The 72089-nt window shown below is 39.0% G+C and overlaps 1 non-coding gene across 1 annotated transcript; it reads left to right on the top strand.

Moving 5' to 3' along the window:
* The first annotated feature begins 20956 nt into the window (after window positions 1–20956).
* On the top strand, window positions 20957–21059 carry LOC149832388 (small nucleolar RNA R71). The gene has a single exon (XR_016433449.1). It is a non-coding gene; the product is annotated as a small nucleolar RNA R71 (small nucleolar RNA).
* The last annotated feature ends 51030 nt before the right edge of the window (window positions 21060–72089 follow it).

A 72089-nucleotide genomic window follows, 5' to 3' on the forward strand; every position in this document is an offset into this window, starting at 1 on the left:
AAAAAAAAAAAAAACAAATAAGACAAAAGAAAGAGAAAAGAAAAAGAAGAAAGAGAGAAAAAAAAAGTGTATTATATAATGTGAATGACTTGCACAATTCATAACTTAGATGATATAATGCAAAACACTAAGAACATGGATGATATATGATGCTGAAGGAAATTAGACATAATTAGGATGTAGAGGGGTCGGTAATTGTGAAAGAGAGCTTCCAGCAAAATTTTATGGATGGTTGATGCTGTAGACAAACACATTATCCTACCTGTGAAGTGGAGATGTGAGAAGACACATAGTACAACAACAAACGGGATGGATTCTAATGTGCATACAAAATGCAAGAAGAACAATGGTAATGTAGACCCGATCTGACATTGGATGAGGTCAGATGTCACACTGCTTCAGCTGCAAAAGATAGTATGCGTATCTGAACCAAGGAATCTCCTATTGGCCGACCATGATATGAAGGAGACAAGCATTCTTATACTAGGAGTAATGGGGCTGCAATAGATCAGAAATACGTGAATGCAGAAGATTGATGCAGATGTCGATATGGATGATGCAAGCACCAAAAAAAAAGAAAAAAAAATTAGATACCGACAAAATGGCAATGCGAAACCAAGAAAAATATCGATGATATGAACAAAGGAAACATAATCAATATAATAAGCTTGATGAAGAGATAATAAAAAAAAAACTGATGACTCATATAGAATAGATTTGTTTGTAAAGCAAAGCATCGTAACATGATAAGAAATCCTACATAGAGTTTGCAGCTATAAGAGTAAGATATGGGAACTTTGAGAATTCCCTTCAATGTTGCACGAGAGGGTTTTGATTGTTGCTATGAGCAACCCAAAACGAACTCAATAGTGCGTTAACGGGTGTCTGATTTAAAGAGTAAAAGGAAACTGAAAGGAAATGATCGAAGGAAAAAGGGGTATTTACCTAAACGGATCACCACGATTTTGAAAGAGAATGGAGACCGAACCCAGAGAGGTTCAATAGAGAGAGATGGATCGTTGATGCTCTGTGATGAAGGTCTCGTTGCTCTCGCACGGGACAGACTGAGGTTGCTATCAACAATCCAGCACCACCGGGCGTGCGTGGTTCTGCAGGGATTGGCTGGAGTCCTTCTGGAAGAGAGGGTTTGAAAAAGGGAGCTGAGGTTTCGTGCTTATCCTGGAGGGCTTCTTCTGCTGAAGGAGGAGGAAAGTCGATGGAGAGAAAAAGGGATAAGACAAGAGGAAGAAGGATGAGCGAATGTAATCCCCCCCTTTGTGTTTGATTTCTTGAGGAGGGAGCTCGTGGCAGGCGAAGGTTCCAGCGGTAGGGTTTGTGAGCTTCTGGAGGGTGATCGAGGGTTTTGGGGAGAGACTTTGTAACCCTAAAGGAAAACTCAAATTTTTTTTTTTCGTTAAAACCCTCCTGTTTGAAAGATTTTCAAAAGGCCGGTGGTTTTCCAAAAGCTTTTGCAAAGAAAACTGTTTTTAGTAAAACCTATTTTTTTTGTTCCCAAATTTATATTATTATTATTATTATTATATATTTTTTTTGTTCTTTATTTCCAATATATATATATATATATATCCTAAAACTTGCGAGAACACAAGGATTTAAAACTATATTTTTTTTTGTATTTTCGAGAGATATCTTACAAAAGAGGGTATTTCTGAGAAACTTGGGTTTGATTTCTTCAAGAAATGGGTTTGGATCCAGGTTTTGAGAAAATATTCGAGTTTTAAACCTCGAATCGAGAAATACAATTTGATGGATCCAAACGGATACCGAACGAACTGTCTGAGCTTTTCAAAAAGTTATTTTGGAAACTTCGAGAATTTGATTTTAAACATTGCACAATGAAGCACAGATTTTGATCTTTTATCTGGATTCGGATCCGAAATTGAGTCAGATATGTAAAATGAATTTAATTTCAACAAAATTTGAGAAATAAAATAGAATTTAGATTTAAAACTAACTCAATTACCCAGAAAATGCGGTCAGGGGCGAAAAGGGGATATTTACAATATTTTGAAAAATTTGGGGTGTTCACTGATCCCCTCTTTGCTACTAAGCCGGTTGAAAGTCGAGCTTAGTGGCAAAGACAAATTTTGCAAAATGCCCCAGTCAGCAGATCTGAGCTGGGTGTGGAAGAATTATTTTGAAAGTACGGCTTTTCAGGCTTAGAACCTTATCATGAATGGCTTGAGGGGGACGAAATCCTCGACAATGATATGACTGACTAGTAGAAATGAAGAAATCGTGATGGGACTTTGGACAAAGATCCCAAGATGGTGAAAGATCAGGATTTTGATCAAGTCTCATGGATGAGACAAGATCTGCTTTTGGAATGACTCAGGTTTAGCCCTTAACCTGGATGGGATGAAGATATATCTCAAAATAACCTGAATGAGGAAAGGGGTATATGATGACCTTGATGGGACATTTTGAGAGAAATGCCTCGTGAGATGAAATTTCAAGCATGATCCTTTCCTGAAGGAATGTATAGAGAGTATGGATTTCCTTGTAGGGAAAAACCATGATGGGACGGGAGGATTACCTCGTCGAAACAAGACTCAGGTTTAACCCAAACTTGAAAAAGGAAAACACCTCGAAGCACGAGGTTCAAGCTTAACCCTTATCCTGAAAAGGACGACCATACAGAATCCTCGAACGAGGAAGCCGTGATGGGACAACCAATGCATCGCAAAAGCAAGATTCAGGTTTAACCCTAACCTGAACGGAAAGATACCTCGTGGAACGAGGCTCAGGCTTAACCCTTAACCTGAAAGGGGCAACCATACGGAATCCTTGGATGAAGAAACCATGATGGGATCTTCAGAATTTGGACGAACAAATCTAGAAGGATTTTGCGAGAAGAGAAAAATAAGAGATTCCCTAAAGCTTGAAAAGGGGATAATCTGGGGTGTCTCATTGCTGAGACTAAATCGGCTTTCTAAAAACAAACGACCTCTCACAGAAGGTTTGGGTGATACCTCGAGGAGTGAGGTAACAGGTTTAATCCTTAGCCTGAATGGATACAGCATCCTCGAGGAGCGAGGAAAACTGTGATGGGACCTCTATACTTTGCACAACAAGTCTGAGAGGGGTTTTTGCAAAAGGATGAAAATGGGGGTCCCTAAAGCTTGAAAAGGGGTTGTTCTTGGGCGCCTCATTGCTGAGACTAAAAATAGCTTTTGACAATAACAGACCTTTTGCAAAAAGTTCAGGTTTAACCCTTATCCTGAGCGGGAACTGTCTATGGTGGGACAATGGGGAAACATAGGGAAGTGTGCGAATCTGAGAGCGCTCAGATTAAACAGATGGAAAAGGACTTTTCAGTCCTAAGGAGGGATGACGTCAGGTTACGTCAAAACGAACATCAAGTTCACACTTCATTTTTGGGACAATGAGAAAATATTGCCATTAAGATGTCAAAATTGTAGTTGATTCAGTATGATTGAATTGCGTATGAAAAATATCACCTCTTTCTACCTATAGTATTAGCTTCAATTGGGCTAACTCTGCAGAATCAAGAGTCAAATTCAAAGTTTGTTGCTGTTGAGCTTCTTTAAGGAAGATATCAATTTCCATGATATGAAAAGAGAGGGAATATTCTTAGCTTCATAAAAGCAATTGAGTGAAAAGATATTGATAAATGAATTTCACATAGAAAAAGATGATTCTTGGCAATTTCAGGCAATCTGATATCCTGGGCATTTTCCATGATAATCTTTTTGCACTCTTTTGAACCATGGAGCTTTCTTGGGTTCTTTTACATCATCCTTCATTTTGGAGATGTCCTGACTTTTCTCTCTTTTTCGGGGAAGGGTACGTCACAAACTCCTTCATCTTGGAGATGTTCCGATCCTTCATTTTCTTTTTCAGGAATTATGACATCGATGGTATAGGTTCATTGGTAAAATTTCTAGATGATAGCAGAAATCAAATATCTTTTAGGGTTTGTCGGTAGGTTCATCGCATCCGCCTTCATCTCGACGGTGATCCGAACTTTCCCTGGAAGGATCCGTTACAAACTCCGTCATCTTGGAGATGTTTCAAATCTTCTTTGGCCCTGGGGGTCTACTCGCCTAATTCGCCTTCATCTTGACGACAATTGAGAGATCCCTTTTGCGGATATTTGATTGCAGCTTGACTGACTGAGGAGATATGGATTGGGTAGGTTCTTTGTTACTGCCCAAGATATTTTCACTGTCTTATTGCCAAAGAATGGTCTTTAAGGATGTGCCATAGCTATGATCAATATCAATTCACTCATGGCTTTTTAACATCATCGAATTTTCCTTTGCTGGTCATATCAAAGATTTTCCCTTCATCCTCTTGGTTGACCAACAGAAAAAGCTTGAATTCAGTTCTTATTTTGCAAAAAGTCTTGCTCTTCTGAAAATAATACTAGAGGTAGTTTGAGGTAATTCTTTATATGAAAATTTTGAGATCAATAATGACTTGATAACAAATTGGCAAAATATTCTTAAAATCCTGGATGAAAGAGATCACTTGATATCGAATTGACACGTCCGTGACAAAATTCTCCTCTCTTTTTCCTCAAAAAGAGAGACTCAGGCTTAAACCCTTACCTGAATGGGAAGTTGAAAATACTCCTCTCTTCCCCAAAGAGGAGGTGTTTGCAAAACGGAACTTTCGAAGAGAAATTAAGTTTTCGTCAAAACTCCCTATCTCTAGGCTTCTCTTATGGAAAGGCGGCCGAAAAACAAAGTTGAGAAAGCATCACAGAGGAATGAGTCCATCACACTCTCCCTAGCAGAGGGTCCTCTGTGAATGGGTTGGCCAAAGATGAGGAAAATAGGGGCCACAAAAGAAACGAGCCTCCGTCGAAGTTCTCCCTGGAAAAAGGGTTCTTTTATGTAAAGTTGGTTGTTGTTTTGCAAACTATTCACGAAGAAAACGAGTCCCTTCAAACTCTCCCTGGAAGAGGGTTCTTGCGAACGAAAGATGATTGCATGCGAAAGGAACGAGCTCCCTCGAACTCTCCCTGAAGAGGGTCCTTCGCAAGAGAAAATGATTTGAATTTTTGACAAAATGATAACCCGAAGGTTGAAATTTGAGAATTTAGAGCTTGAATGATGAGGTTTGGTTAGTACAAAGACTGAACCTGGATGGCTAACTGATCAGTCAGCCAAACAACTAGCGCGAGCGCTAGATGCACCAGCACAAGTACTGGGTTTGAAGATGTACCAGCACGAGGGCTGGATTTTGAAAAATATACCAGTACGAGCGCTGGATTTAAAAAAAAAATGCCCTAGTACGAGCGCTCGGTTTTCGAAAATGCACACCAGCACGAGCACTGGGTTTTCGAAATGCACACCAGCACGAGCACTGGGTTTTTCAAAAGGAGAATTGAAAAATGAGACCGACATTCAAAGATACTCGAGAATTAAGCGAGAATGATTGTCGGTGTTTCAGGGTGATCTCTTATCCTGAAGGGAAAGTTCAAGGAGAACTTTGATCCAAATGCGAGCATTAAATTGACAAGGAGATTCAAGTCAGAATTTTGAGAAAATGAGGATGTACAAAAGCGAAAATCCAAGTCGGGACTCAGTTTTTCAAATATAAGAAATGAGTGAGAATTGAGTTTGAAAAACTCGAATTCTCAACACAACAATTTATCCAACACGAGCATTGGATTCATAAGGAAGTTCAAGTCGGAACTTGAGACTTCAAAAATAAGCATATACAAAAAAGGGGAAAATCCGAGTCAGAACTCGGTTTTAAATATAAGAAAGATGAATGAGAATTGAGTTTGAAAAACTCAAATTCTCAAAGCAACGATTTGTCCAACATGAGCATTGGATTCAAAAGGAAGTTCAAGTCGGAACTTGAGACTTCAAAAATAAGAATATACAAAAAGGAAAATCCGAGTCGGAACCCGGTTTTTAAATATAAGAAAATGAGTGAGAATTGAGCTTGAAAACTCGAATTCTCAAAACAATGATTTGTCCAACATGAGCATTGGATTCAAAAGGAAGTTCAAGTCGGAACTTGAGACTTCAAAAATAAGAATATACAAAAAGGAAAATCCGAGTCGGAACCCGGTTTTTAAGAAAAATAATGATAAAAAATGGAAAAACGAAATCTTGAGTCGGAACTCAGATGGGAAGGAAACGATTCTAACCCGGGAGTCGGAACTTGAAAGATTGACAAAAGCATGAATAGATTTTGATGATGAAGATGAGAGATTCGTTCGAGATCCTTGACCCAAGGTGACCTAAGGTCCGAATTTATTTATGATGGCTTCAGGATCTTCCCCTATCCTGAGGGAACATAGAACAAAATTTGAGGTGAATTGAAGAATTTTATGGGAAATAATTCAGGTTATTCCTTAACCTGAAGAAGAATAAAATTTATAAAGATGGAGAAGAATTTATTGAAAATTTATTTTTAAAAAGGATTTTTCACGGGTAGCAACGATGCTCCCATGAGGGGTATCAGGATTATCCTTTATCCTGAATGGGAACACCTCGGACAACGAGGGTCAGGTTTTTCTCTTATCCTGAGGGGAAAAATAAATAAAAGAATACCTCATGGAAAAGAGGCATCAGGTTTATCCCTTAACTTGAAGGGGTTTTTTAAAGATAAAGGAATAAAACTTAATAAAATTTGACAAATTGATAAAATTGACAATAAATTGATAAAATTTGATTAGATAAAAATAAAAACTGAAATGAACGCAATTTAATAACGATAACCAAGTTATCAAAGAGTTGGTAAGATTTTTAAAAAAGGATTCGTCTGATCTTGCCTGCATTATGATGAAGGAAGACAAGTATAGGTCAAAATAAAATGCCCCAGTATCTGGGAGAAGAATGTGAGAATTTAATGGAAGATTGATTGCTTTATTGAAAAAGACCTTTAAAGAGTACAAAAGGCTATGATGAACAATTCAAGTGTAAAATCTTTTTAAATGTAAAGCATTAATAGGATCTGGCAGTTCCACTCTATCTGCGTTGATCAAACGATAGGAATTGCGGAGCAACGCCTTTTTAACCACATAAGGGCCTTCCCAATTGGGTGACCACTTGCCCTTCGGCCGATGCTTGAGATGAGCCGTCGATCTGAGCACAAGATCATTGGCTCGGAATCTTCTCTTAATAACTGATTTGGCGTAGTGTCAAGCTATCCTCTGACGGTAGGCCTGAGCATGTTCCGCTGCCTTGAGCCTTTTCTCATCTAGCAGATCAAGTTGTACCAACCTCTGCTGCTGATATTGATCCAGCGGAAGCTCGATGAGCGATGCAAACTTGAGTGCAGGCTTCTGAACATGGAGAGGTAACACCACCTCAGTCCCGTAGACGAGCTCTGAAGGAGTAGCATTGGTTGGAGTTCGAATGGTGGTTCGGTATGCCCAAAGTGCATCGTGCATCTTCTCGTGCCAATCGCGGCCTGTTTCCACTGTTCTTTCCAGAATGCGGATCAAAATTTTGTTGGTGGCTTCTGCCTGGCCATTTCCTTGAGGATAATAAGGAGCTGAGAAGTGGTGATGAATCCTGAACTTCGAGCAGAAAGTCTTCATCTTCTCATTCTTGAAATGACTGCTATTGTCTGACACAATATCATGTGGGACGCCGAAACGGGAAAATAGATTTTTATGGATAAAGGAAACCACGTGTCGACCTTCTACTGTTCGCAGAGTTACAACTTCGACCCATTTAGTGAAGTATTCGGTAGCCGCGAGGAAATATCGGTGGCCATTAGAAGCCGAAGGAGTGATCGGACCAACTACGTCGAAGGCCCACATCGAAAAGGGCCAAGGAGAGACCACGGATTGCAAGTATGCGGCTAGCACATGAATGGAAGGTGCATGCATTTGACACTTGACGCACTTCCTTACAAATTGATGGCAATCCTGCTGCATGGTTTTCCAATAGTATCCCGTCCGAATAATCTGCTTGACGAGTGTTTGGTAACCGACGTGACCACCACAAATTCCTTCGTGTGCCTCTCGGACAATTGTCATGGCTTCATCTTTATCTAAGCATCTGGCGTACTCAGAACTGAACCCACGACGGTAGAGAATATTGGCAAGGATAAAATATCGGGCTGACATGCGCTGAACCGCGTGTTGCTCCTTTCTTGGCATTTCTGCTGGGACTTTGCCAGTTTCAATAAAGCTTTTAATGTCTTGGTACCAAGGCTTTTCTTTCTGAGTAACTTGGTTCACTTGTTCAACTGGAATATAGGCAGGTTGATCAAGTCTGCCGATTTCGAATGAACGACAGGATTCACTGTCTTTAAACGACAGGATGGAGCCTAAACAGACCAAGCCATCTGCTATATGATTGTAATCCCTTTTGACATGGTTGAGTTGAAATTCTTCAAAGTTGCCTATGAGAGCTAAGGCAATCTTTTGATAAGGGATTAACTTTGAATCCTTGACTTGCCATTCAGCATTAACTTGACTGACAACAAGCAATGAATCGTCGAAGGCATGTACTCTCTTGACACCAAAGTCTTGCAAAATCTTGAGGCCTTGTATCAGAGCTTCATATTCGACCATATTATGAGTACATTGGAAGTCGAGTTTGAGGGAATAAGGGAGCATCTCCTTTTCAGGAGTGATTAGCAAGATCCCAATTCCTATACCAGACATGTTTCAGACTCCATCAAAGAATAGAGTCCAAACTGGGGATTCCTGAACACTGCAGATGTGGTGATCAGGAAAATCATCTTCGGTTTTGATCTCTTCTGTCAACGGGAAATCTGCCAACTGATCTGCGATGGATTGACCTTTGACTGACTTCTGAGAAACATAATCCAAATCGTACTGCATCAGGAGGACTTGCCATTTTGCAATCCGTCCTGTAAGGAAAGGTTGCTCAAGGATATACTTGAGAGGGTTAAGTCTCGACAGAATTTTGATCTCTGAGGCCATTAGATAATGTCTCAGCTTCTGACACATCCACACTAAGGCTAGACATGTCTTTTATATCTGAGAGTATCTCTTCTCATAATCGATGAAAGTCTTACTGATGTAGTAGATGGAATGCTCTATCTGGCTGCCTTCCTCGTACTGTGCAAGAAATCCGCCACAAGCATTATGGTTGACGGAAATATATAAGAGGAGTGGCTTTCCGAGTTCTGGTGGCTTCAGAACTGGTGGATTGAGAAGATACTGCTTGATGTGCTCAAATGAGAGCTGACATTCTGGTCCCCACTCGAACTTCACTTCTTTTCTTAGCAAGTGATTGAAGGGTTCACACCTCATGGCCAAATTGGAGATAAAATGTCGAATCGACTGAATACGACCTTGAAGGCTTCGCAGCTCTTTAAGATTGGTAGGAGGCGGCATATCAATGATCGCCTTTGCCTTGGCAGGATCTACCTCTATGCCTTTCTTGCTGATCATGTAGCCAAGCAGCTTGCCTGACTCCACTCCGAAGATGCATTTCTCTGGATTGAGTCTTAATTTGTAGAGAATAAGTCTTTCGAAGACTTGACCGAGAGCATCAAGATGATCCTCTCCTTCTTTTGACTTGACCAGGATGTCATCCACATAGGCATCCATGTTCTTGTGCATTTGGTCATGAAAGATAACTGCCACAGCCCTCTGATAGGTCGCCCCAGCATTCTTGAGCCCAAATGGCATGACCGTATAGCAAAATGTGCCCCAAGGCGTGGTGAAGAAAGTTTTGGATTGGTCACGAGCGGCCAATTTGATCTAATTATATCTTGAGTATCCATCCATAAAGGAAAACATGGCATGGCCTGCCGTGCTATCGATCAGAAGATCAATGTTGGGGAGTGGATAATCGTTGGTTGATATTTTGAAATGATCTTTTTAGAACAATTATTTTCAATAAAACTTTGGAAAATCGTCAACCAAAAATATAAAAACCGACTTTCCACAAAGTGGTAAGTACGGGTCGAATCCTCAGGGAACAGGAATTAATCACGATATGTCTAGAAAATTTGATTTATTAATTACAAATATCAATCTACAATTTTAAAGTTAATACAACTACAATTAATCACTAAAATGAAAGTAAAAAAAAACACTCAGTCTTCTGCTCCACACCAAGGGTATTTCCGTCTTTTCACCAATTAGAGAATCTTCGCACTTGGACAATAACCCTGGAAACTAAATATGCTTTTCAACCTAAAAATGCAGAAAAATACAAAGTTAGTATTCTATTCTAACAATGCAAACAATAACTAAAACTAATTCTAATTTTACGAAAATAATAAAACAAATACTACTTATCAAACAAAAATTAAATAAAATACTAAATTAATTCTAAAATTAACCAAATTAATTCTACTAATGCTGTATGATGATTATGCAACTCCTAAAATGCAGAAACTACTGAAAACAAGTCTAAAATGCCAAAACTAAGAAAATTACGAAACTGCCCCTAACTAGTGTAAAACAACATTCTGACAGGTTATCGGAAAACCACTGTTTGACAAGGAAAACGAGGTCCGATTTTCTCGAAATTTGTTCTGTTCTGCAACTGACAGATTAAACAAACTAACAGTTTTTACAGATTTGAAAAACAGTATCTGGAACTCCAAATATAAGCGTTTCAAATCTGAGAAAAATCAGGATATCGAAAGTCCTGTAATTTGAAATCCAGAAAAAGCGGTTTTCGCAAAACGCTTAAAAATCAGACCAAATCAACTCTGAATGAGCTGAAATTTGGTCTGCAGTCAAATAACACATCAATCAAGTGAATAGAATAAAAATTGTTGGAAAACACAGAATTTTTGCACAGAAAATAATGCTGGTGCGACAGGGCAAAAATCTGGTTTTTATTTGAGTGCACTATTCACTATGTGAACTATTTTACCCACTAAGAATGTAATCTACATGCAATACAAACTTAATTAATTCTATATAACTAATTATATGCAGATGCTAACTATAATAAAGTTAAATGAACTCTACATGAAGTATGACATGCATGTTATGACTATGCACTAAATGAAATACTAATGCAATTACAATCGAAACACTAAATAATATAGTTAAATATATGACTAAATGATGTACCAACTATAAACTAACTACACTATACTAACTAACTAATCAACAAACGATAAACTAACAAACACCCATCAAATCAACAATTATAAATTTTGGCTAAACAATTAAAGAAATAACTACATTAGCTACTCTAAAATCGCTATAAGTAAAAAAAAAAAAATATATATATATATATATATATATATATATATATATATATATATATATGGGACTAAAATGGAACAATAGGACATGGGTTCGACTAGGACTAGGGTCGGTTGACTTCAATGGACTCGGTTTAGCCTTAGCTAAGGTGGGGTTAACTTGGGTAGGCTCGAGCTATGTTTGACTCGACTCGGACTAGTGTGGGCTCGGCTAGGTTTGGCCGAACTAGTTGGGTTTGGTTTTGGGGTTGACTTAGTCAACTAGGGTCAGCTTTATTTAGGTGGCTCAGTTGACCTAAACTTTGGTTGGGTTGACTGGGTTAAGGTTGAATCGACCTTAGGTTTGTCTTGACTTTGACTTAGGCTAGGTTAGGTTGACTTGGCTTGACTTGGTTAGGGTTAGGTCTAGGTCTTGGACTCAGTTTAGAGTTGACTTAGTCAACAAGGTTCGAGTTGAATTAACTCAACTAAGTTTGACCCGACTTAGGTTTGACTAGGCTCGAGTTGTGTTTGACTTGGGCTAGGGTTCAAGTTGACTTGGACACAAGGCACACCTAACTAAGTCAACTAGGTTAACTCGGTTAGGGTAGGTTTCAATAGGTGGACTAAGGTTGACTCGACCTAGGTGTGGTCTTGACTAGACTCAAGTGGGTTTAGACTAGGGTTTGCCTCAATTAACTGGGGTCGATTAAAGTAGCAACCTCTTAATTAACATACAATTAATCCAAAGTTCACGATTTTAATGAAGAAGGTTGGGAAAATAAAGTAATAATGGTAAATGCTCAAACTTTAAAATAAATTGGATTCTCAACAACCGTCCCACTTAATGAGGGAGTTACTTTCCTTACTTGCTTTTAAAGGCCTCTTTGGAAAACAAAAAGTCCAATCCAGAAATCCCCAAGTTTTGCTTTTCAAAAAAGAATTGAATTGCCTTTAATGCTCTATGGAAATCGTGGAACCTAGATTGGAATTTTTGTTTAATTCCAAAAACACTTTCCAAAGTTAAGGAGTAACTCCTTCTTTAATGCCCATTCAAAAATTCAAATCTTCTTTAAATACATCACACGATTTGTGAAGAATTTCCTCTTTCCAAAAGCTTTTCCCAACTTCAATACCTTAATTGACCTCCTTCCTAAAATTCGACACCCCTAATTTAAGACTCTATAACCAAAGAATTTAAGACTCACCTAGGTAATGAAAAGGCCTAATTGAAAAACACGATTTTCTAAACTTAAATGCTGCCCTAATTACCAAAACCTACTTAAATGACCACTAAAAACGGCTATGAGATAAAACCCTAATACATTGAACCTAGACACCTTCCTAACTCAACTAATGGCAATTAAGACTTTCTAAAAAGTTCGACTAGAGCTCAATAGGATCTCTAATGGCTGCCGCCCCACCTTGGGGAAGAAGAAGATCCACACGAAAATAAAAAAAATAAAAATATAAATTAACAAAAAGCAATAAAACTAAATAACCACTATTTTGATAAAACTAAATTAGAAAATAATAAAAAGGACTCCTAATTACACAAATGCTAACAAGAACAGCACTATGCTGGAATTAAAAACATGAAGAAAAGAAAACTTGATTTTTTTTTGTAATTTTCTTCAATAGACTCAAAACATAAAAACAAAAAATGCTAAAAACGATTATTTAGAACAAGCCTAAACGAATGAAATGAACTAACACGACTATATACTGCTGTTAACACCCAAAACACACAGCAACTACACGGTTTACCAACATCAACACATACATTTAACAAAAATACAAAGATCGGCTAGAATAATCCTAGCCGATTTTTTTTTTCTTTTTCAAAAATAAAATCAAAACAAGACAAGCAAAACCCACAAATAAAATGAATTCAAATAAACTTTTAAAATGGGATTTTCAGCAAAACAACTCAATACACATGCTGGACAAAAAAAAAAAAATCAGAACAAAGAAAAATATTTTTGTAAAAATCAAGAATCGGCTAGAAATAAGTCTAGCCGATTTTTGGATTTTGCTTTTTAATTGAACACAAAATCATAACACACAACCCAACGATTAAAATGAATCAAAATGGAAAATTTTTATTGGATTTTCTGTAAAAACTCCACAATAAGACACGTTGGAAACAAAAACTCAAATCGGCTAGAAAAACTCTAGCCGATTTACACGTTTTGATTGAAAAACAATGAGAATCGCTAATCAAACATGAAAACAATAAAACAAAACCTATATCTAACGTGCTGGTCTATGCACGAATGCTACTCTAAGGTTGAACCAAAAATAAAAACAAGAAACACACCGAAAATAATAAAAGAAAAGTAACACTCACTTTCGGTTTTAGCTAGAAGAGAAGGAAGAAGAAGACCTACCTTTTGGAAGATCCGACGACCGGGGGGATGAAGAAGAGCGGACCGTGGCTGGAGATGGACGTCCTACACAGTTTGAGAATGCTGGACTTCATCAAAAATGGCACCTTTGCAGCTGCTACACGTTGGAGATCCACCGACGATGAAATGTGAGCCGATTCTCGATCGGAGGGTGTAGAAAGCCGGATGGAGGTAGGGCCGGCTCACCTTGGTGGTGTGTTTTGCCCTCCCACACAAGGTTAATGGTCTCCACCTCTGCTACACCTGCAAAAATACAGAAAAATGGTGAAACTACAGCAAGGAGAAAGAAAGAAATGGAAAGGAACAAAAGAGGGATCGAAAATATGCTTGAAAATCAAGCATAGATCGGTCTTCAATGGCCAAAACGTAGGGGAAGATGGAGAGGAAGGAGTTGCTGGAGTAGATTCACTGCAAGGGGCGTCCAAACACAGCCAAATACGCCTAGGGTTCTTTAAAAAAAACTATTTATAGTTTTGCCATTTTTCAGAAAGAAGGTTAAAAAAATAAAATTTGCTAGGCACCACTTTCTGGGGGGTTTTCAGAAAAACTTTTTGAAATGGATATGGATAGGCGTGTGAGTTGGGTTTTGGGATTTCTAAGAGTTAATCCAAGGTCCAATTAACCTAATTGGGTCGGATATGGATCCGATCCACCTCGAAATCTGTGCCCAAACACTGAAATAGCCATAACTCTTTCATTTTAACTCCGATTTTTCTGAAATTCGAACCATAGCCCCTTACTATCAAAACACATCTAAACATGGGTTTAAAACCTTAAACTTGATACAAAATGTATGAAAAACTTGTTTACATGATGTGCATTTCATGCATCATCAAATACCCCCATGCTTGAATGTTTGTTAGTCCCTTAACAAACCCTAATCATGATATGCACTGAAGACAATAAATGCTAAGCATGAATGCATAATACTAACTCATTTTCGTAGGAATCACGGTTGTATTTAGCGTATGTAACAAGCCCTTTAAACCCCTAGCTTACACTAGTGGACGAGTAAGGTCTCGTGAGGGTTTGCAGAGATGCTACCCACAAACATCAATGAAGTGCGAGGATGATTTTTCAAAAATATTAGGCTCTTAAGAATGCAGTTGTAACAAATATTTCATGTAATTGACATTCTCAAAACGAGTTTAAAAATCTCATGCCACCACAGTAAAAATTCTTTTCCTTCACTTTCTTAATATTGTAGCTAGTTTATGATTTTTCTCAGAAAGTCAAGTATTCTCATGTTTTACTCATTTATTCTCACTTGTATATTTTCTGCACAGTAATACACATATATGCCTAAGCAATGAAAATTTTCTCATTCAGCACATTCTTTTTCTTTCATTTTCACTCTTTTTTTTTTCAACTTTTGATCTCTTGCGCATTCTTCTCATATGAGCACTATTTCGAATAGTCAGTTTTCGTGACTCGTGTAGCGAGCTTTGGGTCAGTGACTCCCAAGTCGACCGACCTTAGGGCACTAGATACAAAGTATCCCTCGGACTTAATTGCTCGAGTCACTAGACCTTCTATTCTAGTAGTTTACGTATAGTCTTTTTCTCGTCATGTGCAATGTCTCTATCTCTTAGGCTTTCTATGCAGTCCATGTAACAAGCTTTCGAACCAGTGACTCCCAAACCAGCTGGCTTTGGGGCACCAGGTGTAAAACACCCTTCATATTCTACTTACTCGAACTACAAAGGCCACAGATATCGACTTAGACAAGAAGATGATCTTCTTCGTTATCCTTTTCGTTAGAATACTCAAACACTTCATTTCGTGTCTGAGTTCCACTACTAGGATTCACGAAGACATCAACAACTAAACGTAGCTCTATTCTTTTAAACTCATTTTTCAAACACATCTTTTCATTGCTTATTTCTTTCACAAAACATACTGTGCATACTTATACAAAAGTGATTCAAAATTTTCTAACAATCAAATACTATCTTTTCTTTGAATTATCTCATAAACAACTACTCTATTTGACTCAGTTCAGAAAAAAAATTTATGGGGCTTAAAAATTTATAAACTGTTAGATTCTGCAAAAAACAATCATATATGCTACAACTTGTTCTCAAATGCCTACTTTGATTACCAGTCATACAAAAAAAAATTGAAATTTTTGTGTGCATGCATCTAAACCACCCCCCCATGCTTGAATGACACTGTCCCTAGTGGCATACAAAATATATCACAATACAATGCACATGCACACTAAAAGACAATAAGAATATGGGAGAAAGGATAGATACAACCTGATCTGCTCTGAGCTTTTGAAGTTGAATTTCGTCTGATATTTGAATTCTTTGAAAGCTCTGCTCTGTACCTGGTAACTGATACACTAAGTGTTAAATTCATCCTGCATATATCAAAACAAAAGTTAGCAAATATGAAATAAAATAATGAATAAAGAAAATACTGAAATGACAAACAAACTAATGTACATATGATACATCCCTCTGGTCGAATCCTCATGCCTTCGTGAGATGCACTATCTCACACTCACCATCCTGCAAGGCATCTGAAATGAAGGGCTTCAGTCTTTGCCCATTTACCTTGAATGTACCTTGGGTCATAGGATCGAATAATGTCACTACTCCATGGGGAAATACTTCTTTCACGATGTAAGGACCTTTCCATCTCGATCTCAACTTCCCTGGGAATAAATGCAAATGGGAATTGTATAGCCACACTTTTTGCTCTGGCTCAAACACTTTCCTGGAAATATGCTTATCATGAAATGCTTTCGTGCGAGCTTTGTATAATTTGGCATTCTCATACGCATTATTCCGGAGTTCCTCTAATTCTGAGAGCTGCAGTGCTCTCTCTTTGCCAGCTTGGGTGAGGTCAAAATTCAATTTCTTGATAGCCCAGTACGCTCTATGCTCTAACTCGACAGGAAGATGGCATGCTTTCCCGAATACAAGGCGATACGGGGACATGCCAATGGGAGTCTTAAATGCAGTTCTATATGCCCACAGTGCATCATCTAAACGCTGAGACCAATCCTTGCGGTCTGGGCGAACTGTCTTTTCTAAAATTCGCTTAATCTCCCTATTGGACACTTCAACCTGTCCACTAGTCTGCGGATGATATGGAGTGGTGAATCTATGATTGACAGGATATCTTCTCAGAAGAGAAGCTATCTGTACATTCCTAAAATGCTTGCCACCATCGCTAATCATTGCTCGTGGCACACCAAAATGACTGAAAATGTTGTGCTTAATGAACTTAAGCACTACTTTGTGATCATTGGTCTTGGTTGCCACAGCCTCGACCCATTTGGACACATAATCAACTGCCACAAGGATGTATAAATTTCCGAATGAAGGCGGAAATGGTCCCATGAAATCAATGCCCCAAACATCAAAAATCTCGACTATCAAAATCGGAAGCAAGGGCATCATGTCCCTCTTGGACATGTTCCCAATCTGCTGGCATCGCAGACATCGCCTACATAACTCATGAGCATCCCTGTGAAGTGTGGGCCAATAAAATCCTGACTGCAAAACCTTTGCAGTCGTCTTCCTACTACTAAAATGCGAGGACAGGCTAATGAATGGGAAAAATTCAGAATGGACTGGTACTCCTCCTCCGGAACATATCTCCTAATGATCTGGTCTGCACAGTATTTGAACAACTCTGGTTCATCCCAATAATAGTGCCTCACCTGAGATAGGAATCTCTCACGCTCATTCTTGTTCCAATGCTCAGGTATCTGCCTCGAAACCAGATAGTTCACAATATCTGCAAACTAGGGTAACTGCGGTATACTGACTGACATGATCTGCTCGTCGGGGAAAGAATCACAGATCGGCTTCTGATCTTGCGTGGTCTCCATGATCAGTCTGGAAAGATGGTCTGCTACTACATTCTCGCTTCCCTTCTTATCTCGAATCTCGAGATCAAACTCCTGTAGTAGAAGAACCCAACGAATCAATCTCGGTTTGGTGTCTTTCTTATTCAATAAATATTTCAATGCAGAATGGTCAGAATAGACAACCACCTTCGAACCAAGTAAATAGGACCTGAATTTATCCAATGCAAAAACTACCGCAAGTAGCTCCTTCTCTGTCGTAGTATAATTCATCTGGGCATCAGACAAAGTTCTACTCGCATAGTAGATCACATATGGTTTCCTATCAATGCGTTGTCCTAAAATGGCCCCCATAGCGTAATCAGATGCATCGCACATAATCTCAAATGGGAGAGTCCAATCTGGAGGTCTCAAAATAGGTGCAGTAATCAAGGCCTCTTTGAGAATCTCAAAGGCCTTCATACAATCCTCACCGAAAACAAAGGGCTGGTCTTTCTCCAATAACGTGCAAAGCGGTCGAGAGATTTTGCTGAAATCTTTTATGAACCGCCTGTAAAATCCCGCATGCCCTAAAAATGATCGAATCTGCCTCATAGAAGTGGGTGGAGTCAAACGGGAAATGGATTCCACCTTCGCTCTGTCAACCTCAATACCACGCTTGGACACAATGTGTCCTAGCACAATCCCCTCCTGGACCATAAAATGGCTCTTTTCCCAACTCAGGACGAGATTGGTCTCCACACACCTACTCAGTACTCGAGCAAGTTTTTGGAGGCAATCTTCAAAAGAAGAGCCATACACTAAAAAGTCGTCCATAAAAACTTCTATCACATCATCAATCATGTCCGAGAAGATAGCAAGCATGCACCTCTGAAAAGTAGCCGGGGCATTACAGAGCCCAAACGGCATACGTCTAAACGCGAAGGTGCCATAAGGACATGTAAACGTGGTCTTCTCCTGGTCGTCAGGATGGACAGCTACCTGATTGTATCCTGAATATCCATCTAGAAAGCAGTAGTAGCTCTGTCCTGCGAGTCTCTCTAAGATCTGATCAATGAATGGCAATGAGAAATGATCTTTCCTAGTTGCCACATTCAGCTTCCTATAATCGATGCAGACTCGCCATCCTGTAGTGGTCCTCATCGGAATTCTCTCACCCTTCTCGTTCTCAACCACGGTGAGTCCTGACTTCTTCGGCACAACCTGAATCGGACTGACCCACTGGCTATCAGAAATAGGGTAAATGATTCCGGCATCCAACCATTTCACCACCTCTTTCTTCACCACTTCCTTCATGTTGGGATTTAGCCTTCTCTGCATATCCCTAAATGGCTTGACTTCCTCATCACAATGGATCCTATGCATGCAGAATGAAGGATCAATCCCCTTCAGATCAGCAACTCTCCAGCCAATCGCTGCCTTGTGCTCTCAAAGAATAGTCAGCAATCTCTGCTCCTGCTCCTCAGTGAGCCGGGACGAGATGATCACAGGCAGAGTCTCATCATCTCCGAGGTATGCATACTTGAGTGAATCCGGTAAGGGTTTCAACTCAAGTTTCGGAGGTGACTCGATCGAAGATTTGGCGGGGGTCTCCGCAAGTGGTGGAAGAGGCTCCCTGACCGCTCCCCAAGGTGGTCTCTCTGACGACACTCTAGACACATCTACACTATCTACACTACTATTCTTCTCTATATGGTACAGATCTAAAGAATCCTCAGTAATGTACAACTCGGGCTGCTCCTCCACTAACTCAAGTGCAATGTCTACATGAAAGCAGTCCATGTCTCCCGCTGGTCCCATCGCGGCATTGAAAATATTCAGCTTTACCTTCCTATTGCCGAATGAGAGATCCATGGCTCTGGTCCTACAGTTGATGCACGCATTGGCAGTCGCCAAGAATGGTCTGCCTAAAATAATCGGAGTCTGGTGCTGGCTATCTACTCCTTCCATATCAAGAATAATGAAATCGACTGGTAAATAAAAGTCATCCACCTTAACTAGCACGTCCTCCAAGACACCTCTCGGTACCTTGATGGAACGATCTGCCAGCTGCAGTGTAATCGGAGTCGATCTCATCTCTCCTAGCCCGAAAGAATCAAAGAAATATCTGGGCAGAATGTTCACGCTTGCTCCAAGATCGAGCAATGCGCGTTCTATCCGGATGTTCCCTATAGTACAAGCAATGATAGGGGCTCCAAGGTCCTTGAGCTTTGGTGGTGTCTGATGCTGAAGTACTGAACTCACCTGCTCAGTCAGATGGACCCTGTTAGGAACTCGCTCTCTAGATTTCCTCTTCTGCGTACATAGCTCCTTCAGGAATTTGGCATATGCCGGCACCTGCTGAATCGCATCAAGCAAAGGTAGGTTGATCTGCACATGCTTGAATATATCAAGCATGTCCTGGATCTTCGCACCTTGCTTCCCTCTAAACCCGGGAGACTCTAATGCTTTGGGATAGGGTGGTGGGGGAATATACTCTGTTGGCTCCTCCTCTTTGTGAGAAGGCTCACTCCTATCCTTCTTCTTCTCTGAGGATGAAGATGATGATGATGGTGAAGATGATGATGGGGATGGGGATGATGGATGAGCCGACGTAGATGAAACAATGGTCTCTGGCTCCTCTATCCTCTCTCTACTCTCTCGCTCTCTGCTCTCGACGTGATACTCACGTCCACTCCTTAAGGCCATAACTGATTTGGCCTGCTGCTGTGTCTCAGTATGAAACAGGCCTCTAGTAATCTGGTCCTTGCCCTTCGGGTTCATGACAGCCTGACTCGGCAATGTACCCTCGGGTCTCCTACTAATAGCCTCAGCTAACTGTCCCATCTGCGATTCTAACTTCGCGATGGACTGCGTATGCGAGCTCAAAATCTGGCTACACTTCTCGAAGGCGTTCTGATTAGAGGTTTTCACCTCTTGGAATGCCTAGAGAAGTCTCTCCTCAAAAGATGTCTGTGGGGCAGACTCCTGCTGAATCGGGGGAGTGACAGAAGAAGAAGAAGACTTAGAATAGTTCGGTCTTTGAAATGACTGAGTAAAAGATGGCTGCCGAACTGGCTGAGAGGGTGTAGGCATCTGCGTGGAAGACTATGGATTCTTCCATGAAAAATTGGGATGGTTACGCCAACCCGGATTATATGTCGATGAAAATGGGTTATTCGGCAGTCTGACGTAACCCTGAGCTGCCTGAACTTGTTCTTGAACAAATTCAAAGTACTGAGCTGCCGAAGGGCACTCAGTGATCTCGTGTGCCGGACTGGCACAAAGAGTACACACCTGCTGTGTAGTGGATGGTCCTGAGAGAAGTTGGTCCAGCTTCTGAGCAATCATGTCTACCTTGCACTGTAGTGCAGTAGATGGACCAATCTCAAGAACACCAGCTTTCTTCTGAATGTTGGGTGTGGCTCTATCCGAATTAGAGCTCGAAGCATGGTGGAGTGAATTCTCGGCCAATGTATCAAATAGCCTTCATGCTTCGTCCTCGCTCTTCAGCATGAATGTCCCTCCACATGAAGAGTCGATCATCTGACGATTCTTGTCAGACAATCCATCATAGAAGCTCTGCACCAGTTGCCATTTCGACACCTGATGATGGGGACATTTCCTGAGGAGATCCTTCATTCTCTCCCAGGTCTCATGAAAGCGCTCACCATCTAGCTCTGAAAAGCTAGTGATGGCTCTACGATATTGGTTCGTACAACCAATGGGAAAATATTTCCGAAGAAACTCCTGTTGCAATTGATCCCATGACTCTATTTCTACAGAATCTAAGGATTTTAGCCAATAATTGGCTTTGTCCTTCAATGAAAAGGGGAATAGAGTCAACCTCAAAGCATCATCATCAAAATTCTGTATCTTAACAGTAGAACAGATTTCGAGGAATTCATCTAAATGTCAGTAAGGATCCTCATGACTAAGGCCATAAAAGGATGGAAGCATCTGAATAATGCTGGCCTTAATCTCATAATGCGGCGCTCCTACATCGGGTCTCCGAATGCAGGATGCCTGAACATAGTCTGTGGGAATGAAGTATTCCCGCAGAGGACGTGAATGAACTGGAGGTGGAGGTGGAGGATCCATGTCAGCCATTGTTGCCGAACTTCGATGAGAATGTAAAATTCTCTCTGGGTTGTCAACAAATGGGTGTAATGGGGTTCCTAGACCTCGTCGCCCCTGCATACACTGGTACTAAGACCAGATGTAAGCGAACGACCTAAATCTAAAAAAAAAATAAAAAAAAATAAACTAACACAGGTACTAAAATGTAAATAACACAAAATAGACAATTACTAAACAAATATGCTAAACTAATTATGTCAGAATGATCTAACTAAGTAAATGAAATAACAAATTAAACTACTCTAAAGTACTGAAAAGATAAATAAGAAAATCACAAACTAAGTTTTTCCAAAACCCACCTGTCTAATCGCTCCTTGCAGAATGAATTTCAAGTGAATCCTAGAAAGAACAGAACGTGAATCCTATATTTACTAACTATGTTAATCCTATATTCACTTACTAATCCTACTAACTAAAAATAAAACAACTAATTAACTAACTAAAACAAATTAATAAATCAAACTCTAAGAAATAAAGTAATTAATTCGCCGTTCCCCGGCAACGGCGCCAAAATTTGGTTGATATTTTGAAATGATCTTTTTAGAACAATTATTTTGAATAAAACTTTGGAAAATCATCAACCAAAAATATAAAAACCGACTTTCCACAAAGTGGTAAGTACGGGTCGAATCCTCAGGGAACAGGAATTAATCACGATATGTCTAGAAAATTTGATTTATTAATTACAAATATCAATCTACAATTTTAAAGTTAATACAACTACAATTAATCACTAAAATGAAAGTAAAAAAAAAACACTCAGTCTTCTGCTCCACACCAAGGGTATTTCCGTCTTTTCACCAATTAGAGAATCTTCGCACTTGGACAATAACCCTGGAAACTAAATATGCTTTTCAACCTAAAAATGCAGAAAAATACAAAGTTAGTATTCTATTCTAACAATGCAAACAATAACTAAAACTAATTCTAATTTTACGAAAATAATAAAACAAATACTACTTATCAAACAAAAATTAAATAAAATACTAAATTAATTCTAAAATTAACCAAATTAATTCTACTAATGCTGTATGATGATTATGCAACTCCTAAAATGCAGAAACTACTGAAAACAAGTCTAAAATGCCGAAACTAAGAAAATTACGAAACTGCCCCTAACTAGTGTAAAATAGCATTCTGACAGGTTATCGGAAATCCACTGTTTGATAGAGCAAACGAGGTTCGATTTTCTCGAAATTTGTTCTGTTCTGCAACTGACAGATTAAACAAACTGACACTTTTTAAAGAATTGAAAAACAGTATCTGGAACTCCAGATATAAGCGTTTCAAATCTGGGAAAAATCAGGATATCGAAAGTCCTGTAATTTGAAATCCAGAAAAAGCGGTTTTCGCAAAACGCTTAAAAATCAGACCAAATCAACTCCGAATGAGCTGAAATTTGGTCTGCAGTCAAATAACACGTCAATCAAGTGAATAGAATAAAATTTTTTGGAAAACACTGAATTTTTGCACAGAAAATAATGCTGGTGCGACAGGGCAAAAATCTGGTTTTTATTTGAGTGCACTATTCACTATGTGAACTATTTTACCCACTAAGAATGTAATCTACATGCAATACAAACTTAATTAATTCTATATAACTGATTTTATGCAGATGCTAACTATAATAAAGCTAAATGAACTCTACACGAAGTATGACATGCATGTTATGACTATGCACAAAATGAAATACTAATGCAATTACAATCGGAACACTAAATAATATAGTTAAATATATGACTAAATGATGTACCAACTATAAACTAACTACACTATACTAACTAACTAATCAACAAACGATAAACTAACAAACACCCATCAAATCAACAATTATAAATTTTGGCTAAACAATTAAAGAAATAACTACATTAGCTACTCTAAAATCGCTATAAGTAAAAAAAAAAAAATATATGGGACTAAAATGGAACAATAGGACACGGGTTCGACTAGGACTAGGGTCGGTTGACTTCAATGGACTCGGTTTAGCCTTAGCTAAGGTGGGGTTAACTTGGGTAGACTCGAGCTATGTTTGACTCGACTCAGACTAGTGTGGGCTCGGCTAGGTTTGGCCGAACTAGTTGGGTTTGGTTTTGGGGTTTACTTAGTCAACTAGGGTCAGCTTTATTTAGGTGGCTCAGTTGACCTAAACTTAGGTTGGGTTGACTGGGTTAAGGTTGAATCGACCTCGGGTTTGTCTTGACTTTGACTTAGGCTAGGTTAGGTTGACTTGGCTAGACTTGGTTAGGGTTAGGTCTAGGTCTTGGACTCGGTTTAGGGTTGACTTAGTCAACTAGGTTCGAGTTGAATTAACTCAACTAAGTTTGACCCGACTTAGGTTTGACTAGGATCGAGTTGTGTTTGACTTGGGCTAGGGTTCAAGTTGACTTGGACACAAGGCACACCTAACTAAGTCAACTAGGTTAACTCGGTTAGGGTAGGTTTCAATAGGTGGACTAAGGTTGACTCGACCTAGGTGTGGTCTTGACTAGACTCAAGTGGGTTTAGACTAGGGTTTGCCTCAATTAACTGGGGTCGATTAAAGTAGCAACCTCTTAATTAACATACAATTAATCCAAAGTTCATGATTTTAATGCAGAAAGTTGGGAAAATAAAGTAATAATGGTAACTGCTCAAACTTTAAAATAAATTGGATTCTCAAAAACCGTCCCACTTAATGAGGGAGTTACTTTCCTTACTTGCTTTTAAAGGCCTCTTTGGAAAACAAAAAGTCCAATCCAGAAATCCCCAAGTTTTGCTTTTCAAAATAGAATTGAATTGCCTTTAATGCTCTATGGAAATCGTGGAACCTAGATTGGAATTTTTGTTTAATTCCAAAAACACTTTCCAAAGTTAAGGAGTAACTCCTTCTTTAATGCCCATTCAAAAATTTAAATCTTCTTTAAATACATCACACGATTTTTGAAGAATTTCCTCTTTCCAAAAGCTTTTCCCAACTTCAATACCTTAATTGACCTCCTTCCTAAAATTCGACACCCCTAATTTAAGACTCTATAACCAAAGAATTTAAGACTCACCTAGGTAATGAAAAGGCCAAATTGAAAAACATGATTTTCCAAACTTAAATGCTGCCCTAATTACCAAAACCTACTTAAATGACTACTAAAAACGGCTATGAGATAAAACCCTAATACATTGAACCTAGACACCTTCCTAACTCAACTAATGGCAATTAAGACTTTCTAAAAAAATCGACCTAGAGCTCAATAGGAGCTCTAATGGCTGCCGCCCCACCTTGGGGAAGAAGAAGATCCACACGAAAATAAAAAAAATAAAAATATAAATTAACAAAAAGCAATAAAACTAAATAACCACTATTTTGATAAAACTAAATTAGAAAATAATAAAAAGGACTCCTAATTACACAAATGCTAACAAGAACAGCACTATGCTGGAATTAAAAACATGAAGAAAAGAAAACTTGATTTTTTTTTGTAATTTTCTTCAATAGACTCAAAACATAAAAACAAAAAATGCTAAAAACGATTATTTAGAACTAGCCTAAACGAATGAAATGAACTAACACGACTATATACTACTGTTAACACCCAAAACACACAGCAACTACACGGTTTACCAACATCAACACATACATTTAACAAAAATACAAAGATCGGCTAGAATAATCCTAGCCGATTTTTTCTTTTCTTTTTCAAAAATAAAATCAAAACAAGACAAGCAAAACCCACAAATAAAATGAATTCAAATAAACTTTTAAAATGGGATTTTCAGCAAAACAACTCAATACACATGCTGGACAAAAAAAAAATCAGAACAAAGAAAAATATTTTTGAAAAAATCAAGAATCGGCTAGAAATAAGTCTAGCCGATTTTTGGATTTTGCTTTTTAATTGAACACAAAATCATAACACACAACCCAACGATTAAAATGAATCAAAATGGAAAATTTTTATTGGATTTTCTGTAAAAACTCCACAATGAGACACGTTGGAAACAAAAACTCAAATCGGCTAGAAAAACTCTAGCCGATTTACACGTTTTGATTGAAAAACAATGAGAATCGCTAATCAAACATTAAAACAATAAAACAAAACCTATATCTAACGTGCTGGTCTATGCACGAATGCTACTCTAAGGTTGAACCAAAAATAAAAACAAGAAACACACCGAAAATAATAAAAGAAAAGCAACACTCACTTTCGGTTTTAGCTAGAAGAGAAGGAAGAAGAAGACCTACCTTTTGGAAGATCCGACGACCGGAGGGATGAAGAAGAGCGGACCGTGGCTGGAGATGGACGTCCTACACAGTTCAAGAATGCTGGACTTCATCAAAAACGGCACCTTTGCAGTTGCTACACGTTGGAGATCCACCGACGATGGAATGTGAGCCGATTCTCGATCGGAGGGTGTAGAAAGCCGGATGGAGGTAGGGCCGGGTCATCTTGGTGGTGTGTTTTGCCCTCCCGCACAAGGTTAATGGTCTCCACCTCTGCTACACCTGCAAAAATACAGAAAAATGGTGAAACTACAGCAAGGAGAAAGAAAGAAATGGAAAGGAACAAAAGAGGGATCGAAAATATGCTTGAAAATCAAGCATAGATCGGTCTTCAATGGCCAAAACGTAGGGGAAGATGGAGAGGAAGGAGTTGCTGGAGTAGATTCACTGCAAGGGGCGTCCAAACACAGCCAAAGACGCCTAGGGTTCTTTAAAAAAAACTATTTATAGTTTTGCCATTTTTCAGAAAGAAGGTTAAAAAAATAAAATTTGCTAGGCGCCACTTTCTGGGGGGTTTTCAGAAAAACTTTTTGAAATGGATATGGATAGGCGTGTGAGTTGGGTTTTGGGCTTTCTAAGAGTTAATCCAAGGTCCAATTAACCTAATTGGGTCGGATATGGATCCGATCCACCTCGAAATCTGTGCCCAAACACTGAAATAGCCATAACTCTCTCATTTTAACTCCGATTTTTTCTGAAATTCGAACCATAGCCCCTTACTATCAAAACACATCTAAACATGGGTTTAAAACCTTAATCTTGATACAAAATGTATGCAAAACTTGTTTACATGATGTGGATTTCATGCATCATCAATCGTCTTTCGGGGTTGCTTTGTTCAGATCTCTGAAATCAATACAGATCTGGACTTTGCCATTCTTTTTGGGAACTGCCACGATGTTCGCCAACTAGTTTGGATATTCAATGGTCCGAATGAATCCTGCTTTTAATAATTCTTCAAGTCCTTCTTTAACTTGCGGTGCCACTCGAGGATCCATCTTTCTCAGTTTCTGCTTGATTGGTTTGCAATCTGGCTTCAACACAAGGCGATGCTCTACTAGCTTGGAGTCTAAGCCTGGCATATCCTCATAAGTCCAAGCGAAGACTTCCTGATGCTGCTTGAGGAAGTAGATGAGCCTTTCCTTCTCATTTGAACTCAAGCTGGAACCAATCTTGAGGATTTTCGGATCATCTTCCGAACCGATGTTGACATCCTCTGTTGGGTCTTGAACCAATGGTGATGGTTCATCTTGCTTCTAAATACTGGCAAAATCTAGCATATCTTGAATCGTCGAGTCAAATTCTGCCAACTCTTCGATCTACTCTGTCATTCTGTTGACTTCTGCCCCTGCCTTTGCCTTGCAGATTCTGGTCGGTCGAGATTTATTTTGAGAAGAATTGGTATTGATGATGAGTTTTTTGAGCGATTTAGGTGCCATGATCCCTGAAAGCGTAAGGACGGTTTTTAAGAAAAGGATAAAAGGTTTTTGGAAAAATAGCCTTTTGTAAGAAAACAAAAAATGACAATTATGGAAAAAAGATATAAGCAAGAATTTGTGCACACCAAGGTGAGAAATAGGAATCAAAATTTCATTGATTTAAGTAACTCTGATATTTACAAACGATGGAAGAAAAGAAAGAAAACTAGGGCGGATATTTTTCCCCTTACAAGATGACTCAAACGAGAAAAAAACAGAAGACACTGGCATTGTCTTCATTATGCTCCTTTGATGAAAACGGTCTTCTTGCCAGATGATTGACCTGTGAAACCCAGGCCTGTACCTTCGATATGCTGAGCGGGGATGATCGGTTCCATAATGCCGTCTTCATTCCTGCTGAGGCCCCTGAAGGGTTGATAACCGTGCTTCATCAGAAGATCAAACCCCCTCTTAGCTTTCGAGAACTGAGGGAAAAGAGGGTGATCTTTGAGGGAAGTGCAATCAAGGCGCCCGCCCAACTTGAAGAAGCGAGGTCCCTGCCACTGGACCACTGCTGTAACATTCTCGGTCAGCTGGATTTCTTTCAGCTTTAACATGTCCAAGCTTTCACTTAAATTGATTTCATCGACTTCCCTGATGCTCGGGATGTCGGCCATGAAAGTAGGACGGGGAATCATCGGCTGCGGGAGTCGCTCTTCTGGATCCTCTCCTAGGACGGTGGTGATCATGCCTCCCTTCGACCACTTGATGCATTGATGCAAGGTTGATGGAACAACATTGGTGTTGTGAATCTAAGTGTGTCCAAGTAGCAGGTTGTACGTCGGTGGCACATTCACTACGTGAAAAAAGGACAGTATGCACCGAATAGTTGATGAAGATTTTGAGGAATATCTTCCCCCTGGCCGTCTATCCATGGTTGTCGAAACCGTAGATTGTGATGGGATCTAGGGTATATTCCTCTTCTTTCAGTCCCAATGCCTTGGCCGTCATCTCAGGACAGATATTGAGGCTGCTGCCTCCATCGACGAGCACATGAGGGACCGTCATGCCCCTGGTTTGCATCACTATGTAGAGAGCGTTATTGTGGAATGAATGAGGTTTTGGCAGATCCTCATCCGAAAATGTGATTGGTGCATTCGTCATGGCCTGATTGACGATCTGAGCCATATCTTGCGGAGTGGTGCTAGGCTTGACATTGATCTTTCTGAGAAGATCTTCTAACACTTGCTGGTGCTCAGGTGAAGCGTGGGTCAGGTCCAAAATAGAAATATTGGATAGAGCGGTGATTGGCTTCTAAACTGACCTTGAAGCTTTTCCTTCCTTCGAAGCCGCCTTGATAAAGCGCTTCGGGATTCTGGGGACTATCTCGGCAATTTCTGCCGTTGTTTTTGTTGTTTTCTGTTTGCTGGAAAATGCAGTGATATCCACCCTCTTGGCGAAAGACTGTGCTTGACGAAGGACCAGAACCCGATGCTGATTCTGAATGTCCTGACTAGAACATGGTCGGATGCTACCTTGCAGAGAAAATGTTTGTTCTGTGATGACTGAAGCTGGATGTTTGGGAAATGGCTTGGACAGGATTTCCAGCTGTTCTTCTTCATCCTCGATTAACAGGTTCTTGTCAATGCAGTCCTGGATGATGTTTTTAAGGACAAAATAGTGTTCTGTGTCATGTCCGACAGCTCGATGAAACTTGCAGAATTTATCCGTCCATTTTCCCATAGTGACCGGGGGATCCGACACTTTGGGGAGTTTAATCATTCCCTTAGACATCATATATTCTAAGATGTCTTTGCGGGATTGTTCCAGAGCTGTGAATTCTCAGTCATAACTCCAACCTTCGTGTTTTGGCTTTTCTGATTGTTTTGCTTCTGGCTGAGGTACTGACTGAACAGGCTGTGGTTTGACGAACTTCCACTTTTGGTTTGCAGAGTTTGCCCTTTCGGCCCTGGAGTGTCCGACATTTTTGTTACGGTTTTTCTTGCTCTTCTTGCTGCCAGAACTGCTGCTGCCTTGATCTGAGAATTCCATAGCATAGACGACGTGCGCCTTTTTCTTTTGATCAGGACTCCCTCTAACAAAAGGATATCCTTCGTAAAGACCATTATCCAGGCCGGTCTCGAGCCATTCGGATCTCTCAATTAGCTTGATGAATGATTTGGGGGGCGAAGTAGAAATGAGGTTCCTCAGCGGCTGGGCAAAGTTATTCAGAATAATTTGCAGGGCGTGCTCTTCTGGGATGGGAACCTTCATTCTGTTACAGGTGCTTCTCCACCTGTGGATGAATTCGCTGGCTTTCTCATTCTCCATCTGTTTTAAATTGTACAGATGATTGAGGGTTGGTGAGGCTTCAACATTGAACATGAAGCGCTCAATGAACAAATTCACGACTTTATCGAACTCTTGTAGTTCGATAGGATTAATGTGGTCTGCATACCACCTGGCCGCTACCCCTTCTAGGCTGCGCGGAAAGCAAATGAACAACGCCCGATTGTCTTTCCTGAAACGGCCGCATTCAGCATAGAAAGTGGCCAAATGAGCCTTGGGGTTGCTCGTTCCGTCAAATTTAAGGAACTTGTGAGGGAGATTTTCCACATTGTCATCCCCGTCCAGGCCAAGGTAAAAATCTTCACCGGAGTAGGTCTGCTTGCCCTTGCTTTTGGCCTGAATATGCTTGATAGCCCGGTTCATTTCTTTCATTTGCTCTTGCATTGGGTCATTAACCGGAATGGGCTTGTTGATTGATTCGGGCTCTGCAGCGGTCTTTACAAACTGCGGCGGAGGATTCTGATGATAAACAAATTGCTCTTCTTCTTCTGATTCCTCTTCTACTGACTCTGTTTCTTTAGAAGTGGTGTCGGGCTGGACTTTCTTCTTGATGATCCTGATTGGCCTTTTCATAGCCTTCTTCTTGGGCTTGCTTTTCGGAGCAGCCTCCTTCTGGCTGGCTTCTGCCTACTTTGACATCATTCTGGTCATCATTCTTTTGAACAGGTTGTACATGGCGGGTCTATATCATCGGCCTGATTCTGATTCTGCCCCCTGACTGACTTAGGAGAGCTGACTGCCTCGACCTCACTGTCGCTGTGCTGTGGGACGGTCTCTTTTCCAGCTCTGGTTTGTACCATTTTTGACAATGCTAGATGATTTCTGCTGTAGTAAAAGAATGGTTAGCGCTCGGAGGAATTTCTGAAAATGCAATTTTTTGAGGAAAAGACGTGAATGAAGGAATTGATAGACAATTTAGACAAGTTATCCCATCACCAAGGATTGGGTCATCACAAATTTTGCGATAATTGTGTTACCCTTTTGCGGCAACAAAATGCGCCTTATGACCTAGGCGAGGTCGTCCATCGTGATGAGAGATAATCGAAGACAAAATGTAAGGAAGAGGTCTCATCACTGGGGATGAGGTCGTCACGAGGATTGTAACCAAAAATAATTTGGCCATAAAAAGTTTTTCATCAGAACAAAAGTTGCATTTTTTTTTATGACAAAATTTAAATACAAAGAGAAGGTGGGCAGACAGTTTGTCACCATTCTCGATACTCTGATGATACATTAGGACCAAGAAATATAGACAAAGGAATGAAAGAGTCCCAAGTGTATTTGGCGACGTGGTATGCTCCAGACCACTGATCCGACCGTAGATCGAACTCTGGCATGCGACCTGTCGGGAAGCAGGTGGACACGAATCTGCCGCTGCGAAAACTGTCGGAGACATCTCTCTGGCTGATAGTCGACGCAGAAGAAAGGGCCGAGCAATTTGTAGTGCTTGTCACAAGCATAGGTGTATCGAGGAACGGTTTCTCTTCTGTCGAAGAAATCCCAAATGATCTCCTCCGGATGCAGTTTTTCGATCAAAGCTCGATACTGAATGGCTGACTTTGGCTGCTTATTGCTGAATCCGAAAGAACTGGCTTTTGACGGCACATGTCGCAGGAACCACAACTGCAAGGCATACGTGCATCCTTCCACCAAAATGGTTTCTCCGAGGGCGAAACGAGCTAAGCCTCTATAGAGAAAGGCCAGAGCTGCCATGGATACCGAAAGCTAACGGGTCTGCTTGCTTCCCCATCTTCAAAAAAGTTAGGCGACTCTGACATCGATGAAATTCTGACCATCCTGAAAGAATGCTAGTTCCACTGTGCATAGGACCATGGCATGTTGAATTCTCTCTTTCGTTGCCCGGGACAAGGTACCGACTTCTTCATAGGCCCCATACTTGTGATAGAGTTTGAACAGATCGATGAACTGACTTTTGTTAATCTCTGTGAGAGGCCAGGATCTGTTCCCTGTGGCTCTGGTCAATGCTTCTCGAACATCTATCCCTTTGACATTGATCAAGAACTGCTGCTCGACTGGGTCGTTCGGCTGACCAGCTGGTTCTGGCAATCCCATGATGTCACTGAACTCATCCATTAGCAAAGTCATCTCTCCCCAGGGAAACCAAAACGTGCAGGTACGCGGATTCCACCGCTCTGCCACAGCTTGAATCAGACTGCCGTTGATGATTCGCTTGCCAACTGTCGATGTCATTTCCAATCCACAATCATCCAAGTGGTCTGGGAACATACGCGAGAAGGCGGTGAACCAAGAATAGTACCACTGAGGGAAGAAGGTACAAGACTGGATGACCCGATGATCTGGGGTTCCATCCTTATTTGATAGAAGACATGATCCCTGGGAAAGATAACATCGGGAGATTCGGATGCCATCAGAATGATACTGAGGCAAGAGAGAAAAAGAGTCAGATAGAATGCAGGACTTATGGATAGACTTTTTGATGAAAGAAGAGGACAGACATCAATCCTGGAAATTTTGGAAAGAATAGGGGATTTGAAAAGGACTTTCCAAGGTTTTTAAGAAAAGTTTTGACATACAAAAGGGAAAAGAATATAAGTAAAGGGAAAATATTTACCTGGGGTTTTTCAAAAATTTTGAATAGTGTACCCAGGGTCTTTTTAAAGAAGTTTTTGATATACACAGGAGCATACAAGAAGATATTATATACTTATAGCTGCACAAACAAGGATGCGCATACAGCACTCCCTAAAGGCTGACTCTAAATGCAATATTTGAAATGGTGGATAGGATCTAAATCCTAACTCTATGGTTTAGATTATCTGATTCCAATCAAGGTATGCCGATATACTCAAGCCGAAACTCGAAGTACGTGGCATATAAGATATTTTCTCTGGTTCTAAGGTAAGGGCTTCCCAACATCCTTGAGCACCTACCAATATACCTCGGACTATGGCCCTTAGGTACGTGGTGGGGGGGCGCGAACCCAAATAAGTGGCCTAGTTGTGAGGCTCTCTCTCGAACTATGGTTCAGTGAGACAGCCCAGCAACGTGAAGACCGAGACAAATATAGGTAGGGATGTTTTAAAAAACATGTTCAACATGCAATAAAATCAGAAGGCTCTAATGCAAGTCCTAAAGAGATAGATTTAAATAAAGAGAAGCATACACTTGCATATATTGTTTGCATTCAATCCCTAAAATTGAGGAGAGTTGTATTTAAAACTTAAGTCTAATGTGAACATGGATATAATCTCCTCAATATGGTCCTACCAAACCATACTTAGATCCTATATGCAATGATGTCAGCTTAGGACAGAGTCTAGGCTCCTAAGTTTTGCATGAAAATGAGGCTGACATAGCAGAATAAAGACTTTAGAAAATGTTAAAGCAAAGCAAAGGCATAGATTCAACCGGACGAAGACGAGTCCCATCACGGTCGCCAAAACTGTGATCATCGCAAAAATTTTCCTCTCTTGTGGTTTCTCTCTTTTCCTTCTCTTTTCCTTTTCTAACTTCTATTTTCCTCCTTTTTTTTTTGAAGAGAGAAGAACAAAAGAAAGGAAAGAAAGAGAGAAGAGAAAAGAAAGAAAGAGAAAAGAGGAGAGGAACTTTTTTGCGCGGTCTCACATGACCTTAATTTGAAAATATTTAGAAATTTAACTCGCCTCCATTTTGAAAATATTGCGGGAAAATGGAGAGACGAGATTCGCTCGTCGGTACGAGGTTCGACCGTTCCTGGCGCCTTTACCAAGGGTAATCGAACCAAGGATCGAATCTATGCCTTTTGCTTTGCCTAAATATAATCTAAAAATTTATTCTAACTCTAAATGCACAAAGAATCATGCTTGTGCCATGCAAAGATGTATGTTTCTTTTGAAAAGATGTTTTGAAAATTCCCAAGTGTTCTGAGATGAACTCGTTAAGGGAGTGAACAAATGTTTGAATCTAATTTTAGAACTTGAGATAGGTCAGAGAAGTTCTAAGTCTTTGAAATAAATTAAGATTTGGAAGAATAATTCTTGATTTTGAAAAAGAATGATTTTGAAGTTTTGAGATGAAAGGAAATGAAGTTTCAAAGTCGGAAATGGACTTTTGAATTTTGAACTTGAATTTTTAGGAAAGGAAATGAATATTTGAGATGAAATTGAATTTAGATTTCAAAGTTTTGAATTTTGGAAAGGACTGAGAAAATCAAATGATATTTAAGAATAGAAATGGATTTAAGAGATTCAGATTAGATCCGAAAATGGAATTGAAATCTAGAATTTGGAGTTGGATTCCGGGTCCTAAACAGAATGGGATCCGAGCTTTGGAATCCAAGATGGATTTGGGTTCTGGGTCCTAAAATGGAGTGGATCTGAAGTCTGAGATCCAAATGTAGAATTGGGTTCTGGATCCTAGAATGGATTTGGATCTGAAGTCTGAGATCCAATATAGAGTTGGATTCTGGATCATAAAGAGGAATTTTGGATCTAAAGTCTGCGATCCAATATAGAGTTGGACTCTGGATCCAATAAGGAAATTGGATCTGAAGTCTAAGATCCAAAGTGAAATTGGAGTCTGGATCCTAAAGAGGAATTGGATCAGAAGTCTAAGATCCAAAGTAGAATTGGATTCTGGATCCTAAAGAGGAATTTTGGATCTGAAGTCTGAGATCCAATGTAGAGTTGGACTCTGGATCCTATAAGGAAATTGGATCTGAAGTCTAAGATCCAAGGTGAAATCGGAGTCTGCATCCTAAAGAGGAATTGGATCTGAAGTCTGAGATCCAATATGAGTGTTGAATCCTGGATCCTAAAATGGATTTGGAGTTAAATTCAGAAGATGAATCAAGAATCTCAAAGTTAGATTAAACTTTGATTTTGATTGGAGTTTTGAATATAAAATAAATTTGGAATTTCAAAGTCAATTTGAACTTTGAAATCTGATTTGAATTTGAATAAAAAATGACTTTGAAATCTCAAAGTTAAATTAAACTTTAAGATTGAAAATGAAATTGATTTTGAAAATAAAAAAGGATGAATAAGAATTGAAGATAGATTGAGGAAGATTTTTACATCACTTGGTGTTTTTGAAAAAGGAATTTTGAAAATATGATGCAGTTCTATCCTAAATGATGAATGAATTTAAAGAATTTGAAATTGGATTTTGAAAAGCTATTTCATTCTTTGGATGAATTAAAATAAGATTGAAGATATAATACATCCTTGACTATGGTCATTGAATGTATTATATAATAATCTATATTTAAATTCAAGAGAAGAATGAAACACATTTGGTGCTTTTATAGAATTTAAAATGAAATTAACTCTCAATATACCCTGACTATGGCCATTGGTATATATTTTGAGTTAATTTTAAGTTAAATTCTGATAAAAGAAGAAAATATTTAAGGAAATATGATGAATTTTGAAAATGGATCCAGTGTTATTTCGTAAAAGATAAAAATCCTAAGTTTTGTCCACACCCTGACTATGGCCATTGATGTGGATCATCAACTTAGGATTAATTACCTCTTACGAAAAGGGTGCACGTGCCATTCGTGTTTCACCATTGTGAGAATTTGAGAAATAAAGGAAAAGAATGCATGAAAATGAGCAATTCATGATGTTTACAAATGCTCATTCATTCTACCTAGAGCAGGAAACGTAAATTCTTATTTAGATCTAGCTATTACAACTCATAAAATCAAATTTACAATTTCAAATAACAGCCTTTTCCATATGTTTCCTGTAAAACGACCAGGTTAGTAATGAAAAGAGAAGGAAAATCACATATGTATGGAAATCAAATAGTGAAAAGATATGATGAAAAGGATGAAAAGATGGCACATATATGTAAATACATGCGTACACATATATATACATATGGGTGCATGTATGTATAGGTAGATGCATATATATCAATAGCTTATGAGAAGTACAACATAATAGATGTATTTATCCATCGATTTCTATATATGAATTCCATAGGTAATCCTTATCATGAAACATTAATATGCTGGTGGGAAAGCAGCAATACAGGTGAACATGATTTTACTCTAAGGGAGCATATGATGACAGGATACAGTAGGAGCAGCAATACCAAACATTGTTGTAAATGGTGGCAGTTGTGTGTAACAAAGGTTTCAGCAAATCTAAACATTGCTCAAAAATGCAAAGATGGCGGCTACAGCAGTGGTTGTCACTGCCATGAATGCTAACATGGAGATCAAAGCCAACACTATTATGGCCTGTGGAGGTGTAAGTAATGTTGAAGTGTGTGAATGTGAAGGCTACAGATAGTGACTAAAGGGTGGGGAAGTAAGGTTGATAGCTGGAGTGCACAAGGATGTGCAAATCTGTCAAGAAGAATTATACAGGAACTGTGGCTTGTGAAGATGGTCATATGACTATGACTAGAATCCACTTGATTTTTTATTGGCAACCAAGTCAATATGATTTGTAACTGAGGATGCTTGCATAGAAGATGATGAAGGAGGCTTGATATGGCTAACTGGAGCAGTAGAAGTCTTATGATGATCATCCAGATAATCTGGGTATCTTTGCTACAACTGTTGTGCAGAAGAAAAAAAAAAGTGGCAACGACTGGTCATTGCTAAAAAATGAAGCCATGGCAATGGTTGTTACTAATATGGATGCTTTTAAAATAAAAAAAACAAAACCACAGCCAGCACTCTTGCAGCCTGTACAATTTTTTTTTAGGTGATGATTGTATGGGTGAAGTAATGTTACACAGGTAAAAGGGAGGATGAGAATTTAGTAGTGTGCACAGGTGTAAACACCCCAAATTTTCACTCACCTTCTTGACATCGCCCTCAATCGGCACATTTCAGTTCTCCGGAAGCAATGAAGGGCAAAATGGTCATTTTTTAAGATTGAACCTGGCAGAAAGTCCTAAATTTCACTCTTGAGCCTCAAAATTTCTATATTTAGGTTCAGATACATCTTCAAATTGCAAAATTTCAGAATCATCTTTCTGGACAAAAAGTTAGAATTTCCAAGTTCAAGCTCAGAATGACATTTCATAGAACATGTCTGTGCATAGCATTGCATCATTTCACTGTATAGCATGTCATTTTGAGATCCAGAACTCCTGAGTTTCAAAATTGTCCATCCAGATTTGATTTTAAACTTTTTCAAATTGATTTTTAAAACCCTAGGTATTCAAAATTACAAAATTTTCCCATTTTACCCCAGGACTTTGAATTACAAAAATTTTCTCAAGAAAAACAATCTGGATATTTAGATATTGATTTTAAAGATTTTATCTCAAAACTTTTTGCAAAAAGGATTTTAAATCTCTTTACAAATTTTGTTTTTACATTTATCCATATTTTTGCCCTGAAAACCCAATTTTTCCAAATTCTTGAAAAACAAATAATGTTTTATCTCGTATTTTCAAATAAATGGAGCGGGACCCGCCTTTGAACTAGCATCATACTCAGGCTCTCAGGTAAATATCTTATTCTCAAGTGGGACCCACCTGGAGTTCATACCAATTTGCAAAATTGTCTTTTTTATTTCTTATTTATTTTTATTTTTTTTTAGTTAGTGGGCCCACACACATGTGGCACCCCAATTGAAAATAAAAGACTTTCAAAAACAAAACAAAACTTTATTTTCAAAAGGATTTTAAAAGTGGGTTGAGGTGGCATTTCCATAAAAGCCTCTCATTTTTTTTATTTTATTTCTTTTTATTTGTCTAAATAGAATTTCTTTTTTAGAAGGAGGCAGCCTTAAATGGCACAGCCGAACTTCCAAAAAAATAAAAAAAATAATTAAATGTCATTTTACCTAAAACTTAGGTAAATGAAATGAAAAATTTGAAAAAAATCACAAGATGCGCCCTTTTGAAAACGATAGCATTAAGTTTCAATTTGAAAAAAATTTCAAAAAAAATTTAACGGAACCTCATAAATGAAAGGGCTGCGTTTTTTTTTAGGGGCTGAAAGTTTTAAAGAGTAGCCATTAGCCGATGGAAAGGGAGAGGAAGCCTGGCCGATTAATGTTTTTTTTTCTGTTTTGCAGGTGGGACTTCTCAGCGTGGAGCCACTTTCACCTCCAACAGCAGCTGAAGATCACCTTCTTCAGTTCAGCCACTCCAACCCACCAGCAAGTAAGAGACCCAGCCGGCGATTCCTGCATCCAGCGTGAACTCCATCAGTTGCTTTCCACTTTCATTCAGCCACAGCCCAAAGGTTGCTGCCCCTTTTGCCTTCAGCCCAGCCATCAAACACCTCCAGCCGGCTGCTACCCATCCTCCACTTTGCCTTCAACCCAGCCACCAAACACTTTGCCTTCAGCCAACCCAACGGATCTACTCCTCAACGTATTGCTGCTACCCATCCTCCACTTTGCCTTCAACCCAGCCACCAAACACTTTTCCTTCAGCCAACCCAACGGATCTACTCCTCAACGTATTGCTGCCACCCATCTTCCTTCAGACCATCATTGCCCACCTCCAACAGCCAACGTTTTGCCCCTTTGCCTTCAGCTTAATAGCAAAAGCCCCATCCAGCTGCTGTCATTCACCCTTCAACCCACCAACATAGTTCCAGCAGCAACCGCTTCAGCTCACCAGCAGGAAGCCCAGCCGTACATCCATTTGCAGCAGGAAGCCCAGCCGCACATCCACTTGTAGCAGAAACCTCCTTTTTTTTAGATCATCAACAGAAAATCCGATAAATTCTGTTTTGATTATGTAGTAAATTCCATGTTTTTAACTCTAAATTTCTGTTTTGTTGAATAGGTTCTAATTTATTGATTTTAATTTTTGTATTTTCCTGTTTTCTTTTCTTTCATTCAAATGGCTGTTTGTTTTATGAAGCTATGGGTTGAAATATCATCATGTGATTTATGAGCTTCATGTTCAAAATTCTGTTTTATGAAGTTAGGGCTGAAACTTCATCATTTGATTTACGAAATTTTGTTGAGCTTGATGGTAAAATTCTCGTTTTATGAAGTTATGGCTGGAACTTCATCACTTGATGTTACAATTTCTGTTTTATGAAGATATGTTGGAACATCATCATTTGATTTATAAGCTTCATGTTCAAAATTCTGTTTTATGAAGTTAGGGATGAAACTTCATCATTTGATTTATGAAATTTTGTTGAGCTTGATGGTAAAATTCTCGTTTTATGAAGTTATGGCTGGAACTTCATCATTTGATGTTACAATTTCTGTTTTATGAAGCTATGGGCTGGAACATCATCATTTGATTTATGAGCTTCATGTTCAAAATTCTGTTTTATGAAGTTAGGGCTGAAACTTCATCATTTGATTTATGAAATTTTGTTGAGCTTGATGGTAAAATTCTCGTTTTATGAAGTTATGGCTGGAATTTCATCATTTGATGTTACAATTTCTGTTTTATGAAGCTATGGGATGTTCAAATTTCTGTTTTATGAAGATATGTTGGAACATCATCATTTGATTTATGAGCTTCATGTTCAAAATTTTGTTTTATGAAGTTAGGGCTGAAACTTCATCATTTGATTTATGAAATTTTGTTGAGCTTGATGGTAAAATTCTCGTTTTATGAAGTTATGGCTGGAACTTCAGCATTTGATGTTACAATTTTTGTTTTATGAAGCTATGGGCTGGAACATTATCATTTGATTTATGAGCTTGATGTTCAAATTTCTGTTTTATGAAGATATGTTGGAACATCATCATTTGATTTATGAGCTTGATGTTCAAATTCTCGTTTTATGAAGTTATGGCTAGAACTTCATCATTTGATTTATGAGATTTCTGTTTTATGAAGATATGGGCTGGAACATTATCATTTGATTTATGAGCTTGATGTTCAAATTTCTGTTTTATGAAGATATGTTGGAACTTCATCATTTGATTTATGAGCTTGATATGTGAATTCCTGTTTTTATGAAGTTATGTTGGAACACCATCATTCGATTTATGAGATTTTGTCTAGCTTTCTATTAAAATCCCTGTTTTATGAAGCTATGGCTGGAATATCACCCTTGGTTTTATGAGATTTTGCTTAGCTTAATGCTAAATTCTTGTTTGCTATATTGTTATAACATCATCCCATTTGCAGCACCAACTATACATATTGTTTCATCATTTTCCACGACATTTTCACCTTTTCACCAAGCTTTTCATATCCTCTTCATGATATTCTTGAAAACAGCTCATTGCTTCCACAACCCATTTCCTGCACATTCATTTTCTGCTGCAAGTGTGCATTCTTGATATTTGGCCATATTCATGAACGGATATCTCTATATCCCATCGTGATCTCCCAACCATCTTTGGCGTGCTTCATTATGGATATATAGGGAAGCTCCATACCCATTTTTACCGGAAATTGCATTATAATTTGAGAAGTATGGTTGTGTGAAATCACCTATAGAAACTGTATATACCTGTAATTTCTGGTTTTACCTATTATATGTAATTTCCATTAGTATGTACATATTTTCTCATTATATGTATATATATATATATGTATATCTATATATATTTATCTATATGTATATGTATATATATATATATATATGTATATATATATATACAAAGATATATACTTATATATATATATATATATCTTCATGTGCTCTTATTTCCATGTATTGAACATTCATATATTTTCTCATATAGTTACACATCTATCGTTACATGACATTTAACACCTATTTTAGCATTTTGATATATGTATATATCTCTTCGTTGTATATATTATATATATATGTCCATCTCCTTGTTTATTTTGTACTAACTCTCATTTTGCAGGAAAATCTAGAAGATGCAGATTCCTTGGCTCCATTTCAATTTTCTTTTACTTTATGTTATGCAATGTAACAATCCAATGTAAACCTTGGAATAAGATTTACTTTTACTGCTTAGATTAGGCCGCATCTCATATAGTTTGATTTCAGTAATATCCTGATTCTATGATGCATATATCTCAATTTTTCAAATTCACCGTGGATGAACACGAATGACACGGGCACCAACTCTTAGAGAATTGATGAACTCGGTGGAGTCCATATTTACGGCCCTAGTTGGAATATGGACGAAACCCAGATCCATCATCTCTCTACCAGTAACATTGAGCCTACACTCTTAGGCTATCTTGAAAATGCACCTCGTATTTCCAATGATTTCAAAATATTGTGAATTAATTCAAATAAACCCTGAATATATTCATGGCCACAGTCAGAATATGTGAAGGATTTACTTTGGATTAATCCACACTTTTCCAACAAATTTTTCAGAAATATTTTCAAAAGTGCATTCATTCATTCAAACCATCTGCATCATTCATTTTTCTCATGATTTTCTCAAAAGATTTTCATTTCATGGAATCGATTTTCTCAATAAACTATGATGATATTCGAAGTTGGATTTCCCAAATCAAATGTTTTCCCATGATTTTCCCATGGAAATGTTATTTTCTTAAGATCTATTTTCAAAATGAATTTTCACCTTTCTCAAGAATAAAAAGCTGATTTTCAGATATTTCAAAGATAAAATTCTCAGGATTTCAATTTCCTAAGTTCTAAATTTCCTTCTTCAAAGGAATTTTCCTATAAATTTTCTATCCTTTTCTTAAGAAAATTCTAAAAGTCTGAGTTTTTCCAACAAGTGCCTTCCTTTTCAAATATTCATCTGTTCTCAAGAATTCCTTCATTTTCCTGAGATTCTTATTTTTTTCATGGTTTTCTAAGTCTTTCTAAACTTTCTCAAAATTTTCCTGAGATTCCCATTTCTTCATGATTTTTCACATCTGATAAACTTTCTCAAGATTTTCTCGAGAGTCTCACTTCTTCATAATTTTCCAAGTCTTTATAAACTTTCTCAAGATTTTCCCGAGATTCTCATCTCTTCAAGATTTTCCAACTCTTTATAAACTTTCCCGAGATTTTCCAACCTTCTTCGTCTGAGTTTTCCTAAGAGATTGATTTCCATCTTTTCTTGAGAAATGCTTTTCAAACTCCAAATATTTTCTAAGCATACATCATAGTTTTCCAACTTATATTTTATCAAATCTCATAGCACATGTCTGATTTCTCTGTGCTTTTAAGATAGAACATAACTTCGATGATTTAGCTAAGTCAAGCATAGTTTTGGTCCTTGGTTCGATTACCCCTGTTAAAGGCGGCAGGAACGGTCGAACCTCGTACCGACAGGTCGAGCCCCATCCCATGGATTTTCCCGCAATTTTCAAAACGGAGGCGAGTATTTCAAAACAATTTCCAAAATCCGGTCAAGTTTGAATCGCGAAAGCGTTTCCCTCTCTCTTCTGCAAGGAAGGGAAGACTGGAAAAATTTTGCGACGATAACAACAGGTGTTTAAATGAAGCATACAGGGGCTGTGTAACCGTATGGTTACAGGAGACATATAAACTATGGCGATTGAGTATGAAGGTGCTGTGTGGGATTTGGTGTAAAAAAAATGTACTATAGTAAGATGGGAGGTAAGGACTATGAGAAATTGCAACAATAGTGAGACATAAATATGGTGTAGCTATAATCAGTGTAGCCGTAGTTGATCTCCTGGTATACAGGTCTTTATAAGCGCAACCTTTCTACTTGAATCTACAAGCAACAAGGATCCTTCCCGTCAGTTGGCAACATCGCATCGAATGTTGGATTAGTCACGACATACTTAAGATGACAAGAGAGCCAACCGCTTCATTCAGTTCAAGCAAAAACATTCAATTATGCTTACATTTGACAACCTTGCATAGTTTGTAAATCAATATCTTGATACACTACTGAATGTTTTTTTTTTTTGAGGTTGCAGATGAAGATCAGAATATTCTATCATAGTCTTATCATAACAGGTGATTCAAAAAAAAATGCCATGACATTGGGCTCAATGTTTCGAGCTTACCGAGGTTCCAACATTTCAAAACTTTGTACGATCAATGCCTCAGAAGAAAGAAAGAAAAAAATTCAAATGATTGCACATCAAACTATACCATTCTATGATGAACAAGCACACAGCACAGTCAGGTAAGCAATCCATTGCATTATAAATTTACAAGGGCAGAGCACAGTTATGTATTAGGACATATATCCAGCATAGTCCACAGAGACTTGATAAAATCTCATACAATCTCTTACCCTACTGACTCCCCCAAAGTGCAATGGCTGGGTTTCATAACTAATGAGCTAAAAAAAAAAAAAGAAGAAACACTCAAAAAGCACCTATTTTATTCAGCAGATTAAACTTTCAGCGATTTCCATTTTTTATGTATAGTGAACGAAACAAAACAAAAAAAAATGCTAGAATTACCTTCAGAACGCAATATACTCTGTGCACAGTACCTCTATCGAGCCTCGACTGAACTTAGTGCTGATATCAAAATGAAAACACATGATCAAAGTGCAGAAATCTTGTCAATGCTGCTTTTGCCTTGTGAACACCGAATCACCGTGTTGCTTCAAGTATATCCAATTTATCAAAGCCCCCTTCCCAAATTCAACATACCTATCATCAAAACAAAATAGATCATTCAGCATGCTATATTTATCCATACTCATTTTTTTTTTTTACAAACCTGACCTGCTTTTTTTTTGTAGGGACAGAAAATTGCATTTTGTAGTGCTGAGGGAAAAAGGATGACTTATATTTTTAGTGTAACCATAATGTTAAAGAAGCCAATCAAGCTTCCTGATGATATCGCTAAGACCTTGACTTGTCAGCCTATATCCACACTCTGATTCATTGTGAACAAATTTACACATGGCCTTCTCATCCATGTATTTTAGATGGATTCACCTATTATCATGTACTGTAGTAGACATTCATGAGTCATATAACATGATGCTCGCAGGTCCACATAACACGTGATGGACTTTTGCTGATTTGATAGGAAGTGAATCGTTGAAACAGTGAAAACAACAATCAAATCAGTGAATTAATTAAACAGCAGATAAGTCAGTAGGGATAAAGCCCGCCGTGGCATCAACCATGAGCAAACAAAAGGCAGATAAAACGATATGAGATGGATAGATAGTGCAATGTGTTGGCGGAGTTCATGATGAGCTGATAAGAAAATATAGCAGATTGTGATATAGTGACAAGAGGTTCAATGAAACCATGCTAATATATGCAGAAATATTAATGGAACAATGTTCAACAAAACCACTCCTAACCAGATCCCAGGATGGAGATGTTATGTTCATGCAGAGATTACGTTTATGCAAAATTACAGGGATAATCTGTACAAATAGATGTGAGATACCTTAACATGCTTAAGTCATCTGAAACTAAAACATTTTCGAGTTGGAACAAAGCTTTCACTAAATGCTACAAATGTGTGGCACGCAGGGGATGGAAAATATGCTGCAATGCTGATGTGCAATGTATGGATACCATCAAGGTGCAATATACATAGTTGATTTAGACAAATATCCACTCTGATCATCATGAATTGATACATAAAGACAATGACAGTCGGAGTATCGGAATGACATTAAGGTCGGCCCTGCAGCTCCTTCTTTCATTTGGCTTCTCTAAATGTGATAGCCAAAGGCATGTATTAAAACAACATCCGATACCCGATCTTCACGAAACCACCTGCTCTGAAATCAATCCTGACCTCCAGGTCATGTATGGGGAATCCTTTGCACCTTCCCCTCATTGGGCATTAGCTCAAATAACAAAAGAGATATAGTGGCATAGTTAGTAACTGAAACAGAACGAACTCAATACTATCATAAATTCTCATATATCGCCGATGACATAACATTCTTATCTCATTGAAGTGTGATAGCTAAAAAAAAAAAATAACAAATAAGACAAAAGAAAGAGAAAAGAAAAAGAAGAAAGAGAGAAAAAAAAAAGTGTATTATATAATGTGAATGACCTGCACAATTCATAACTTAGATGATATGATGCAAAACACTAAGAACATGGTTGATATATGATGCTGAAGGAAATTAGACATAAGTAGGATGTAGAGGGGTCGGTAATTGTGAAAGAGAGCTTCCAGCAAAATATTATGGATGGCTGATGTTGTAGACAAACACATTATCCTACCTGTGAAGTTGAGATGTGAGAAGACACATAGTACAACAACAAACGGGATGGATTCTAATGTGCATACAAAATGCAAGAAGAACAATGGTAATGTAGACCCGATCTGACGTTGGATAAGGTCAGATGTCACACTGCTTCAGCTGCAAAAGATAGTATGCGTATCTGAACCAAGGAATCTCCTATTGGCTGACCATGATATGAAGGAGACAAGCATTCTTATACTAGGAGTAATGGGGCTGCAATAGATCAGAAATACGTGAATGCAGAAGATTGATGTAGATGTCGATATGGATGATGCAAGCACCAAAAAAAAAAGAAAAAAAAAATTAGATACCGAAAAACGGCAATGCGAAACCAAGGAAAATATCAATGATATGAACAAAGGAAACATAATAAATATAATGAGCTTGATGAAGAGAGAATAAAAAAAAAATGATGACTCATATAGAATAGATTTGTTTGTAAAGCAAAGCATCGTAACATGATAAGAAATCCTACATAGAGTTTGCAGCTATAAGAGTAAGATATGGGAACTTTGAGAATTCCCTTCAATGTTGCACAAGAGGGTTTTGATTGTTGCTATGAGCAACCCAAAACGAACTCAATAGTGCGTTAACGGGGGTCTGATTTAAAGAGTAAAAGGAAACTGAAAGGAAATGATCGAAGGAAAAAGGGGTATTTACCTAAACGGATCACCACGGTTTTGAAAAAGAATGGAGACCGAAACCAGAGAGGTTCAATAGAGAGAGATGGATCGTTGATGCTCTGTGATGAAGGTCTCGTTGCTCTCGCACGGGACGGACTGAGGTTGCTATCAACAATCCAGCACCACCGGGCGTGCGTGGTTCTGTAGGGATTGGCTGGAGTCCTTCTGGAGGGGAGGGTCTGAAAAAGGGAGCTGAGGTTTCGTGCTTATCCTGGAGGGCTTCTTCTGTTGAAGGAGGAGGAAAGTCGATGGAGAGAAAAAGGGATAAGACAAGAGGAAGAAGGACGAGCGAATGTAATCCCCCCCTTTGCTTTCTTGCTGCCTGGTATTTATAGAGTGACCAGAAAGATCGAGAAGGTGGTGGTTAATGATCGATGGACTGAGGGAGGCCATGGATGATCAGAGGGCTGGAAGACCATTGTCTCCACGTTCCTTCTGCGGTCTTTCCAACAATCGATGGTCGTTGGGGATGAACGGGAGAGGATGAAGGCAGTTGGTGATAAGGGTTCGGATCCAGGGCTTAGGGAGGTCGCACATGGGTCTTGCCATGGAGGGGCTCGATGGGGAGAGGAAGCTGGAAGCTTTGCGAAGGGTGGTTTGCCGGGGGATCAAGGGTGGATGGAAAGTGAAGGCCGAGAGGCTTCGACAGTGGATATTTAGAGATGGACGAAGGAAGGAGCTCGTGGCAGGCGAAGATTCCAGCGCTAGGGTTTGTGAGCTTCTGGAGGGTGATCGAGGGTTTTGGGGAGAGACTTTGTAACCCTAAAGGAAAACTCAAAAAAAAAAAAATCGTTAAAACCCTCCTGTTTGAAAGAATTTCAAAAGGCCGGTGGTTTTCCAAAAGCTTTTGCAAAGAAAATTGTTTTTAGTAAAACCGATTTTTTTTGTTCCCAAATTTATATTATTATTATTATTATTATTATTATATATTTTTTTTGTTCTTTATTTCCAATATATATATATATATATATATTGGAAATAAAGATCCTAAAACTTGCGAGAAAACAAGGATTTAAAACTATATTTTTTTTGTATTTTCGACAGATATCTTACAAAAGAGGGTATTTCTGAGAAACTTGGGTTTGATTTCTTCAAGAAATGGGTTTGGATCCAGGTTTTGAGAAAATATTCGAGTTTTAAACCTCGAATCAAGAAATACAATTTGATGGATCCAAACGGATACCGAACGAACTGTCTGAGCTTTTCAAAAAGTTATTTTGGAAATTTCGAGAATTTGATTTTAAACATTGGACAATGAAGCACAGATTTTGATCTTTTATCTGGATTCAGATCCGAAATTGAGTCAGATATGTAAAATGAATTTAATTTCAACAAAATTTGAGAAATAAAATAGAATTTAGATTTAAAACTAACTCAATTACCCAGAAAATGCGGTCAGGGGCGAAAAGGGGATATTTACAACATTTTGAAAAATTTGGGTTGTTCACAGATCCCCTCTTTGCTACTAAGCGGGTTGAAAGTCGAGCTTAGTGGCAAAGAAATACTCCAAATTTTGCAAAATGCCCCAGTCAGCAGACCTGAGCTGGGTGTGGAAGAATTATTTTGAAAGTACAGCTTTTCAGGCTTAGAACCTTATCATGAATGGCTTGAGGGGGACGAAATCCTCGACAATGATATGACTGACTAGTAGAAATGAAGAAATCGTGATGGGACTTTGGACAAGGATCCCAAGATGGTGAAAGATCAGGATTTTGATCAAGTCTCATGGGTGAGACAAGATCTGCTTTTGGAATGACTCAGGTTTAGCCCTTAACCTGGATGGGATGAAGATATATCTCAAAATAACCTGAATGAGGAAAGGGATATATGATGACCTTGATGGGACATTTTGAGAGAAATGCCTCGAGAGATGAAATTTCAAGCATGATCCTTTCCTGAAGGAATGTATAGAGAGTATGGATTTCTTTGTAGGGAAAAACCATGATGGGACAGGAGGATTACCTCGTCGCAACAAGACTCAGGTTTAACCCAAACCTGAAAAAGGAAAATACCTCGAAGCACGAGGTTCAGGCTTAACCCTTATCCTGAAAGGGACGACCATACAGAATCCTCGAACGAGGAAGCCGTGATGGGACAACCAATGCATCGCAAAAGCGAGATTCAGGTTTAACCCTTACCTGAATGGAAAGATACCTCGTGGAACGAGGCTCAGGCTTAACCCTTAACCTGAAAGGGGCAACCATACGGAATCCTTGGATGAAGAAACCATGATGGGACCTTCAGAATTTGGACAAACAAATCCAGAAGGATTTTGCGCGAAGAGAAAAATAAGAGATTCCCTAAAGCTTGAAAAGGGGATGATCTGGGGCGTCTCATTGCTGAGACTAAATCAGCTTTCTAAAAACAGACGACCTCTCACAGAAGGTTTGGGTGATACCTCGAGGAGCGATGTAACAGGTTTAATCCTTAGCCTGAATGGATACAGCATCCTCGAGGAGCGAGGAAAACTGTGATGGGACCTCTAGACTTTGCACAACAAGTCTGAAAGGGTTTTTTGCAAAAGGATGAAAATGGGGGTCTGTAAACACCCCAAATTTTCACTCACCTCCCCGACATTTCCACCAAGCATCATCATTCAACCTTTGAAATCGCCGGAGGGCAAAATGGTCATTTTCTGAGCCCGGACCTTGCAAAAGTCCAAATTTCATCTGGAACTCTCAAAATTTCTCTATTTTTAGCTCAGATGTTCAAAATTCTACTCCTGACAGGAGACGACAATCTCCAAAGCCCGGTTCAGGATTACATTTCATAAGACATGTCATTGCATAGCATTGCATGAGTATTTCATATCACTTTACTGCACAACATGTCATTTCGAGGTCCAGAACTCTTGATTTCAAAATTTTCAATCCAGATTAGAATTTTAACTCTTTTCAAAATTGATTTCAAAACCCTTGGTCTTCAAAGTTATCAATTCTTCCCATTTTACCCCCAGGGCTCTGAATTTCAAAATATTTCCTCAGGAAAACAATCTGGATAATTTTCCAATAAATTTCAATAAATTTTAACTCACATTTTGCCTTTTGTCAAACTATTTCAACTATCATTCTTTTACAAAATCGCCCAACAGGGGCCAACTCTTTTCAAAATTTCTATTTTACCAATTGGTCCAGATTTTATAAAAATTCCAAAAAGAAGTTGTTGTTTTATCCTTATTTCAATAAAGAAGCAATGTGGGACCCACACTGAGGTGGTGTCACACAGGCTTTTCTTTTGGAAATTTGAATTTTGAAAAACCCAAAAATATAGGAGCCTTGTCCTCTGGATTGGTGCTGCTTGTCTTTTCTCTATCCTCCCATTTCCATGCCAAGTATCAGTGTGGGGCTACCTTAAGAAGCCGCCACATGTCATCCCATTTATCTGTCAGTATCCACCATATCCATCCTGCGCCATGTGTCATTCCAAAGATCACCAGGAGATGCCAAGTGTCATAGGTTGCCCTGTCTAAAAAAGTGGAGCTTGTCTCCTCTGAGGTGGCGCCACTTGAAGTGTGTCTCCTGCAGAGGACACGTGTCAACCTCTCCCTCCTTCAGAAAAAGTAGCCTGACACATGTCTCTCCCTACTTTTCTCAGAAAAGTAGGAGACACGTGTCACTCCTAGCTTCCTTCAGAAAAGGTAGGCTTGTCTCCTCTGAGGTGGCGCCATTTGAGAAGGCCTCTCCAGACAGCTGACACTTGTCTGCCACATGTCCAGACCTCCCTGCATCAGAAAAAGTAGAAAACCCCCCCCTCTGAGGTGGCGCATTTTGCTTCATCCATTCCTGTTCTCCTGCCACATGGCATCGTAGGAGCCACTCTGAGGAAATGCCACATGTCAGCCTCTCCTTCCCTGCAGAAAAGTAGAATTTGAATTCCTCTGAGGTGGCACAGTCTGCTTCCTCCACTCTTGTCCTTCTGACACATGGCAAGAGCCTTCAGAGATGGCGCCACATGGCATGCTCCTACTGTTTCCAGCTTTACACCTCAGAACACCTTTTGAGGTGGCACCAATCCAGAGTCCCACTTGGCTTCAAATTTTATTTTTATTTTATTTTTAATAAAAGTAGCCCACCATGAGGTGGCGCCACCTGAGGGCTCCCTGTAAAAGCCAAATTCGAATTTCAAACCCCCAGATAGCAACCCCTGAGATGGCGCCACATGGAGGGCTCAGATTGAGCCTGTTTGAAATTCAATTTTTTTCAGAAAATCTATAAAAACAAGGCTCCACGCCCAGCATGAGGGGACCATCTTTTGAGAATTCCTGTTGGACTTTAAAATTCGACCTAGCCTTCTTGAGAATCCGATTTTTGCACTTTGGAATTCACGCCCCCCTTTGGCTCAGTGAAGAAGGCACGGTGGGTCGATTTTGGCGAATCATCCGAAGCTCGGATCGAAGGACGAACAAAGCCCGTGATAGCCGCCCCTTTCAAGAGCTTCAACGCTGCCTAACGAAGCAAGGTGCACCTCTTTTCCTCTTGATTTGATTTCATAATTCGATTCGGGAGTCGTTTGAAGAAAGAGCTCATCCGAGAGATGAATTAAGCTATTCTCATAAAATGACATATATAAAAATACATGATTATGATTCCTTGATGATTTTAGCATTCATGCATTTAGATAGATTTAATTTGCATTTTATTTCATCAATTTAGCATGTTTCATGAATTAATTAGGATTAATTTAGCATTTATTTCAATTCTGCTCATTTCCAGTAGTTCTCTGTTTTTGTCAGTCAGTCCACACATCATTTCATGCATTTATTTTTTATTAAAAATCCCCAAAAAATCACGGAATGCTCCCTTCGGTGTCCCTAGAATTGTGCCAAAAATTTGGAAATATTTGAATTTGTTTACTGCGGTAAACATGCCAAATGACAAGTCTGGTTGTGTTACCCGGGATGCATTTTAAAAATTATTCTCCGACTTGTAAAATTGAGATATCCCTCATGGGAGATCCGATTTTCGATCCAAAAGATGTTCTGAACTCGGGAGAATGTCTAGTGTTTAACCCGATTTTATTTGTTTTTTCGAATTTTGTTTTATATCTGACAAAAATCCGAGAGTTCGGGACACGTGTCAGAGCCTGATTTGGGCCTCTGAGACTTTGGATCGACTTGGGTCGATGGGTTCTCTTTATGTGTTGCTCCAAATCCAAAACTGTAAAAAGTAAAAGTTATTTCCGAGGTGTCCTCTGTTTGCATTTGAAAGACTGTAATTTTTAGAATAGTGTTGATACCTGCTTTGAATTTTTCTTGTCAGTTCTCTGTTTTGTCACATTTGTCTGTTCTGTCAATTTAGGATTAATAAGTTATATTTTTATCCATGTTTATGTTGGTCAAATGCCAAAGTCATGAACATGAAAGTTGTCTATATAGGTGTCGTGAGCATTAATGTTAAATATTAGAAATTTCCATGGCCGTTTTTTATTTATTTAGCATTTTATGTTAGATCAGGTCGATTTTTACCTCTGTCAGAACCAAATCCATGTTACCGAACTCACCATGGCTCAAATCCCGAGGCTGTAAAAACCAAAAATGTTCCATTTCGGGTCTCTTAGAAGTCTGCAAAATATCAGAAGTTTTCATGGAGTAAATTATGCATTATCATATTAGGCATTGCATTTGGTTCGGATCCATAGGCAAAATCCACCATTTTAGGATTTCCTTTAAATTTTAGCATTTAAATCATATCATTTCGTGATTTTTGGCATTCTAGGCTGTTTATCAGAGTAAGTAGATGCCTAATACCGAATTGGGTGCAATTTGGAACCCATTTGAGGTTCGGATTAGCCATAATACCAAAACAGGGTCCCGCAGGACCCGGATCCAAGTGAAAAACAAGCGAAATTCATTATTTTGGATAAATTGCAAAATGTCAAATTCTGATTTTACAGTCCTAATGTGTTTAGCAGCATGTCGTAATGCATTTCATCATCATTTGAGTCAATTTGAATTTCAAAATCTCAATTTTATCAAAATTTCCTTCAAAAACCCTGATTTTAAAGGTATAACTTTATAATTAGGGGTATTTTGGTCATTTTGACCCCAATTCCGAATTTCAAACTATTTTTTACCTAATTTCCTGCATTTTCATCATTTCAAATATCAAGGAAGCATGAGAATAGGGTTTATATCTAATTAAATACAATAATTTCATAATATTATTGGAAAATCTTGGAAAAACCCACATATTTAAGCTAACCCCATTTCAAGTTTGGCAGGGACATTCAAAAGAAGGAGCTGAAGTCTGCAATTTCCATTTATTTCATTTATTTAGTGATGTAATAATGTAAATTTTGGAATAAGAGATTTAATTTCCTGCTTAGACTAGGATGCATATCATATAGTTTGAATTTATGCAATATCCTGCTTATGTGATGCATGCATCTTATTTCAAAAGCACTATGGATGTACACGAATGGCACGTGCACCAACTCTTAGGGAGTTGATGAACTCGGTGGAGTCCATATTTACGGCCCTAGTCGGAATATGGACGAGACCCAGATCCATCATCTTTCTACTAGTCACATTGAGCCTACACTCTTAGACTATCTTAAAATGCACATCACATTTCCAATGTTTTCAAAGCATTGTGCATTAAATCAATAAAACTCAGAACATATTCATGGCCACAGTCAGAATATGTGAAGGATTTATTTTGACTTAATGCACATTTTTCCCACAAATCTCTTAGAAAATCTTTCAAAGTGCATTCATTCATTCATTTGCATCATGAAATCCTTGGTTTTCCCATGATTTTCTTAAGAAAACTTTATTCTCAAGAAATCAATTTCTCAAGAAACTCTGAGAATTTTTCAAAATCGGTTTTCTCAAGTCAAGTTTTTCCACAGTTTTCCATGGGAAAAGGTCATTTTCCCAAGATTTTCAAGAGAAGTCTCTCACCTTTCTCAAAGTCAAAATCGATTTCCAAGTATTTCAAGGTTAAGATTCTCTGGTTTTCAACTTCCCAAGTTTCAATTTTCCTTTTCCACAAGGGCTTTCCAATGAATTTCCATCATTTTCCTAAGAAAATTCTCAAAGTCCAAGTTTGCCTGAGAAGTGTTTCCCTTTTTAAAATGTTCACCCTTTTTTTTTCTCAAGAATCACTTCTAATTTCACAAGATTTTCAACTATTCTGATTTTCCCACATCTTTATGAACTTGCCCGTGATTTCAAAAACCCTTTTTCACATGAGTTTTCCTGAGAAATCAATTTCCATCTTTCTCCTTAGAAATATTTTCCAATCCTAAAGCATTTTCCAAGCATACATCATGTTTTCCAACTTACATTTTCCAAATCTCATAGCACATGACTGAATTCTCTGTGCATATAGGATAGAACACGATTTTGATGATTTAACTAAGTCAAGCACAATTTTGGTCCTTTGTTCGATTACCCCTGTTAAAGGCGGCAGCAACGGTCGAACCTCGTATCGACAGGTCGAGCCCCATCCCATGGATTTTCCCGCAATTTTCAAAATGGAGGCGAGTATTTCAAAACATTTTCCAAAATCCAGTCATGTTTGAAGCGCGAAAGCGTTTCTCCCTTTCTCTTCCGCAAGGAAGGGAAGACGGGGAAAAATTTCGCGATGATAACAGGTTTGGCGACCGAGATGGGACCTGTCCTCGTCTAATCAAAGTAGTGCTTGACTTAGTTCAATTATTAAAACTGTGTTCACAAAATGTCAGCTCTTTACTTTCTGATATCATGTGAACCTAGGAGCCTAGATTCTGACCTAGCTGACATTGACTGCATATAGCTTAGGCATGGTTTGGTAGGACCAGATTGAGGAGAAATTTTCATGCTCACATAGACTTAGGTCTAAATACAACTCTCCTCAATTTAGGATCTGAATGCAAACAATGTATGCTTCTTCAAAGTTTTCAAAATCTATCTCTCTAGGATTTAGAGCCCTCTATTTCTTGCATGTGATCATTTTTTTCAAACCTCAATTACCTATCATTACCCGGTCTTCACGTTGTTGGGCTCTCTTCTAGAACCCTAGTTCGGGACAGAGCCTCACAACTGGGCCAACTATTTGGGTTAACACCCCCCTACCACGTACCGCGGGCCACAGTCCGATGTATATCGGTAGGCGCTCAAGGATGTTGGAAAACCTTACTTTAGAACCGGAGTTGAAATTCTATGCCACGTACTTCGGATTTCGGTTCGAGTATATCGGCATAACTGGATTGGACAAAGATGATCTGAACCTAGAGTCAGGATTAGGGTCCTACAGCTGTTTTCAAAATGATGCATCTAGAGTCAGCCTTTGAGGGAGTGTTGTATGTGCATAAATGTCTGTGCAAGATGTGATTGTATGTGGGTTATTTCCTCAATTCTTTATATTTCTCAATGTTTTCCAACTTATTAGGCCTTTTTCAAAATATCCTTATTTTCCACAAGATCTTTTTCTCAAACCCTGGATAATTTTCTCAAATATCCCATTTCTTTCAAAACTCCAGGCGATTTTTCATTCTACCATTCTACTGGATCTCGAATTTCCAGCTGCATTTTTATCCTGTTTGCAAAATTTTTTCAAAAATTTCCCACATTTTCCTAAGTCTCATTCTGAGTCTGTCTCTATTTTCAGTTCGATGGCTGTAAACACCCCAAATTTTCACTCACCTCCCCTACATCTCCACCAAACATCATCATTCAACCTCTGAAATCATCGGAGGGCAAAATGGTCATTTTCTGAGCTCGAACCTTGCAAAAGTCCAAATTTCATCTGAAACTCTCAAATTTTCTCTATTTTTATCTCAGATGTTCAAGATTTTACTCCTGACAGGAGACAGACATCTCCAGAGTCTTGGTTCAAGATTGCATTTCATAAGACATGACATTGCATATCATTGCATGAGCATTTCAAATCACTGCACTGCACAGCATGTCATTTCGAGGTCCAGAACTCTCGATTTCAAAATCTTCAATCCATATTAGAATTTTAACTCTTTTCAAAATTGATTTCAAAACCCTGGGTCTTCAAAATTATCAATTCTTCCCATTTTACCCCCAGGACTCTGAATTTCAAAATATTTTCTCAGGAAAACGATCTGGATGGTTTTCAATATGGATTTCAGCCACTTCACCTCAGATTTTGCCCTTTTTACAATTTCAAATATCCTCCTTTTACAAAATCGCCCTACAAGGGCCAACTCTTTCCAAAATTCCTGTTTTGCCCATTAGTCCAGATTTTATGAAAATTCCAAAAAGAAGTTGTTGTTTTATCCTTATTTCAATAACGAAGCAATGTGGGACCCACACTGAGGTGGTGTCACACAAGCTTTCCTTTTGAAAATTTGAATTTTGAAAAACCCAAAAATATAGGAGCCTTGTCCCTTGGATTGGTGCCACTTGTCATTTCTCTCTCCTCCCATTTCCATGCCAAGTGTCAGTGTGGGGCTACCTTAAAAAGCCGCCACATGTCTGCCATGTGTCAGTATCCATCCTGCGCCATGTGTCAATCCAAGACTACCAGGAGATGCCAAGTGTCATAGGTTGTCCTGTCTAGAAAAAGTGGAGTTTGTCTCCTCTGAGGTGGCGCCACTTGAAGTGTGTCTCCTGCAGGGGACACGTGTCAACCCCTCCTTCCTTCTAGAAAAGTAGCCTGACACATGTCTCTTCCTACTTTTCTCAGAAAAGTAGGAGACATGTATCACTCCTAAATTCCTACAAAAAAGGTAGGCTTGTCTCCTCTGAGGTGGCGCCATCTGGAGTGTCTCCTGCAGAGGACACATGGCAAGCCCTCATTTCCTTAGAAAAAGGCAAGTGCCATGTGTCATTTTTTGCTTTCTTCAGAAAAGCTAGAATTCAAATATTCAAAAATCCCCATAGGTGGCGAAAATCAAGAACTCCTACCTTTTTCATCCTGTCTGAGATGGCGCCACATGGCTTGGCCCACCTTCTCTCCCCTCTGCCACGTGTCATTCTCTGCTTCTTTCAGAAAAAGTAGAGGACACATGTCTTCTCCCTACCTCTTTCAGAAAAGTAGGAGACACATGTCACTCCTGGCCTTCTTCAGAAAAAGCAAACCATTCAAAATTCAAACAAGGCACTAGGTGGCAAAAATCCTGAGCTCTGATTTTTCCAGATGGCCTGAGATGGCGCCACATGTCCCTTTCCCTCCTTTTCCTCCCTCTTGCCACATGGCATTGTAGGAGCCACCCTGAGGTGGCGCCACATGTCCACCCTCCATTCCTCCAGGGCCAACCTCCATTTGAATTTCAAACTCCCCCCTGAGGTAGCGCCATTTGAGAAAGCCTCTCCAGACAGCTGACACTTGTCTGCCACATGTCCAGATCTCCTTTCACCAGAAAAAGCAAAATTCAAATTCCTCTGAGGTGGCGCCTTCTGAGCCCACTGCTCTGTCCTTCTGACATGTGTCAAACACCTTTTGAGGTGGCACCATTCCAGGACTCCACTTGGCTCCATTTTTATTTTTTATTTTAATTTTAATAAAGGTAGCCCACCATGAAGTGGCGCCACCTGAGGGCTCCCTGCAAAAGCCAAATTCGAATTTCAAACCCTCAGATGACACCCCCTGAGATGGCGCCACATGGAGGGCTCAGATCCAGCCTGTTTGAAATTCAAATTTTTTTCAGAAAATCTATAAAAACAAGGCTCCATGTCCATCAGAGGGGGATCATTTTTTAGCTCTGGTGAACTTGGAAAATCCGACCTAGCCTTCCTAGAATTAGATTTTGAACTGTGGAAATCGTGCCCCCTTTGGCTCATTGAAGAAGGTGGAGCAGAGCTCGTGCTGTGGCGAATTCGATTCCAACAGAGGTCGATTTTTGTGAACCATCCGAAGCCCGGAGCGAAGGACGAAGGAAGCTCGTGATAGCTTCCCCTTTCAAGAGCTCCTACGCTGCGTAACGAAGCAAGGTGCACTTCTTTTCCCATTGATTGGATTCTATAATCCGAATCGGGAGTCGTTTGAAGAAAGAGCTCATCCGAGGGATGGATTGAGCTATTCTCATAAAACGACATACATAAAAATGTTTCATTATGCTTCCTTGATGATTTTTAACATTCATATAGTTAGCTAGATTTAATTTGCATTTTATTTCATTCATTTAGCATATTTCATGAATTAATTAGGATTAATTTAGCCTTTATTTCAATTCTGCTTATTTTCAGTAGGTCTCTGTTTTTGTCAGTCAGTTCACACGTAATTTCATGCATTTGTTTTTTATTACAAATCCTAAAAAAATCAAGGAATGCGCCCTTAGGTGTCCCTAAAATTTTGCCAAAAATTCGGAGCCATTTGAATTTGTTTACTGTGGTAAATATTCAAAATGGCAAGTCGGGTTTTGTTACCCGGGATACGTTTTGAAAATCATTTTCCGACTTGTAAAATCGAGATATCCCTCATGGGAGATCCGATTTTCAATCAGAAAGCTGTTCTGAACTCGGGAGCATGTCTAGTTTTTAATATAATTTTTTTAAATTTTTCTGATTTTTTTTAATGTCTGACGAAAATCCGAGATGTCGGTACACGTGTCAGAGCCTAATTTGGGCCTATGAGATCTTGGATCGACTTAGGGCTATAGTTTCTCTTTGTGTGTTGCTCCAAATCCGAAACTGTAAAAAGTGAAAGTGGTGTCCGAGATGTCCTATGCTTGAATCTAAAAGCCTGTAATTTTTAGAATAGTGTTGACCCCTGCTTCGGATTTTTCTTGTCAGCCCCCTGTTTTGCTACATTTGTCTATTCTGTTAGTTTAGGCAGAAATAGTTATATTTTTATCTGTGTTTCCGTTGATCAAATGCCAAAGTCATAAACATGAAAGTTGTTCATGTTGGTGCTGTGCATAACTTTGATTAATTTCATAAATTTTCATGGCCGTTTTGTATTTCTTTAGCATTTTTCATCAGATTAGTGTGATTTTTACCTATGTCAGAACTAAATCTCTGTTATTGAACTCCCCATGGCTCAAATCCCGAGGCTATAAAAACCCAAAATGTTCCATTTCGGGTCTTTTAGCAGTCTGCAAAATATCAGAAGTTTCCATGGTGTAAATCTTGCATTATCATATTAGGCATTGCATTTGGTTCGGATCCATAGGCAAAATCCATCATTTTTAGGACTTTCTTTGAATTTTGGCATTTAAATCATATCATTTCATGATTTTAGCATTCTAGGTTGTTTATCAGAGTGTTTAGATGCTTCATACCGAATTTGGTGCAATTTGGAATCCATTTGAGATTCGGATCATCCATAATACCAAAACAGGGTCCCGCAGGACTCGGATCCAAGTGAAAAACAAGCGAAATTCGCTATTTTGGCTAAATTTCAAAATGTCAAATTCTGATTTTACAGTCATAATGTGCTTAGCAGCATGTCATCATGCCTCATACTGCATTTCATCATCATTTGATTCAATTTGAACTTCAAAATCTCAATTTTACCAAGTTTTCCTTCAAAAAACCCTGATTTTAAAGGTATAACTTTATAATTAGGGGTATTTTGGTCATTTTAACCTCAATTCCGAATTTCAAATTGTTTTCTACTGAATTTCTAGCATTTTCATCATTTCAAATATCAAGGAAGCATGAGAATAGGGTTTATATCCAATTAAGTCCAATAATTTCATAATATTATTGGAAAATCTTGGAAAAACCCACATATTTGAGCTAACTTTATTTCAAGCTTGGCAGAGACATTCCAAAGAAGGAGCTGAAGTCTGCAAATTTCTTTTATTTCCTTTATTTAGTGATGTAATAATGTAAATTTTGGAATAAGAGATTTAATTTCCTGCTTAGACTAGGATGCATATCATGTAGTTTGAATTTATGCAATATCCTGTTTCTATGATTCATGTATTTTATTTCAAAAGCACTATGGATGTTCACGAATGGCACGTGCACCAACTCTTTGGGAGTTGATGGACTTGGTGGGATCCATATTTACGGCCCTAGTCGGAATATGGACGAGACCCAGATCCATCATCTTTCTACTAGTCACATTGAGCCTACACTCTTAGGCTATCTTAAAATGCACATCATATTTCCAAAGTTTTCAAAATCATGTGCATCAAATCAACTAAATTCTGAACATATTCATGGCCACAGTCAGGATATGTGAAGGATTTATCTTGACTTAATGCATATTTTTCCAACAAATCTCTTAGAAAATCTTTTCAAAGTGCATTCATTCACTTATGTCATTTGCATCATAGAATCATTGATTTTCTCAAGATTTTCTCAAGAAAACTTCATTCTCAAGAAATCGATTTCTCAAGAAATTCTAAGGATTTTTCAAAAATCGGTTTTCCAAAGACAAAGTTTTCCACAGTTTTCCCTGGAAAATGATATTTTCTTAAGAGATTCAAAAGAGTTTTCCAATCTTTCTTCAAGATCCAAAATCGATTTCCGAGTATTTCAAAAAGGTAAAATTCCCAGGGTTTCGATTTCCCAAGTTTTGAATTTCCTTCTCCAATGAGCTTTCCTATGAATTTCCATCATTTTCCTAAGAAAACTCTCAAAGTCCAAGTTTTCCTAAGAAGTGCTTCCCTTTTCAAAAAGTCCATCTTTTCTCAAGAATCACTTCCATTTCCCCAAGATTTTCAACTATTTCTGAATTTTCCACATCTTTATAAGCTTTCTCATGTTTTCAAAAACCCCTTTTTTATCTAAGTTTCCTGAGAAATTGACCTTTTTCCTGAGAGATTCTTTCCAACTCCAAATGTTTTTCTAAGCATACATCATGTTTTCCAACTGGCATTTTCCAAAATCTCATAGCACATGCCTGAATTCTCTATGCATTTAGGATAGAACATAACTTTGATAATTTCGCTAAGTCAAGCATAGTTTTGGTCCTTGGTTCGATTACCCCTGTTAAAGGCGGCAGGAACGGTCGAACCTCGTACCACAGGTCAAGCCCCATCCCATGGATTTTCCCGCAATTTTCAAAACGGAGGCGAGTATTTCAAAACAATTTCCAAAATCCGGTCAAAGTTTGAATCGCGAAAGCGTTTCTCTCTTTTTCTCTTTCGCAAGGAAGGGAAGGCGGGGGAAAAATTTTGCGACGATAACAGGTTTGGCGATCGAGATGGGACCTGTCCTTGTCTGACCTAAATTATGCTTGACTTAGTTCAATTATCAAAATTATGTTCATAAAATGTCAACTCTTTTACTTTCAATATCATGTGAGCCTAGGAGCCTAGATTCTGACCTAGCTGACATTGATTGCATATAGCTTAGGCATGGTTTGGTAGGACCATATTGAGGAGATATTTTCATGCTCACATAGACTTAGGTCTAAATACAATCCTCCTCAATTTAGGATCTGAATGCAAACAATGTATGCTTCTTCAAAATTTTCAAAATCTATCTCTCTAGGACATAGAGCCCTCTATTTCTTGCATGTGATCATTTTTTCAAATCTCCATTACCTATCATTACCCGGTCTTCACGTTGCTGGGCTCTCTTCCAGAACCATAGTTCGGGACAGAGCCTCACAACTGGACCAACTATTTGGGTTAACACCCCCCTACCACATACCGCGGGCCACAGTCCGAAGTATATCGGTAGGCGCTCAAGGATGTTGGAAAACCTTACCTTAGAACCGGAGTTGAAACTCTATGCCACGTACCTTGGATTTCGATTCGGGTATATCGGCATAACTGGATTGGACAAAGATGATCTGAACCTAGAGTTACGATTAAGGTCCTTCAGCTGTTTTCAAATTGATGCATCTAGAGTCAGCCTTTTAGGGAGTGCTGAATGTGCATAAATGTTTGTGCAGGATGTGATTGTATGTATGATTTTCTCAATTCTTTATGTTTCCCAATGTTTTTCAACTCATTAGGTCTTTTTCCAAATATCCTTATTTTCCACAAGGTCTTTTTCTCAAACCCTGGATGATTTTCTCAAATATCCCATTTCTTTCAAAACTCCAGGTGATTTTCCATTCTCTCGTTCTACTAGATCTCGGATTTCCAGCCTTATTCCAATCCTGCCTGCAAATTTTTGAAATTTCAAATTTTGCTTCAAAAACTTTTCCATATCTCCCAGTATATCTTCCAAATTTTATCCAAATTTTTGACATGTCCTTCCAATTCCATCATTTGTTTTTCCCTCAAGAGTGTTGGTTTCAAAATTCTTTTTTTCCATCATGCTAAACATCCCATGTGGTTCTGCAGAGGGCATTGGCATGGTTGTGTGATCCTGACGAGATCAAAGACCGCGCTACTTCAGCACATTAGTTACAGACAGTGAGTGAAAAATGGATTCCATAAAGTCTGTCAAAGAGGGAGCTCAGACCATCAAGGAGGAGATTGATCCCGCCATATATCGGTTGTTCAAAAGAATGATGATTGAGATATTATCCGAGCAAGCTGCAGCCAATTTCGGAAAAGTTCTTGTTAAAGAAGGGGCATCGATCACCATCCCTATGAGCATCATTGGAGACCACAACAGGGCAACCAGTTCTAAACCCAGCAACAACAAAAACAGAGGTAGTCAAAGCAGCAAGTTAGAAGAGTCTAAAGATTTGAAAGGAAAGTATTCTAGAATCCAGAATAGACCTTTTCAATCCAGCCCTCAGCAAAAGGAAAAAAAATCAAGGAAAACCAAAGCACGGAAACTGGAGCGGCGATCGAGATTTCACTCCTATAGACAAGCCACTCGACGAAGTCCTTGAATACATGTTGATTAAGGGATTAGTGAAGCTCCCAAAGGCCACAAGTCCTCCCACCATCATGGGAAGGTTCAAGAATCAGTTTTGCAAGTTCCATCGGGCAGTAGGGCATGACACTGATCATTGTTTTGTCCTCAAAAATATTGTACAAGACTGTATTGATAAGAACCTCTTTGTTGAAGGCAGAGAAGAAGAACATCCAGTAGCCCTAACCAAGAAAGAAGTCAAAGAAGTCAGCATTCAACAGAAATCCAACAATCCGAAGAAGATAAAGCGTGATGGTTGGAGTTATGATCGCGAGTTTACTCCTTTAGGTGAGCCAATCGAAGAAATTCTTGGATATCTGCTCGCGAAGGATATGATCAAACTTCCAAGGATTGTGGATCCTCCCGTCACCATGGGGAAATGGAAAGATTGTTTCTGCGAGTTCCATCGGGCAATGGGGCACGATACTGAACGTTGCTTCGTTCTAAAAAATATTGTACAGGACTACATCGATAAAGAGCTTTTGGTGCCGGAAGAAAGGGAGGGACGAGTTGCATTCCTGACCAAGCCTCTCCCAGATCACTCTGAAGAATGACAATGCCAATGCCTTCTCTTTTTGTCAGAACGATATAGTCCTAGTGGTTTTCCTTTTTCAAGTCATCATCCTTTTTTAGGCATCAATAAAATCATCAACTTTTCTCATTTAATTATGACATTCTTCTTGTGGTTGTTCTGTTTTGTTATTATTCTCTCTCCCCCATTACACTGGGGCATCTTTTTGAAAATTTGTTTTCAAGCATTCTATATGCAGGCAGGATAAACAAATTCCTCATTTCATGCACTTGTGCATTCATGCATCAACTCATATTCATTTGCATTCAATTGCATTAATAACAATCCGGTCGGTATTGGGATTTCAACAAACAGTCCCATCACAATTCCTAAATGATCCAAAGATCATCGCCAATACTGAACCAAAACCCAGCACTCGAACTGGTATTATTTCAAAAATCCAGTATTCAAGCTGGCACATTTTCAACTTTTAGGAAAACCGAGTTCCGACTCGGGTTTTTATTCAAATCATTTTCCTTTGTTGATCCGGGTTCCGACTCGTGATCTCTCTACTTTATTCGAGCCTTGACTCGAACCAATCATTTTCCTTTGTTGATCCGGGTTCCGACTTGTGATCTCTCTACTTTACTCGAGCCTTGACTCGAACTCTTCATTTTCCTTTATTGATCCGGGTTCCGACTCGTGATCTCTCTACTTTACTCGAGCCTTGACTCGAACTCTTCATTTTCCTTTGTTGATCCAGGTTCCGACTCGTGATCTCATTACCTTACTCGAACCCTGAATCGAGTTCTTCATTTTCTTTTGTTGATCCGGGTTCCGACTCGAGATCTCTTTATCTTATCCAAGCTCTAATTCGAGTCCTTCATTTTCCTTTGTTGATCCGGGTTCCGACTCGTGATCTCATTATCTTATTTGAGCTCTGATTCGAGCCTTCCATTTTCCTCTGTTGATTCGGGTTCCGACTCGTGATCTCTATATTTTATTCGAGCTCTGACTCGAACTCATCATTCTCTTTTATTGATCCAAGTCATTTCAATCATCAGGGTCTGTCAATTGCTCAAATTTGATATTTTGCTCTCTAAATTTTAATTTAAATCCTCAAATCAGGCAATTCTCCAATTTAGACCTCTGATTTCCAATTTCAATTACCAATTTCCAATTCTCGACCTGCGGGTCAACCAATTTCCAATTTTCGACCTTCGGGTCAATCAATTTCCAAATTTCAACCTCTGGTCAAATCGATTCTCAATTTCGACCTTCGGGTCACACAATTTCGACCTTTAGGTCACTCAATTCTCAATTTCGACCTTCAGGTCACACAATTTCGACCTTTCGGTCAACCAATTCTCAATTTCGACCTTTGTGGTCAAATCAATTCTCAATTCCGACCTTCAGGTCATTCAATTTCGACCTTCGGGTCATTCAATTTTCAGCAACCAATTTTCCGATTTTCAATTTCGACCTTCGGGTCAATCAATCTCAATATCCAATTTCAATCATTTTCTCTTGCGAGAGACCCTTTTTAGGGAGAGTTCGAGGGAGCTCGTTCTTTTCGCATGCTATCCAATTCGTTCACTTAGCCCCTTTTCAGGGAGAGTTTGAAGGGACTCGCGTCTTTGTGAACCGTTTGCAAAACAATTTCCAATTTCACACAAGAAACCCTTTTAAAGGGAGAGGCTCGACGGAGACTCGCTTTTCTTGTGACCCCCCAATTTCATACTAGGCCATTTTTCGTCATGAAAGACCCTCTTTGCAGGGAGAGTGTGATGGACTCGTTCCTTTCATGACCCAAATTTTCAGACCTCACTATTATCGGCCCCCTTTCCATAAGAGAAGTCTAATATTAGGGAGCTTTGATGAAAGCTTAATTTCTCTTCGAAAGTTCGTTTTGCAAACACCTCCTCTTTAGGGAAGAGAGGAGTATTTCCCATTTCCCATTCAGGTAAGGGCTAAGCCTGAGTCTCTCTTTTTGGGGAAAAAGAGAGGAGAATTTTCGTCACGGATGTATTGAGCCGGATTTCAAATACTCATTTTCACCAAGGATTTCAAGAAAATTTTGTCAAATTTGTCAATCAATTGTTGATTTCAGAATCTTTTATTGCACTAATCTCTATCTCAATTTACCTTCAGCATCACTTCCAAAAGAGTGAAGCTTTTGCGAAAAGGGATTCAAACTTCAAATTCTTTCTATTGGCCAACCAAAAGAATGAAGGATAAATCCTCGATATGGCCAGAAAAGAAGATTCAAGGTTATCGAAAAGCCGTAGATGATCGATAATGATCGCAGTCAATGGCGCATCGTTAAAGGATTATTCTTGTAAAGACAAGGCAGTGGAAATATCCTGAGCGCTAGAAAAGAGAGCATTTACCCAAGCCCCGTTTCCTCAGAATCACCTAAGCTGCAATTAAATATCCGCAAAAGGGATCTCTCACCTGTCGTCAAGATGAAGGCGAATTAGGCGAGTAGACCCCGGGGCCAAAGAAGATTCGAAACATCTCCAAGATGACGGAGTTTGTGACGGGTCCTTCCAGGGAAAGTCCAAAGCACTGTCGAGATGAAGGCAGATGCGATGAACCTCTCGACAATCCCTAAAAGATATTTAATTTCAGCTATCGCCCAAAGATCTCCAAACCCATCGTCCAAGAAGGATCGAAACATCTCCAAGTTGAAGGAGTTTGTGACGTACCCTTCCCAAAAGAGAGAAAGAGAGGAAAAAGAAAGAGAGAAAAAGTCAGAACATCTCCAAAATAAAGGAGAATGTAGCAAAAAAAACCCAGAGAGCCAAAAGAGTGCAGAAAGATTGTCAAGAGAGAAGCTCTCAGGATATCAAACTGCCAAATTTATCAAGAATCCTCTTTAACTTTGTGAAATTCTATTATCAATATTCTTTCATCAATTGCTTTCATAATATCAAATTCTCTTTCCTGCTCATATCAAGGAAATTGATAACTTCCTTGAAGAAGGTCAATTGCAAGCAATTTGGATTTCAAGTCTCGATTCTACAAAGTGAACCTTGTTTGGAGGTAATGCTTTAGGTAGAAAAGAAGGAATATCTTTGCAACAATGTGCAACATTTTCAAATATTTTGAATCAACAGCAAAATTTCCAACCTTTTGACAATATTTTCTAGCTACCCTGACATGAAGTGAGAGCTCGATATCCGTCTTCGATGCATCCTGACACCAATTTTAAATCCCTCCTAAGGACTTGATTCCTTCCCTTCTTTGAGAGCATGAACTCTCAAATTTGCACACTTCCCTGTGTCCCCACTGTCTCACCATAGACAGTCCCATTTCGGTTCGAGGTCGAACCACCAATCATTTCCCGCAAAAGGCAATTTCAAAAGCTGATTTCAGTCTCAGCAATGAGACGCCCAAAACCAATCCCTTTTCAAGCTTTAGGGACCCCATTTTCCTTCCTTTTGCAAAAACCCTATCGGATTTATTGTGCAAGATCCGAAGGTTCCATCATGGTCTCTTCCTTCGAGGATTCCATCCATTTTCCGCCCGATCAGGATAAGGGTACAAACCTGAGCCTCAATCAAAGAGGTATTTCATTTTCCGCCCGATCAGGATAAGGGTACAAACCTGAGCCTCCTTTGATGAGGTATTTCATTTTCCGCCCGATCAGGATAAGGGTACAAACCTGAGCCTCAATCAAAGAGGTATTTCATCTTCCGCCCAATCAGGATAAGGGTATAAACCTGAGCCTCCTTTGATGAGGTATTTCATTTTCCACCCGATCAGGATAAGGGTACAAACCTGAGCCTCAATCAAAGAGGTATTTCATTTTCCGCCCGATCAGGATAAGGGTACAAACCTGAGCCTCAATCAAAGAGGTATTTCATTTTCCGCCCGATCAGGATAAGGGTACAAACCTGAGCCTCAATGAAAGAGGTATTTCATCTTCCGCCCAATCAGGATAAGGGTATAAACCTGAGCCTCCTTTGATGAGGTATTTCATTTTCCGCCCGATCAGGATAAGGGTACAAACCTGAGCCTCAATCAAAGAGGTATTTCATTTTCCGCCCGATCAGGATAAGGGTACAAACCTGAGCCTCCTTTGATGAGGTATTTCATTTTCCGCCCGATCAGGATAAGGGTACAAACCTGAGCCTCAATCAAAGAGGTATTTCATCTTCCGCCCAATCAGGATAAGGGTATAAACCTGAGCCTCCTTTGATGAGGTATTTCATTTTCCACCCGATCAGGATAATGGTACAAACCTGAGCCTCAATCAAAGAGGTATTTCATTTTCCGCCCGATCAGGATAAGGGTACAAACCTGAGCCTCAATCAAAGAGGTATTTCATTTTCTGCCCGATCAGGATAAGGGTATAAACCTGAGCCTCAATCAAAGAGGTATTTCATCTTCCGCCCAATCAGGTTAAGGGTACAAACCTGAGTCTCATTTCGATGAGATATTCCATTCCCCAATCAGGTCAAGGGTCAAAACCTGAGCTTCGTTCCCTGCGAGGTATTTCATCCCATCCAGGTTAAGGGCAAAAACCTGAACTTCGCTCTCATAGAGCAAATCTTTCCTCTTTATTCTTCGCTTCATATCTACCATCTTCCTCGGGCTAATTCCTTCACACCCAGTCAGATCCTTCTAACTGGGGCATTTTTTTATGTATAGCCCAAATTTGGTGTGTTTTCTTTGCCACTAAGCTCGGCCATGAGCCGGCTTAGCAGCAAAGAGGGGCATCTGTAAACACCCCAAATTTTCACTCACCTCCCCTACATCTCCACCAAACATCATCATTCAACCTCTGAAATCGTCGGAGGGCAAAATGGTCATTTTCTGAGCTCGAACCTTGCAAAAGTCCAAATTTCATCTGAAACTCTCAAATTTTCTCTATTTTTATCTCAGATGTTCAAGATTTTACTCCTGACAGGAGACAGACATCTCCAGAGTCTTGGTTCAAGATTGCATTTCATAAGACATGACATTGCATATCATTGCATGAGCATTTCAAATCACTGCACTGCACAGCATGTCATTTCGAGGTCCAGAACTCTCGATTTCAAAATCTTCAATCCATATTAGAATTTTAACTCTTTTCAAAATTGATTTCAAAACCCTGGGTCTTCAAAATTATCAATTCTTCCCATTTTACCCCCAGGACTCTGAATTTCAAAATATTTTCTCAGGAAAACGATCTGGATGGTTTTCAATATGGATTTCAGCCACTTCACCTCAGATTTTGCCCTTTTTACAATTTCAAATATCCTCCTTTTACAAAATCGCCCTACAAGGGCCAACTCTTTCCAAAATTCCTGTTTTGCCCATTAGTTCAGATTTTATGAAAATTCCAAAAAGAAGTTGTTGTTTTATCCTTATTTCAATAACGAAGCAATGTGGGACCCACATTGAGGTGGTGTCACACAAGCTTTCCTTTTGAAAATTTGAATTTTGAAAAACCCAAAAATATAGGAGCCTTGTCCCTTGGATTGGTGCCACTTGTCATTTCTCTCTCCTCCCATTTCCATGCCAAGTGTCAGTGTGGGGCTACCTTAAAAAGCCGCCACATGTCTGCCATGTGTCAGTATCCATCCTGCGCCATGTGTCAATCCAAGACTACCAGGAGATGCCAAGTGTCATAGGTTGTCCTGTCTAGAAAAAGTGGAGTTTGTCTCCTCTGAGGTGGCGCCACTTGAAGTGTGTCTCCTGCAGGGGACACGTGTCAACCCCTCCTTCCTTCTAGAAAAGTAGCCTGACACATGTCTCTTCCTACTTTTCTCAGAAAAGTAGGAGACATGTATCACTCCTAAATTCCTACAAAAAAGGTAGGCTTGTCTCCTCTGAGGTGGCGCCATCTGGAGTGTCTCCTGTAGAGGACACATGGCAAGCCCTCATTTCCTTAGAAAAAGGCAAGTGCCATGTGTCATTTTTTGCTTTCTTCAGAAAAGCTAGAATTCAAATATTCAAAAATCCCCATAGGTGGCGAAAATCAAGAACTCCTACCTTTTTCATCCTGTCTGAGATGGCGCCACATGGCTTGGCCCACCTTCTCTCCCCTCTGCCACGTGTCATTCTCTGCTTCTTTCAGAAAAAGTAGAGGACACATGTCTTCTCCCTACCTCTTTCAGAAAAGTAGGAGACACATGTCACTCCTGGCCTTCTTCAGAAAAAGCAAACCATTCAAAATTCAAACAAGGCACTAGGTGGCAAAAATCCTGAGCTCTGATTTTTCCAGATGGCCTGAGATGGCGCCACATGTCCCTTTCCCTCCTTTTCCTCCCTCTTGTCACATGGCATTGTAGGAGCCACCCTGAGGTGGCGCCACATGTCCACCCTCCATTCCTCCAGGGCCAACCTCCATTTGAATTTCAAACTCCCCCCTGAGGTGGCGCCATTTGAGAAAGCCTCTCCAGACAGCTGACACTTGTCCGCCACATGTCCAGATCTCCTTTCACCAGAAAAAGCAAAATTCAAATTCCTCTGAGGTGGCGCCTTCTGAGCCCACTGCTCTGTCCTTCTGACATGTGTCAAACACCTTTTGAGGTGGCACCATTCCAAGACTCCACTTGGCTCCATTTTTATTTTTTATTTTAATTTTAATAAAGGTAGCCCACCATGAGGTGGCGCCACCTGAGGGATCCCTGCAAAAGCCAAATTCGAATTTCAAACCCTCAGATGACACCCCCTGAGATGGCGCCACATGGAGGGCTCAGATCCAGCCTGTTTGAAATTCAAATTTTTTTCAGAAAATCTATAAAAACAAGGCTCCATGTCCATCAGAGGGGGATCATTTTTTAGCTCTGGTGAACTTGGAAAATCCGACCTAGCCTTCCTAGAATTAGATTTTGAACTGTGGAAATCGTGCCCCCTTTGGCTCATTGAAGAAGGTGGAGCAGAGCTCGTGCTGTGGCGAATTCGATTCCAACAGAGGTCGATTTTTGTGAACCATCCGAAGCCCGGAGCGAAGGACGAAGGAAGCTCGTGATAGCTTCCCCTTTCAAGAGCTCCTACGCTGCGTAACGAAGCAAGGTGCACTTCTTTTCCCATTGATTGGATTCTATAATCCGAATCGGGAGTCGTTTGAAGAAAGAGCTCATCCGAGGGATGGATTGAGCTATTCTCATAAAACGACATACATAAAAATGTTTCATTATGCTTCCTTGATAATTTTTAACATTCATATAGTTAGCTAGATTTAATTTGCATTTTATTTCATTCATTTAGCATATTTCATGAATTAATTAGGATTAATTTAGCCTTTATTTCAATTCTGCTTATTTTCAGTAGGTCTCTGTTTTTGTCAGTCAGTTCACACGTAATTTCATGCATTTGTTTTTTATTAAAAATCCTAAAAAAATCAAGGAATGCGCCCTTAGGTGTCCCTAAAATTTTGCCAAAAAATTCGGAGCCATTTGAATTTGTTTACTATGGTAAATATTCAAAATGGCAAGTCGGGTTTTGTTACCCGGGATACGTTTTGAAAATCATTTGCCGACTTGTAAAATCGAGATATCCCTCATGGGAGATCCGATTTTCAATCAGAAAGATGTTCTGAACTCGGCATGTCTAGTTTTTAATATGATTTTTTTAGATTTTCATGATTTTTTTTAATGTCTGACAAAAATCCGAGATGTCGGTACACGTGTCAGAGCCTAATTTGGGCATCTGAGATTTTGGATCGACTTAGGGCTATGGTTTCTCTTTGTGTGTTGCTTTAAATCCGAAACTGTAAAAAGTGAAAGTGGTGTCCGAGATGTCCTATGCTTGAATCTAAAAGCCTGTAATTTTTAGAATAGTGTTGACCCCTGCTTCGGATTTTTCTTGTCAGCCCCCTGTTTTGCTACATTTGTCTGTTCTGTTAGTTTAGGCAGAAATAGTTATATTTTTATCTGTGTTTCCGTTGATCAAATGCCGAAGTCATAAACATGAAAGTTGTTCATGTAGGTGTTGTGCATAACTTTGATTAATTTCATAAATTTTCATGGCCGTTTTGTATTTCTTAAGCATTTTTCATCAGATTAGTGTGATTTTTACCTATGTCAGAACTAAATCTCTGTTATTGAACTCCCCATGGCTCAAATCCCGAGGCTATAAAAACCCAAAATGTTCCATTTTGGGTCTTTTAGCAGTCTGCAAAATATCAAAAGTTTCCATGGTGTAAATCTTGCATTATCATATTAGGCATTGCATTTGGTTCGGATCCATAGGCAAAATCCATCATTTTTAGGACTTTCTTTGAATTTTGGCATTTAAATCATATCATTTCATGATTTTAGCATTCTAGGTTGTTTATCAGAGTGTTTAGATACTTCATACCGAATTTGGTGCAATTTGGAATCCATTTGAGATTCGGATCATCCATAATACCAAAACAGGGTCCCGCAGGACTCGGATCCAAGTGAAAAACAAGCGAAATTCGCTATTTTGGCTAAATTTCAAAATGTCAAATTCTGATTTTACAGTCATAATGTGCTTAGCAGCATGTCATCATGCCTCATACTGCATTTCATCATCATTTGATTCAATTTGAACTTCAAAATCTCAATTTTACCAAGTTTTCCTTCAAAAAACCCTGATTTTAAAGGTATAACTTTATAATTAGGGGTATTTTGGTCATTTTAACCTCAATTCCGAATTTCAAATTGTTTTCTACTGAATTTCTAGCATTTTCATCATTTCAAATATCAAGGAAGCATGAGAATAGTGTTTAGATCCAATTAAGTCCAATAATTTCATAATATTATTGGAAAATCTTGGAAAAACCCACATATTTGAGCTAACTTTATTTCAAGCATGGCAGGGACATTCCAAAGAAGGAGCTGAAGTCTGCAAATTTCTTTTATTTCCTTTATTTAGTGATGTAATAATGTAAATTTTGGAATAAGAGATTTAATTTCCTGCTTAGACTAGGATGCATATCATGTAGTTTGAATTTATGCAATATCCTGTTTCTATGATTCATGTATTTTATTTCAAAAGCACTATGGATGTTCACGAATGGCACGTGCACCAACTCTTAGGGAGTTGATGGACTCGGTGGGATCCATATTTACGGCCCTAGTCGGAATATGGACGAGACCCAGATCCATCATCTTTCTACTAGTCACATTGAGCCTACACTCTTAGGCTATCTTAAAATGCACATCATATTTCCAAAGTTTTCAAAATCATGTGCATCAAATCAACTAAATTCTGAACATATTCATGGCCACAGTCAGGATATGTGAAGGATTTATCTTGACTTAATGCATATTTTTCCAACAAATCTCTTAGAAAATCTTTTCAAAGTGCATTCATTCACTTATGTCATTTGCATCATAGAATCATTGATTTTCTCAAGATTTTCTCAAGAAAACTTCATTCTCAAGAAATCGATTTCTCAAGAAATTCTAAGGATTTTTCAAAAATCGGTTTTCCAAAGACAAAGTTTTCCACAGTTTTCCCTGGAAAATGATATTTTCTTAAGAGATTCAAAAGAGTTTTCCAATCTTTCTTCAAGATCCAAAATCGATTTCCGAGTATTTCAAAAAGGTAAAATTCCCAGGGTTTCGATTCCCCAAGTTTTGAATTTCCTTCTCCAATGAGCTTTCCTATGAATTTCCATCATTTTCCTAAGAAAACTCTCAAAGTCCAAGTTTTCCTAAGAAGTGCTTCCCTTTTCAAAAAGTCCATCTTTTCTCAAGAATCACTTCCATTTCCCCAAGATTTTCAACTATTTCTGAATTTTCCACATCTTTATAAGCTTTCTCATGTTTTCAAAAACCCCTTTTTTATCTGAGTTTCCTGAGAAATTGACCTTTTTCCTGAGAGATTCTTTCCAACTCCAAATGTTTTTCTAAGCATACATCATGTTTTCCAACTGGCATTTTCCAAAATCTCATAGCACATGCCTGAATTCTCTATGCATTTAGGATAGAACATAACTTTGATAATTTCGCTAAGTCAAGCATAGTTTTGGTCCTTGGTTCGATTACCCCTGTTAAAGGCGGCAGGAACGGTCGAACCTCGTACCGACAGGTCGAGCCCCATCCCATGGATTTTCCCGCAATTTTCAAAACGGAGGCGAGTATTTCAAAACAATTTCCAAAATCCGGTCAAAGTTTGAATCGCGAAAGCGTTTCTCTCTTTTTCTCTTTCGCAAGGAAAGGAAGGCGGGGGAAAAATTTCGCGACGATAACAATGGCATCCAATCAAGTCGATCCTATCTTTCCTGAATGTCACATCTCCTACGAGGTGCGACAAGGTCGTCCTGAACATCGAGCCCTTAGCACCAGAACTTTCATTCCCCGGTGGTACTATTCCTGGCTAAAAAGCTTTTCCCGAATGTTCCCGGACCATTTGAGGGAGTGCGGATTAGAACTGACATCAGCAGTCAGAAAACAGACCATCAATGGCAACCTGATCCATGCAATGGCGAAGCGATGGAATCCTCGAACGTGTACCTTCTGGTTCCCATGGGGAGAGATGACCGTTTTAATGGATGAATTTTCAGAAATCATGGGGTTGCCAGAACCAGCCCGTCAACCAGGAGACCCATTAGAGCATCAATTCCTTATCAATGTCAAGGGTTTGGACCCCCGAGACTCCTTAGCTTGTATGACAGGCCGGCAAATGGTCGCCAAATTGGGAAGGTCCCTATGTTGTCAAAGAAGCATTACCCCGCAACTCATATCGGCTCATCAATGCCGATGGGGTAGAATTGCCAGATC

Source organism: Nuphar pumila, chromosome 7 (assembly GCF_984573655.1).
Source record: "Nuphar pumila chromosome 7, dmNupPumi1.hap1.1, whole genome shotgun sequence".
Lineage (NCBI taxonomy): Eukaryota > Viridiplantae > Streptophyta > Magnoliopsida > Nymphaeales > Nymphaeaceae > Nuphar > Nuphar pumila.